This window comes from Mesoplodon densirostris, chromosome 13 (genome assembly GCF_025265405.1).
Source record: "Mesoplodon densirostris isolate mMesDen1 chromosome 13, mMesDen1 primary haplotype, whole genome shotgun sequence".
NCBI lineage: Eukaryota > Metazoa > Chordata > Mammalia > Artiodactyla > Ziphiidae > Mesoplodon > Mesoplodon densirostris.
This window is the reverse complement of record NC_082673.1, coordinates 25,374,852-25,446,940: the sequence shown is the minus strand read 5'-3', so window position 1 is coordinate 25,446,940 and position 72,089 is coordinate 25,374,852.

The window sequence follows — 72,089 nt, the reverse complement described above, 5'->3', positions numbered from 1 at the left end:
AGAAGACTATTTAAATTTTCAATATATATTTCATATATTTAATGACATTTATTTTACTTGAAAAACGTGTAATTTTAGTTTTCAACATTTAAAATTGAATACATCTAAATCAATTATATCTAACTGTACTATTGCATCTAAACAACTAGAGAATTGGCATGCTAAATGCAACAGAATGAAAGAAAAGTATCAAGAGAAAAACTGAATTTTTTCCCAAACTACCTGCCCACTAAAATTCCATTGGCATCCACCCACATCAGTTCAAAAGAGCCTTAGTTCCTCTAACGGTTTCTAATACTGGGTATGACAGTCCTAAAATCCATACTTTATTCTACCTTATCTTTTTCAGAATTGAATTTAGGGAAAGGATCCAGCAATCTGAGTTAAGTCACAATGTTGTCACTTAGACTTTTTCAGTGTTAACGTTTTCAAATGTTGAAACATCATTGTTTATTTTTACTTTTATTGATTTGTATCAATATTTTTAATGGCTATTGGTATGTTCAGGGTTCTAGTCATATTTGAATAATTTTAAATACTAGTATTCTAAGATATTTCTTTTATTTGTTTTTAAATGTCATATCATTATTCATAATATTTTCTTATGATATTTATAACTATTCATCTACAGATATATCTTTAAAAACATTTCTAATACTTGTTATTTGTATTCATTTTTCTTCTTGATCATTGAGACATAAAGTGGTATATTTATTAGTATTTCCACTGGTATTTTTTAATATAATTTTTACCATTTGTATATGTCTTTTGGCCTGGGTTTTCCATAAAATCCTGTTTTTATTGAAGTTTCAAATTTCTACATAGTTTGAGCATTGTTTCGCTCTTGTTCAAAATTCTTGGGTTAAATGATTTTCTCACTTATTTTAAAATTTTCTTTGTATTCCAATAAAAGTAATTATGACATAAATATTCATCTAATTGCCTGTCTAGCTGCATCTCACACTGTGATATTTTAAAATTTACTTATAAATGTTCATAATTTTATTGCAATTTAAAAACACTATTTATAATTTAAAGTGTGATTTTGTTTGCCAATTTGTGAAATATTTGGGCTATATTTATTCTTTTATTTCTAATTTTTAATATCATATTCAGAAAATAGGGTCTATGCTATTTTTTCCATGGAATAACCAATTTTTGCAATATTTAAATATCCTTGAAAAGTATAGCTCTTTACTATTGATTGGATTCATGTTTGTGCATAATTCTATTAAAACAGTCTTATTAAGTGTGCTGCTCCTAAATTTATCTCTTTAATATTCTTGCCTGTTTGAGCTATTGATTTCAGAAACATTTTTTTCCTAAAATATCCCACTAAATTTCTTCCTGTGACTATTTCATTGTTTTTCCTTTTTATATGTTGATATTATGTATTACATGCTAAGTTTACTTAAACCAATATCTAAGGACACTGGAGTTAGACTGCCTGGGTTCACAGAATGGCTCTACCACTTGCCAATTGTGTGATCTCAGGCAGGTTACTTAAGTTTCCTATCCCTGAGTTTCCTGGGGGATAAAAGGAAAGTAATAAGAGTACCTAGAATAAAGTTTGTTAAGTAGATTACATAAATGCAATGGGGTTATATAGTGCCTGGAATACAATAGGTGCTTCATAAAAGATTAATATTCTTATTGTACATATATAAATATACATACATATAAATATATGTGTATATAATATATAGTTTTTATGCATATGTGAAAGCCAGTCAATGATTATTATATTTTTGATAGATTATTTTTCATTATATAATATCTTTTTTCCATTAACTTTTTTTCAGCTTTATTGAGGTATAATTTATAAATAAAATGGTAATATATTTAATGTGTTCAGCATAATGATTTGACATACATATACATTGTGAGAGGATCCCCACCATTGAGTTAATTGACATATCCATCACCTTGCATATTTACTTTTTTTTTTTTTTTTGGTGATAACACTTAAGTTCTACTCTATTATCAAATTTCAGTTGTACAAATGAGTATTATCAACTATAGTCACCATGTTAAACATTAGATCTTCATACTGTGTTCTTCTTATAACTAAAAGTTTGTACCCTTTTACCAACCTATCCTTATTTATTCCATCCCTCAGTCCTTGGCAACTACCATACTGCTTTCTGTATCTATATGTTAAAACAAAAACAATTTTTAGGTTCTATACATAAGTGATATTATGCAGTATTTGTTTTTCTCTGGCTGGATTGTTTCCTTAACATAATGTCCTCCAGGTTCGTCCATGATGTCACAAATGTCAGAATTTCCTTCTTTCTTAAGGCTGAGTAATATTCCAATGTGTGTGTGTGTGTGTACTACATTTTCTTCATCCATTTTTCCAAGGACAAACACTAAGTTGTTTTCATACAACTATTGGCTATTGTGAATAACAACACAATAAACATAAGAATACACATATCTCTGAGACAGTAATTTCTTTTCCAAAGAGGTATACCCAGAAGTAAGATTGCTGGATCATATGGCAATTCCATTTTTAAAATTTTGAGGAACCTCCATACTGTTTTCTAGTGGGGTGTGGAAGTCCTCTACCTTTATTTTGTTGCTATCTATTCCTCCCTTCTGATTTGTTAATATTTGCTCTATATGGTTAGCTAGTATTCTGATGTTGGGTGCATAGATATTTACAACTGTTAGATCCTCTAAGTGAATTGACCTCTTTATCATTTTAAAATGGCCTTCTTTGTCTCTTATTACAGTTTTTGGCTTAAAGTCTATTTTATCTGATATAAGTATAATTACCCCTGTTTTTATTGGTTTCCATTTGCATGGATTATGTTTTTCCATCCCTTCCCTTTCAGTCTATGTGTGTCCTTGAAGCTAAAATGAGTGTCTTGTAGGCAGCATTATGTTGAATCATTTTATTAATCCATTCAGCCACTCTATGTCTTTTGTAGTCCATTTACATTTAAGGTAATTATTGATAAGTATAGATTTAATATTGCCATTTGGTTAATTGTTTTCTGGATGTTTTATAATTCCTTTGCTCCTTCCTCCTTCTCTTGTTCTCTTCCTTGGTGACTTGATGATTTTCTGTAGTGGAATGCTTTGATTCCTTTCTCTTTACCTTTTTTGTGTCTACTATAGGATTTTGCTTTGTGGTTACCATGAGGCTTACATAAAATGTCTTATAGTTATAACAGTCTATTTTAAGCTGATAAGAACTTACCTTGAACACATACAAAAACTCTACATTTTTATAACCTCCCCCATAGTTTATGTTTTTGATGGCACAATTTACATATTTTTATATTATTTATCTATTAACAAAGACCTGTAGTTATAGTTATTTTTATTACCTTTATCTTTTAACTTTCATACTAGAGTTATAAGTGATTGTCCACCACTATTATAATACTAGAGTATTCTAAATTTAACTATATAAGCTTCTTCAAGAGAGATACTGGCTGCTTTGCTTCATTGTTGGAGTGAGCTGGGGGAAGAAGGTGGTCAAGTACCCAAAGCTCCCTCAGGATCCAGGGAGGATCACAGCTTGCCCCTAGACTAGCTAGAGAGTATTCCTAGCTCCCAAGCTCCAAGGAGAATAAATGCTAAATAAAAAAGGAACCCTCATGCAGCAGCTTGTAAAGTATGCCGTCAAACCTCTGCCTGGGAGACTGAGATGAGTGTTTTTGCCTGTTCCCTCAACACTGAGCCCTAGGGGTATAGTCAAAGTAAGCACTCCTGCACCCCTTAGGAACTGCTTTGTTGTTTGCTATAGTCCTGCAGGACTCGTGGATGCAAGCACCGTTGGCTTTCAGAGCTAGGTGTTTGGGCATCTGCCCCGCAATGAGAGACTTGAAAGTTGAGGCACTATATATGAAATCCATGTTCTTCATGGAGAAGCTGGCAGTTGAGAATTTCCTCCTGAGTGTGCAGAGAGTTCCTCAGAGTTATATGAGATACTGTCTCCTGGGCTGTAGCCCTCAGCAAGGTCTCCGAATAAAACATAACTTGTAACTTTTAGGTTGTGCGCTCTTCTTCAGTTAACAGTGTATGATGCTGTAAGAGGAAGGAGGTTTACAGTAAGAGTATAACTTAGCCTTTCCTACATGTTTGATGTGGGTATTTTCTCATTTGCTTTATACATAGTAGTCACTTAGCTAGTTTCTGGATTTATCTCAGAGAGAATTACTCTGTGTGTAGTTGTATATTTGTTGTGTCTGTGGGAAGAGGGAAGTTCAGGAGCCTCCTATGTCACCATTTTGGTCCTTCAAACATTTCTATTAATTTTAATTGATATTAATATATATGCACTTGGTTCAATTTTAGTTATTATTTGCTTGATATTTTATTTTCCATTCTTTGATTCAAGATGTCTCATTTTGGTTTAAGCATATTATTTGTAAAGACAGTAAAAGTGAATTTTCTTAATTAAAACAAATTCTAATATAGATATCTCTGTATTTAAACAAATAAGTTTAGTTTTATTGATATTTAGTAAAATTACTAGTATATTTGGATTTTTAATACCATTTATTTTCTCTGCTCTATTCTTTTGATCCCCTGTGTTGTAGTTAGATTTACAGCACTTGGTTACTCTCATATTGGAAGGAAAATAACAGCTTTCTGAATTTTTTTCCAGCACTGGATGTTTGCCACACAGGTGCAACACACTGAGGTGGTATTGATATAGGGTACTGATAATATTTTATTAGAATCATAAATATTTTATTAGAATCATAGAATCATAAACATCTAAGCAAGGAAACGAAAGGATGATTGGAAACAAGGTAGTTAGTGGGTAGCATTTATGATTTACTTTGGAAAAACACACATATCATGAAAGGGCATTTTGCCAAAAGTCAGATCTTTGAATTAATCATTCTGGAGGAACATAATGTAATGCTCTCATTGGTAACAATGTGAATGAATAATTAAAAACACAGAAGTTGATTGCTAACAAGGAGACTGATGAACTGAGAATCCAGTTTTGGACATGTCAGCCTTGCAGATTATTTTAGTTTGTTAGGGACGTCATAACAAAGTACCATAGACCAGGTAGTTTAAACAACAGAAATTTATTTTTTCAGAGTTCTGGAGGATAGAAGCCCGAGACAGAGTGTTGGCTGTATTGGTTCCTTCCGAGGCTGTGAGGAAGATTCTGTTCAAAGTCTATCACCCAGCTCCTAGTGGTTTACTAGCATTTTTTGGAAGTGCTTGGATTGTAGATGCATCAGCTTGATCTCTGCCCTGATGTTCACATGAGTTCACTTATGCGACTGTCTACTTCAGTAGGACTTCATCTTAAACAATTAGATTTGCAATGACACTATTTCCAAATAAGGTCACATTCTGAGGTAATGGGGGGTTGAACTTCAACATATGAATTTGGGGGAGAAACAGCTCAAACTCTAACATAGATGACTTTCTATAATGATCATGGCAGAGACTGAAGTAAAGGGCAAATTCATAAATAAGAATGAAAGAGATTTAATAAATAAACAACTATGGGTAACTCTCAACAGTGGAAGGAGCAATATAAGGAAGATGATGTATAAACATATGTCATTATACTCAATGCATCAAGTTATCTATGTTTCTTTGTGTTTAGAAATTTCAGAAAGGGGCAAGGGAGAGCAAGGAGAATGTTACCCCACAACACAAGGTAGTGAGGTTTTAAGAATCAAGAAACAATCTAAATAAAATAAGAATAAAATTGAAATACATAAACAATTGTGCACCAAGACTTACTAAGATACAAGTAATTAAAACAGTGTTGCAATAAAGCAAGGGTTGCTGAATTGTTAAATGAATAAGAATAGAATTCAGAAATAGATATACATATATGGATACCTGACTGACGGCAATAGTGACCTTGCAGATCAATGGGAAAATGTATAGTGCTAAAAATTTTATGTAGATTATAGATCCAGATGCAAAAGATAAAACAAAATGTCTGGTTGATATAGCTAAATGTAATCTGAATTTGGACGAGGCAAATATTTCTTAAACAGAGCACATAAAGCGTTAAAGATGAAGACAAATATTGCTAAATTGGACTACATTAAATTAGATCATGAATGGGAACTCTTTGTGCTTTCTACTCACCTTTTCTATAAACCTTAAAATGTTCTTTAAAAAATCTATTGATTTAGCAAAAAGTTTAATTTAAAATAGTAGACATTGTGTTTATTGAAAGGCAACATTTAAATAGTGAAAGACAAGCCAAAAAATATTTTTATTGCATATACTTGACATACATAAACCTATAGAAGAGTGAATCCACTTTTGAATATATATCCAAGAGAAATGCATGAATGTACCCTTTGAAAGTCATATACAATATTATTCCAAGGTACATTGTTCATAATAAGCCCAAACTGGATAATTCAAATATCATATAACAGTAGAATGAATAAATAAATTGGGATATATTAATAAATTATTCTACAGCAATGGATCTGAACAATTTACTGCTAAACACAATAATGATAAAGCTCTGAAACATGACATTGAACAAAAGCAGTTGGTGTTAGAATATTGTTACCCCAAGAAGATGGGTGGGAGTAGTGACCCAGAAAGAGCACGGTAGAGGCTTTTGACTTGATAATATTCCATATATTGGCCAGGGAAATGGTTAAATGGTGCTCACTTTAAAATGATGCATTGGCCTAAATAAAAACTTATGATCTGTGCCCTCTTCTGTAAGTATGTTATACTTCAAATTAAGTTTGTTTTTAAAAATGTAAACACTTATGAACTGCACCATCTGAGTTTATCCTATGCATGGAAACTCAGCCCAGAGCAGCAAAGCTATTTCATGTATCATGTAAATTTCAATGAACTGGTTTTGACTTCTACACTGTTAGGCTCACAAAAATTATAAGGGTGAAATCTAACCTTAAAAAACAGTGGTTTGTAGTGGTAAAGGAGGTTGAGATTCAGTGTGCATATGGTGAAAAATATCTCACGTTTTAACTTTTTTTTTTTTTTTGCTTAATTCCATACGTGGAAATTGCTTTTGATGAACAAATCACTAGACAATGCATACACTGTCAAAAACTAATCTTCCAGGATGTTAGAAGGGTCTGTATTATCATTTGTAATTCCTTGTCTGTCCTCTCTACTTGAGGGGGAGGAAAGGAATATGTCTTACTCATTGTTGTGTTGCCAAGTTTTGGCAAATTTCCAAATACAGAATACAGACTTAATATACGTTCTTGAATAAAATTTTAATATCATGACATTCACATTGGCAACTTCTTTACCAAATTCTAAGGTTTTTGAAATCATATGCTGATAATTCAAAAAAAAAACTCATTAACTAAGCCAGGTTAAACATGGTTGACATAATTCTAGTCTCAGTACAAAAATAGTCTTCCTAACTAGTACTGTTTTCTATCATGATTTTGAATATATTAACTTTAATGGGAACTAATATAAACATTACTAATGATAATCACATTTTCTTTACATCCTGCATGTGCCACTCTTGACAGGTAAAGACAAACAAACAAGAATCTGAGAAAATTCACTAAAGTCTTCTAAGGGTCCTTTAGATAAGCCATTAAAGAATTCTTGGATAAACATCTCATTAATAATCTTATCAGTTTGTTTGTTGGTTAGTTCATTAAGCTTGTGCATGAGCAATCCTGCTGTTCTTGCAAATGATTTACAAAAGTTCTTCTAATGAAGCACTTCAAATTAGTAAGGCATTCATCAATTAAATAAAGCTCCACCACTTTCCATAGATTAGGATGCACTCCAAACACTTCATCAAGCCACAAAATTGTGTAAACACAAATCCAAGTAAATGAAATAAACTTTTTCTTCTCTCTAATATTAACTATTACCATTGTCCTAAAAAAGTTGAGAAGATGTATGCCTCTCTGTGATATCTAAAAACATTCATTCAACTTCAATTAATTAATATATATACTCATATTAATCAATTATTGTGATCACATAAAATAATGTCATTAATAAGAATTAAATATTAGTGTGTGTTTCAGATGCCTAAGGCATTGTGCTTTGTTTTGCATTTACATTTTACACCTTGATTTCGTAGATAAGGCAACTGAAGCTCACCGATGTAGTGACTTTCTCAAGATTATGCAACTAGACAGTGGCAGACCTGGGATTTGATTGCAGATCCATTTATTCCTTATATTCATTCTTACCCAAACACTATCCAGTGGCAATACCACCACTATTAGTATTATTATTTCCTATCAAATTAACTGAACAATAAAATTCAATTATAATATACATATGTACAACTTTATCACTGTCTTGATATTTTTCCTGATCGTGATCCCTTCTGGAATGGTTAACTGAAGAAATATAAGATATTTTCACATTAAGCACATAAGAAGAGACTCCCTGATAAAATTAGGTAGTCGTTCTGCAGAGAGCCTGAATCCCCAATCTCTCCTAAGTACACGAGCAAGATGAAAACTTTTGTTTGAAAATAACTCCTACTCCCTTTTTATTTCTTTTTACCTTTCCACTTTAAATGACCATAAAATTTGATATAAAATATTTTGGCCATTCAATATATATATGCCCTCTACACACTTAGCAGTCCATATATCTTGAGAAAAGTCTGAAAGAGAGTGTTTTTTTTTTTCACGAATGTGCATCTTTGAATAAAAACATTACTGAAAGTAATGAAAAGAAACTCCTTACATCACTGTAATTTTTAGTAACCCTGAGAATGATGCATGGAATTGTCTTGACCTATTTATCTATCAGCTTTGGAAATGTGTTTTATTGTTTACTTACCAATTTCCTAAAAAGTAATTTTTTTACTGGATTCAGAAGCTCTATAGACATGCAAATTTTATGAGGAAATATTATTTTTCCCTGAGGAAAGAACGGGGGAGATTGTAAATTGTAATAAAACCTAATAGGAAAAGAGTCTTATTCTGTTCTTCTATTAAATGGCTTTATGCAAGCTTACTTAGGCTTTAAAAACGCTCATGAGTCTTCAGACATACCAAGTATATCTTTGATTCCAACTATTTGATTGTACTTACTAAACTTTATTTATGAATTCTGAATTCCTAGCTCTTCAGGTTGATGAAAGGAATGATGTTGAATGTTTGAAAAATACAGATTAGATATGTAAGTGATATAGTCTCACTCCACTCTTAGCCAAAATTAACATTGTATTCCAGCAGAATTAAAATCCATAAATATTCCACCACCACACAGTAAAACTGTTTGATTTTTCTCATCCGATGGAGCAAAGCTGAACTTGATCAGACAACTACCCAACAGGCTCTCCTTCCTCCCTCCCCTGACCAATCCTCTGAGTTTTCTAGATCCATTTCTACAGGCTGGCCACAAATTGGAAGTTGGATTGATTCATTTCACCCTGGGATTGTTAAGATAGGTCACACAGTTGGCTTCACTTTTATTCTTCCTTTTATTTTTGGCACTGGGATTAGTTCTTTTCTGTTCCTATCACCACTGGTTATCTCTCCCACTGAGTTTCTCTTTCTTCTGAAGCTCAGATACTTAAAACAAGATAAGACTTTTTTACTTCACTGCTTTTATCATCCCAACAATATATCTATCTGTAATGGGAGCCCACCTGTGATTTACACCACCAGAACTAAAACTTAACTATCCCTGAAATTTACTGTATATTGTTTGATTCATCTACCTCATGCTATGCAGACCCTGAGCTAAATTGTAAATTTACCCTCACTTTGTTTTTGGAGTGAATCATTGGTCATACTTCATATATAAATATGAAGTTAACTGGCTCTTCTCTGAGAATTTGTTATTGTTTCATAAAATTCAGAGTTTGAGATGCTCTAAAACTCCTTTCACCCTCCTGAAGGGTTGGGTTTTATTCTTCCCTTGGGAAATATGCTTAGTTTTTCTAGTCAATTTCTAGTAGGATAATAATGTTCACAATCTCTTTAGTATTTTTTTAATGGAAAAATTTCCTGCCACATAGCGTACTAATTATAGGTGGATCAAGAAATATGAAATTTCCTACGAGACAGAAATTCAGGTATGGCCTATTTCAGAGCTGAATCCTTTTTTACTATTGCTTAGATTTATGCCTGGAGCAACCAGTACTTCACCCTGTGGCTAATTTAAGAACTTGATAATTGGCATATATCTTCCCGGTCTAGCTTCCTTTATATTCCGCTGTTCAATAGCCCATTAGCAACTGTTGTATTCCATTAATATCTACTTTAGTAAAGAACTAGGAGAGGCTGTGTTGCAGATAGGTTGTAAGTTTCTGAGAGCACTATTATACTTGCATTGGAAAATGTGTGGCTGACTGTATTTTCAAGTAGTAAATATATAGGTATTTGAATTTGGGGTAAGGTTACTTTAAAATGCTTTTGCACCTGTATTTTCCTTTACTTATAATTGTCATCACAGGAAAAGCACATTCTTGCAAATCTACTTGTTAAACACAACTCAATTCAAATTAAACAGTATGTGTTTAGGTTCCCTTAGACACCTGGTACTGCGATAGATAGGTTCTAAAAGTTGAGTATTTCAATATGTTAAACTTAAATAAAGCCTATGACAAAGTCCAGGCATACACTTATTAGCTAAAAATAAAGCCCTGTCAGAGAACACAAAAGTACATGTTATATATTTTAATATTGGAATAGAAAGTGAAGTACTCATTCTATAAATATATCTGTAGACTGAATTGCATATAACATTTGTTTTTGTTAGCCACACCATATCTACATTATTTACCTTAACAAAAACGTCATACTATATCATTAAATTCATTAGGGACTCATGTTTCCCTAGTTTAAAGTATGTTCTCCCTTAGCATGATTCCTTCTTGTCCATTAACATTGCTCCATCTGAATTTTATTTGAATAATTGTATCATGTCAAATATTTGAGTTCAAGAGTTTGAAGATGGGTGACTGTATGTTGTAAATGTTGAATACACAAAAACTCATCTCATTATTAGCATTGCCTACATTTCTGTCCACATTTTCAGCCTTAATTCTCAGCACTTCTAAACAACTCTTGAGGATTACAGAGGTTCAGAAAAGTGCACAATGATCACGATCATGCTGGGGTTTTTTTTAAATTTAATTTAATTTTTATTTTATATTGGAGCATAGTTGATTTACAATGTTGTATTAGCTTCAGGTTACAGAAAAGTGATTCAGTTATACATATACGTATATCCATTCTTTCTCAGATTTTTTTCTCATATCGGTTATTACAGAATATTGAGTAGAGTTCCCTGTGCTATTCAGTAGGTTCTTGTTGATCATCTATTTTATGTATAGTAGTGTGTATATGTTAACCACACACAGTTAACTTATCCCTTCCCCTCACCATGTTGGTTTTAATGCATATTCTATTATGTCTTTAACAGAGGCTCTATGCTATGTTTCAGGGATAAAATCATTACCAGAATCTTCTACTTTTGTTCATTCTCATATTTTTAGGACCAAGGCTGTTTCTTTAAATATAGATAATGAAGACTTTAGCTCCCAACTGTTTGACACTCTTTTGTATCATACCTAATATGTCATAGGTTTTTAGTGCTGGTCACTGACATGAAAATATTTAATATAACAAATGTGTAAAGTTGTTTTTAAAAAATCTTCACAGTTGGATACATTTTTCAACAGACATTTTAGAATATGGTGGTGTGTTTTAAGATCTCCAAGTTAGTGCCTAACACCAGGAACTCCTGTGAAAAGATACTGATTTTAAAGGGAAAAAAAAAAGTTATTTTCTTGTCAATAATAAGTGGTATATATTGACTTAATTTTATTTAGGAATTATTAATGTTACTTCAAAATTAGTAAAGTAAAAACACATTAGGTTTGTGGGGAGTTAGAATGGAGGGAGGTAAGAGTTAAGTGTATGGTGAACCTTACAAAACAAAATGAAGTTGTCTAGTTTACAAGCCATAGATTTTACAAATAATGAAAGGATATCAATCCATTTAAACCATTTCCTTCTGATGAAAACAAAGAGAATTTTAACTCACTTAACTTCTACAACTCAGAATGAACCCAAAAATAAACATAGAATTGAGAATCACATTTCTGGATTAAGTCAGTCCTTGAAATAACACATCAGTCCTCAAAGGTGGAATTTGCCAACTGAGATGTAGTGATTTGTTCTTCTTTAAACACAATATGCCAAAATTTTAAATTCTATAAAGTTGTTTTTTATAGCAATAACAGAATTAATTTCCATCTAAATTGTTAATATTGAGCAATAAGTAAATTAATAATAGTAAGAATAGTTAATATCTACAATTAATAAGTGCCAGTCACAGTTCAGCATACTTACTACCTATAATTTATGAAATCATCACTGATGCCCTGTGAGGTAAGTTTACAGATGTGGAAACTGAGACACAGAGACATAAAGTAGCTTGACTAAACCTGATGTCTCTCTGTCTCTCTATATGTTACTGACAATATATATTAGAAATATAGAAAGGCATGAAACATTAAGATTTATCTACATCAGCATTAAACAATACAAAAATATAATAGATAATGTTAAAATAACAAAAAGATACAATTGTCATAGCCACAAAATCTATTTTAAAACCTCAGAGTTAGTTTAACCAAGAATATACAACTCCTCTATGGATAATAGTTTTTCATTTTAATAAAGGACATAGAAAACATGTGAACAAATGGATAGTTATATCATGATTTGGAATGGAATACTATTGCCAGCATCTCTGTATTAGTAGAAAAAGTTTTCATTTTATAATTAAAAGAAAGTAATACAAAGAGAGAAGGATATACTGTTTTTAATGCTTATAATCTATGTTTTAGATTTTCTATAATTGACCCTTTTAGGAATTATTGAAATCAATACTATGTGTAAGTAATAGAAATAGAATAGGACTATTACATGCATCAGCTGTTCTAAAAGTCTATTAAAGACTATTAGAATAAAATAAAAATACCTAATCTCAGACATCCTTAATTACCTGTACTACATTATACCATATCTCCATTTCTATTATTCACCAGTCACTAAACAGTATGGTCAAAACGTCATTCTAAATCTCCATATCAAGACTAAAATTCAACACTCTCCTCTTTTTTTTTTTTGGACGTGCAGGCTCAGCAGCCATGGCTCACGGGCCCAGCTGCTCCACGGCATGTGTGATCTTCACAGACCAGGGCATGAACCCGTGTCCCCTGCATCAGCAGGCAGACTCTCAACCACTGCGCCACCAGGGAAGCCCCAACATTCTCCTCTTTGACTACCCTTCTGTCTTCCCTTTTTTGGTTCAAAGTCTGTAAAATCTATCTTCACAGTTCACATGACTTCCTGTCTTGTTATTCTTTCCTATTTGTACATTCATTACTCTCCTTGTTACACTCAAAGTTCTTTTAACCAGATTGGATACTCATCTGGCATTTCAGCAAACATACTTTTACTTTTTAGAGTGTTTGACCACTTATCTTTCTATTATTTTTATACTATCCATTTTGCCACATTCTCTCCTTTCCTATTCTAGAGTAAAGAACAATGTTATAAAGAAGTGTATGAGACCATGATGATTAGTTTTCTTGAGGAACAATAATGATGATAGGGAGAATCAGTCTCATGGGAAGAGACAAATCTCAAGGTTAACTAGTAAAAGTTAAGAGTTGAGTTAATAAACTCAGGAATAACAGAATAGATAATCCAGAATATGGAAATATATAGAAGAAACAGAGAGAGAAAGAGAAGAAAATAAACTAGCAAAGGAAACAAAAAAAGAGAGAGAAAGAGAGAGAAACAGACAAAATTGAAGAAAACTTTACTTCACAACCACAAGAATAAGAAAAGCTAAGATCAAAGATACTAGATAAAATATTTGGGCCTGTATCCAAGGTGTTTTTCTTATATTTCACTCCTTGCTATCTCATCCATATAATCCATGCCTAATCCTTTAATATAATGTAAGTTCAATAAAAATATATTAGGTGTAATTAGGCTCAGAACTGCATGTGATCTAAATACTTCTACCTTGGGAGAAAGTTTAGGAAGTAGTTTGTGATGAATTTATGCTACAGAAAAGAAATGAGGTCATGAAGGGTGAAAATATGATTTATGTATAAATAAGCTAACTTCAACCTGTTTTCTAGAAAGAAAATATCCTGCTGCAGCTATTTGATTGCTTATTGGATTGTCTTGTTAAAGACAAAGTTATTAAAGTTTGCATTATGGAATGATACACCCAATTTATTTAACTTGTTTCTACCAACACTGATACCCAGGAGGAAATTATAAATTGAGAAAAGGCAAATACGTGCTTACTCTTTTACTTACTCCAAGCAGGCATTCAGGGTATGGGCATCCTGCTAATTGGATTAATCTCACTGCCTCTGTCATCTCCACTTAAGATTGGCCTTGCCCAGAAGAAGGCTCAACACATTTTTGCTACCACTTGGCACTCCTTTCTAACTATTGACAACTCCTTATTAAGTAATAGTTTTGTTCTATTCATTTATTCAAAAAATTTTATAAAGCATCTATTATGTTTTAAGTACTGTGCCAGATGCTGAAGAAGAAGACAATAAGGGCAGAGTCCCTGCCAGAAAAAATCTTATATTTCAAAGGGCAGACAGATAAATAAATAAGACACAATCTCCTTTCCATACAGTAACAAGAATAATTTGTTTAAAAAATATAAATCAGGTAATGTTACTATCTTGCCAAAACTTGTTGATTGCATTCTACTTTGATGAAAACTCAAAACAATCACTGTACCCTGGATACAGAGCCCTATGGTACCTGACCCCTGTCTACCTCTTCATCATAATATCCTTCACTCTTGCCCTAACTTAACAAGCTCCAGACCTATTGATCTTCTTAATGCTTCACAAAGGTATTATATTTGCTCCTACTTTGGGAAGAGGGGAGCTTTGCATTTCTCTCTCTGCAGACTTTAGTAAGACTTGCTTCTTAATACCAATGGGGTACCTGCTAATGGGGCTTTTCTTAAGAGATTTCTTCTTGGCCAACAAATCTAGACTAGTCATCTCTCCCAATAACATTTTATCATATGTTACTTTTATATTTTCTTCGAACATATAAAAATATTTAAAGTTATTCATTTGTTTATGCATTTATTTTTTTTATCTTGCCCACTAGACAGAGAAAACTTCAAAGTTTGGAACTATTTCTCCCATTTTCATCTACACATTCATACCTTTGCTAATGAGGGCTCAATCTGAACCTTAGGGGATAACCTTTACCAATTTTGTTCCTTCCTTGAGTACTCTGCCTTAGTCATAGATGTAGCAGCTGCTCCCTATATATGCTATTCTTTGATTCTCTAGAGATCTTGTAGTAAGCAGAAAAATACCTCCTCAAAGATGTCCATCTCTAATCCCTGGAGCCAGTAAATATGTTGACTTACATGAAAAAAGGAAATTTACAGATGTGATTAAGGTCATCAGTCTTGGGATGGGGAGACTCATCAGTGTGTGTCTAATATAACTACGTGAGTCCTTAAAAATGGAGAAGATTTCCCAGCTGTAGTCAGAGACAGATGCAACATGAGAAGTATTAAACCACAGCTAGCTCTGAAGGTGAAGGAAAGAGGTCATGAAGCAGAGTGTGAGTGGTCTCTAGAAACTGGAGTAGGCAAGGAAATGGATTCTCCACGAGGGAACACAGCTCTCTCAACATCTTGACTTTAGCTCAGTAAACCACATGTCAGACTTCTGACAAACAGAACTATAACAGTAAATTTTTGTTGCTTTAAGACACTAGTGTGTGGTAATTTGTTATGGAAACAATAAAAAAGTAATACAGTGTTCTCTACTGTTCAGTTTTAATTCCTTTTTTTTTGAATTAATAAGCTTTTGTATTAAGTTAATTTTTTATATCCTTTATATTAAATTAAATTCCTATTCGAATTAGTAGTTTGATTTCTGTCTCCTGACTGGACAGAATTGACAATGGGGGTGGTTCGTGGAGATAGACCCTCAAAGATGGGATTTTAGTATTGCCTTGTTTGTGGTCTTGGTTTTGAGCTCAAGTCCCAGATGCTTTCCAATGGAGAATGGAATTCTTGTAATCCATGGCATGCAGTGGAATTATAAACAATGAAACTGCTTTCTGTCACTGATTGTGATAATGTGCCAACTGAAACAAGTGTCTTGGGACTCAAGTGGATGTTATACTTCATTGTTATGGCAGTGGTACTGACTAAAAGAACTATAATATCTTCAGTGGAACAATTACAGAAAGTTACAAAAGAAAATGCCAATCTCATGTCCTTTAATTCTCAGCTAAAGTCACAATTTGGAAACTGGAGAGCTGGGTTTTCTATTCTCTGATTCTCAGATATCTCACTGATTTATCTGATACATATCATGTTAATAGCTCAGTGATACTTGTTCACTTACTAGAGATTCCAGATTAAAGGTATAACTTCATGGAGCTGGAGGTGGCACTACTGGTTTTTGTAGTTGGCCGACTGAAACTTTAATTCACTTGTGGCCTATAATAAGTGGGGTTAATAATACCAAATTCTCAGGCATGGTGTGGTGAGAGAATTAAAAAGTCTTAAAGGTATAGGAATTAAATTTTATAGGAATGTTGGCATTGATTTATCATATGTGATCTGTGCATTCATCCCAAATATGTCCTCGAAAGAAGCACAAGAGATACTCCTTTCACTAATGCTTGGAGAACTACATTAGCAAATCAAGCATTTTTATTCTTGATAAGTTATCCTCTTTTGTAACTCAGTTATGGTTATTGAAATACCATCATTGAGATAATATCTTTGAATTCAATGGAAATTATGTGTTCTGGGTAGCATAGGTTAAGTGACAACATTTAACCATCAAAGACAAGGTGGGCACATCACACTCATTAAGGGCAGCAGTGATGTACCAGTGATCAGAATAAAATAGATGAGCAGCCAGTAAAGTAAAGGTTTACAGACTATGGTTCTGGGCTAAATCACATTCTCCTCTAACTAAATTGTTTGGCTTTCTGAGAAAAAAAAAGATGCATCTTGGAGAATGTCTGTAGAGTATAATAAACTTAATCAGACAGTGACTCTAATCAAAGCTGCTCTTCCAAATGTTTTACCTTTACTGGAACAGATCAACATAGATCCTGGCAGTTACTATGCAACTACTGACTTGGCTAAGGTATTTTCTCTATACTCATCTACAAGTGTTTCCAGAAATGTCTTGCTTTTACCTGGTAGGGCCAATGGAATACCTTCACAGTGTAAGCTCTGAGTCACACAAATTCTCCTGGTCTTTACCATTAATATCATCCACAGAGATCTTCATCACCTCGACATTCTGTGAATGTCATACTGGTTCACTACATTGATAACATCATGCTGACTGGAACTGATAGACAGAAAATTAGAAAATAGTTTATATACCTTAGTAATACTAGAAAGTATGAGAAACCTCACAAGTTTAGAGCCTACCACTTCTGTAATATTTCTAGAGTTCAGTGATCTAGAGCAAGTCAATATATCCCCTACAAGATTAAATACAAATCTCTGCACTCTGCACTATTTACCATTGGGGGGGTAGGGGAGGCAGGGGAAGAGGCACTATGCTTGGCATTGTTTTGAATTTTAAGTGAAACTTATACATACTGAGTGTGCTACTTAGACATACCTGCAAAACCATCGATAAGGTTGCCAGTTTTGAGTGGGGTCAGAGCAAAATAAGGTTCTGCAGGAAGTCCAGATTACAGAGTAAATGGCTCAGCCACTCAAGCATTATAATGCAGCACATTCAATGATACTTGATGTGTCTGTGGCAAAAACCATGCTGCATGGAGTTTCTGGAAAGCACCAATAGGAGATCTCAGTGCAGAAATCAAGAATTTTAGAATAAATCTGTCTTCTCCTGCAGATAATTATTCTTTTTTTTTTTTTTTTTTTTTGAGAAACAGCTTCTGGGGCTCTTTGCTTGCTGCTGGACCCTGGTAGAGACTGAAAATCTAACCATGGGACATGAGTTGACCATTCAGGCTGAGCTTACCACTATATACTGGGGGTTATATGACCTATCTAGACATAAGATTTGTCACTTAAAAAAGCAAAGTACCATCAATGTTGTATGAGACCTACTGAAATGTCTAAAAGGAATGAATAATTTGCATGGTGACACAGATTGATTTGAAATCAACTTCTATTATGTTGTATCTTCTACCTCAATCCACATCTATGATCTTCACAAGAATTCTTAACTGTGAAAGAAAACAATTGAGTCTGGTTTACAAAGGACTATGAACGATACGCTGTTGCCATCAGAGTAAACAGCTCAAGTTCTACTACTCCACTCAGGGGTAACCCTGGAAAAGAGTAGTGAAAGAAATCACTCCTGGTGGACTGAACTTTGGGCAATGTATTTGATTGTCCATTTTGACCTGAGAGAGATGAGCCGAAATATAAATACACAGTAATTCTTTAGCAACTGCTAACCATTTGGCTGGATGCATATGGAATTGGAAGGAACAGGACCACAACACTATAGACACGAAAGTCTGTGAAAGAAGGATGTATATGGATTTGTCATCATGCAGGTAGTCATGTGAAGACAGTCATGTTCCATGTGCACACCACTCAAAGGGCAGCCACTGTTGAAGAGTCTCATAACAATCAGGTAGTCAAATGATGTGGTCTGTGGATATTGGCCATTTTTTTCCCCCACAAAATCCAATATTTTCTAAGTGGGTCCTAAAACAAAATGACCATGAAGGCATGGATGGAGGTGGTGGATGGGCTCAATGTCATGGACATATACACTCTAAACAACTCTGACCAGGCAAATGCTCCTTCTGAGTGCCTACTCTCCCAAGTTCAGAGATGAACTCTAAACTCCTGATATTTCATCATTCCCCAGGGCATTAGCCAACCGCCTGGTGATAGATTGATTACACTGAATCTAATTCATAATAAAAGGGGCAAAAACCCATCCGGCCTGGAAGGAACACATACTCTGCATATAGAATTACTTGCCATGACAGTAATACTTCTGCCAGTACAACTATCCACAAACTCAGAGATTAATTCCTTATCCATCATCATGGCACTCTGAACAACATTTCTTTCTGATAAAGGAAATGATTTCATAGAAAATATCATGCAGAAAAGGCTCGAGCCCATGGAAAAAAATTAATTTTACTATATACTCCAGCATCCACATGCTGGTCATTTAATTGGAAGGTGTAAGGGTTTACTAAAAACTCAGACAAAGTGCTACTTGGATGGCTAATAAAGTTGTCTTAGAGGATTCTGTATACCTCTTGAATTAGAAATTATATTATTGTGTTGTCTCCACTAGATCCAGAAAACCTTGGTCCTGCAATCAAGGATTGACCATTGAAATGGCTCCTCCCACTGTGTTACTGAATAAGTTACTCTCATAGCTTCTGCTTTCTTTCCTAAAAACTCTGATGGTTTGGCGGACTTCATCCCCAAGGGAGGGATCCTTCTACCATGTAGCACAACAATGATTAATTAAATTGTAAGATTAATCTGCCACTTGACCATTCGAGGATTTTGATGCCACTGAAACAGCAGGCAGCAAAAGGAATTATCCTACAAGCTGGGATGAGTGATCCCAATTACTAAGGAGAAATTGGGTAAATGCTACACAATAGTGGGACAAGAGAACTATGTTTAGAAACCAGGGAATTCTCTGAGATTTCTTTTATTACTTAAAAGAAAGCTAAGAAGACTACAGCCATCCAAAAAATCAAGACTACTGAACAAAAACTGTAAAAAACAAACACATGGAGGTAAACAATATGCAACTAAATAACCAAGAGAACACTGAAGATATCAAAGAGGAAATCAAAAAATACCTAGAAACAAATGACTATGAAAACACAATGACCTAAAACCTATAGGATGAAGCAAAAGCAGTTATAAGAGGGAAGTTAATAGCAGTACAATCCTACCTTAATAAATGAGAAAAATCTCAAATAAACAAACTAACCTTACACCTAAGGCAACTAGAGAAAGAAGAACAAACAAAACCCAAAGTTAGTAGAAGGAAAGAAATCATAAAGATCAGAGGATAAATGAATGAAATAAAACAAAGAAAATAATAGCAAAGATCAATAAAACTAACAGCTGGTTCTTTGAGAAGTTAAACAAAATTGATAAATCTTTAGCCAGACTCACCAAGAAAAAAGGGGAGACAACTCAAATCAATGAAATTAAAAATGAAAAAGGAAAAGTTACAGTGGTCACCACAGAAAACCAAAGGATAATAGGAGAAAACTACAAGAAATTACATGCCAATAACATGGACAACATGGAAGAAATGGACAAATCCTTAGAAAAGTACAACCCTCCAAAAACTGACCCAGGAAGAAGTAGAAAATACAAACAGACAAATCACAAGTAATGAAATTGAGACTGTGATTAAAAGTCTTCCAACAAACAAAAGGCCAGGGCCAGATGGCTTCACAGGTGAATTCTATCAAACATTTAGAGAAGAGCTAACACCTATCCTCAAACTCTTCCATAAAATTTCAGAGGGAAGAACACTGCCAAGCTCATTCTACTAGGCCACCATCACACTCATACAAAAACCAGACAAAGATATCACAAAAAAAGAAAATAACAGGCCAATAACACTGATGAACATACACGGAAAAATCCTCAACCAAATAATTGCAAACTGAATCCAGAAACATATTAAAAGCATCATACATCATGATCAGGTGGGATTTAACCCAGGGATGCAAGGATTCTTCAATATACACAAATCAATCAACGTGATACACCATATTAACAAATTGAAGGTTAAAAAACATATGATAATATCAATAGATGCAGTAAAAGCTTTTGACAAAATTCAACACATTTATGATAAAAACTCTCCAGAAATGGGGCAGAGAGGGAAGCTTCCTCAACACAATAAAGGCCATATATGATAAACCAACAGCAAATATTATTCTCAATGGTGAAAAATTGGAAGCTTTTCTTCTAAGATCAGGAACAAGACAAGGGTGACCACCCTTGTCATTATTATTCAACATAACTTTGGAAGTTCTAACCATGACAATCAGAGAATTAAAGGAAATAAAAGGACTCCAATTTGGAAAAGAAGAAGTAAAACTGTCACTGTTTGCAGATGACATGATACTATACATAGAAAATCCTAAACATGCTACCAGAAAACTTCAAGATCTAATCAATGATTTTTGTAGAGTAGCAGGATACAACATTAATATACAGAAAACACTTTCATTCCTATACACTAACAATGAAAGATCAGAAAGAGAAATTAAGGAAATACTGCCATTTACCATTGCATTTAAAAGAATAAAATATCTAGGAATAAATCTACTTAAGGAGGCAATAACTTCTATGCAGAAAACTATAAGATGCTGATGAAAGAAATCAAAGAAGATACAAACAGATGGAGAGATATAACATGTTCTTGGATTAGAAGAATCAATATTATGAAAATGACTATACTCCCCAAAGCAGTCTACAGATTCACTGCAATCCCTACCAAATTACCAATGGCATTTTTTCACAGAATTAGAAAAAGAGTTGACAGTTTATATGGAAACACAAGAGACTCTGAATAGCAAAAACAATTTTCAGAAAGAAACTCAAAGCTAGAATCAGTCTCCCTGACTTCAGAATATACCACAAAGCTAAAGTAATCTAGACAGTATAGTACTGGCACAAAAGCCAAAATATAGAACAATGGAACAGGATAGGAAAACCAGAAATAAATCCATGCACCTATGGTCACCTAATCTATGACAAATGAGGCAAGAATTAACAATGGAGCAAAGACAGCCTCTTCATTAAGTGGTGCTGGAAAAAACAGACTGCCACATGTAAAAGAATGGAATTAGAACACTCCGTAACACCATACACAAAAATCAACTCAAAATGGGTTAAAGACACAAAAGTAAGGCCAGACGCTATAAAACTCTTAGAAGAAAACATAGGCAGAACACTCTTTGATATAAATCACAGCAAGATATTTTTAGACCCACCTCCTAGAGTAATGAGAATAAAATGAAAAATATACAATTAGGACCTCATTAAACTTAAAAGCTTTTGCACAGCAAAGGAAACCACAAACAAGAAGAAAAGACAACCCTCTAAATGAAAGAAAATATTTGCAAACAAGCAACTGACAAAGGATTAATCTCCAAATTATACAAACAGCTCAAGAAGCTTAATATCAAAAAAACAAATAACCCAATCAAAAAATGGACAGAAGAGCTAAGTAGACATTTCTCTAAAGACATGCAGATAGCCAAGCAGCATATGAAAAGATGCTCACTATCACTTATTATTAGAGAAATGCAAATCAAGACTATAATGAAGCATCACACCGGTCAGTATGGCCATGATCATAAAGTCTACAAACAATAAATGTTGTAGAGGGTGTGGATAAAAGTGAACCCTCTTCCCCCTGTTGGTGGGAATGTAAACTGATACAGCCACTATGAAGAACTGTATGGAGATTCCTTAAAAAACTAAAAATAGAATTACCATAGACCCAGCTATCTCACTCATTCCTCATAAATATCCAGAGGAAATCATTATTCAAAAAGACACATGCACCCCAATGTTCATTGCAGCACTATTTACAATAGCCAGGACATGGAAGCAACCTGAATGTCCTTCAATGGAGGAATGTATAAAGAAGATGTGGCACATATATACAATGGAATATTACTCAGCCATAAAAGGGAGCTGGGGGGCACCTTTATGATGGTGGAGAAGTAAGATGTGGAGATCACCTTTCTCCCCACAAATACATCAAAACTACATCTACATGTGGAACAACTCCTACAGAACACCTACTGAATGCTGGCAGAACACCTCAGACCTCCCAAAAGACAAGAAATTCCCCACGTACCTGGGTAGGGCCAAAGAAAAAGGAAAAACAGAGACAAAAGAATAAAGATGAGACCTTCACCTCGGGGAGGGAGCTGTGAAGGAGGCAAGGTTTCCACACACTAGTAAGCCCCTTCACTGGTGGAGATGGGGGATGGCAGTGTGGAAGCTTCAGAGCCACAGAGGAGAACACACAGCAACTGGGGTGCAGAGGGCAAAGTGGAGAGATTCCTGCATGGAGGGTCAGTGCCGACCAGCACTCACCAGCCTGAGAGGCTTGTCTGCTCACCCACCAGGGCAGGTGGGGGATGGGAGCTAAGGCTCCAGCTTCAGAGGTCAGATCCCAGGTAGAGGACTGGGGTTGGCTGCATGAACATGGCCTGAAATGGGCTAGTGCACCACAGCTAGCCAAGAGAGAATCCAGGAAAAAGTCTGGACCTGCCTAAGAGCCAAGAGACTTTTGTTTTGGGGGGCTCAAGGAGAGGAGATTCAGAGCACCACCTAAACGAGCTTCAGAGACGGGAGTGAGCTGCGACTATCAGTGCAGACCACAGAAACGGGCATGAAATACTAAGGCTGATTTTACAGCCAACAAGAAGCCTGTGTGAAAGCACAGGTCACTATCCACACCTCCCCTCCTGGGAAACAGTGCAGCCCACCACTGCCAGGGTCCCGTAATCCAGGGACAACTTCACTGGGAGAACACACGGTGCACCTCAGGCTGTTGCAACATCACATTGGCCTTTGCCACTGCAGACTGGCCCTGCATTCCATACCCCTTCCTCACCCCAGCCTGAGTGAGCCAGAGCCCTCTAATCAGCTGCTCCTTAAACCCCACCTTCTCTGGGTGGGGAACAGATGTCCTCAGGTGACCTACACACAGAGGTGGGGCCAAATCCAAAGCTGAAGCCCCAGAGCTCTGCAAACAAAGAAGAGAAAGGGAAATCTCTCCCAGCAGCCACAGGAGCAGCAGATTAAATCTCCACAATCAAATTGATGTACCCTGTATCTGGGGAATACCTGAATAGAAAACAAATCATCCCAGAATTGAAGTGGTGGACTTTGGGAGCAATGTAGAGTTGGGGGTTGCTTTCTGCATCTAATGTGTTTCTGGTTCTAAGTTTATCTTAGTTTAGAATTTAGAGCTTATTATCATTGGTAGGTTTGTTTATTGATTTAGTTGCTCTCTGCATTTTTTAAATTATATATATTTTTTTCTTTTTTTTTCCATTTTTGTGAGTGTGTATGTATATTCTTCTTTCTGTGATTCTGCCTGTATAGCTTTGCTTTTGCCATTTGTCCTAGGGTTCTGACTGCCCATTATTTTTGTTTTTATTTTTTACTATAATTTTTAGTGCTTTTATCATTGATGGATTTGTTTTTTTGTTTTGTTTTGTTTTTGGTTTCATTGCTCTCCTCTTTCTCATTTTTTACTACTTTTTAATTGTTAATATTTTTTTCTATTTTAATAACTTTTATTTTCTTTCTTTCCTCTTTCTTTCTTCTTTCTTCCTTCCTTCCTTTCTTTCTTTCTTTCTTTCTTTCTTTCTTTCTTTCTTTTTTCTCCCTTTTCTTCTTAGCCGTGTGGCTGACAGGGTCTAGTTGCTCTGGCTGGGGGTCATGCCTGAGCCTCTGAAGTGGGACAACCGAGTTCAGGATATTGGTCTACCAGACACCTCCCAGTCCCGCATAATATCAAATGGTGAAAGCTCTCCCAGAGATCTCCATCTCAATGCTAATGCCCATCTCCACTCAATGACCAGCAAGCCACAGTGCTGGACACCCTAAGCAAAACAACTAGCAAGACAGGAACACAACCCCACCCATTAGCAGAGAGGCTGTCTAAAATCATAATAAGTTCACAGGCACCCAAAAACACACCACCAGACTTGGTCCTGCCCACCAGAAAGACAAGATCCAGACTCATCCACCAGAACACAGGCACCAGTCCCCTCCACCTGGAAGCCTACACAACCCACTGAACAAACCTTAGCCTAAGTGTCCATCATCGGATGAATGGATAAAGAAGATGTGGCACATATATACAATGGAATATTACTCAGCCATAAAAAGAAACGAAACTGAGCTATTTGTAATGAGGTGGATAGACCTAGAGTCTGTCATACAGAGTGAAGTAAGTCAGAAAGAGAAAGACAAATACTGTATGCTAACACATATATAAGGAATTAAAAAAAAATGTCATGAAGAACCTAGGGGTAAAACGGGAATAAAGACACAGACCTACTTGAGAATGGACTTGAGGATATGGTGAGGGGGAAGGGTAAGCTGTGACAAAGCGAAAGAGAGGCATGGACATATATACACTACCAAACGTAAGGTAGATAGATAGTGGGAAGCAGCCGCAGAGCACAGGGAGATCAGCTCGGTGCTTTGTGACCACCTGGAGGGGTGGGATGGGGAGGTGGGAGGGAGGGAGATGCATGAGGGAAGGGATGTGGGAACAGATGTATATGTATGACTGATTCACTTTGTTATAAAGCAGAAACTAATAAAAAAATTAAAAAAATTAAAAAAAATTAAAAAATTAAAAAAAAACCTTAGCCACTGGGGGCAGACATCAAAAACAAGGGAACTACGAACCTGCAGACTGTGAAAAGGAGACCCAAAACACAGTAAGTTAAACAAAATGAGAACAGAGAAATACACAGCAGATGAAGGAGCAAAATAAAAACCCACCAGAACAAACAAATGAAGAGGGAATAGGCAGTCTACGTGAAAAAGAATTCAGAGTATTAATAGTACAGATGATCAAAAATCTTGGAAAAAGAATGGAGAAAATACAACATGATTAACAAGGACCTAGAAGAACTACAGAGCAAACAATCAATGATGAACAACACAATAAATGAAATTAAAAATCTCTACAAGGAATGAATAACAAAATAACTGAGGCAGAAGAATGGATAAGTGAGCTGGAAGATAAAGTAGTGGAAATAACTATCACAGAGCAGAACAAAGAAAACAGAATGAAAATAATTGAGGACAATCTCAGAGACTTCTTGGACAACATAAAATGCACCAATATTCGAATTATAGGGGTCCAGGAAAAAGATGAAAAAATAAAAAGGAATTGAGAAAATATTTGAAGAGATTATAGCTGAAAATCTCCCTAATATGGGAAAAGAAATAGTCAGTCAAGTCCAGGAAGTGCAGAGAGTCCCATACAGGATAAATCCAAGGAGAAACATGCCAAAAAAATATTAATCAAACTACCAAAAGTTAAATACAAAGAAAAAATATTAAAAGAATCAAGGAAAAAGCAACAATTAACCTAAAAAGGAATCACCATAAGGTAAACAGCTGATTTTAAGCAGAAACTCTGCAATCCAGAAGGGAGTGGCAGGATATATTTAAAGTGATTAAAGGGAAAAACCTACAACCAAGATTACTCTACACAGCAATGATCTCATTCAGATTCGACAGAGAAATTAAAGTATTTACAGATAAGCAAAACCTAAGAAAATTCAGCACCACCAAACCAGCTTTACAACAAATGTGAAAGGAACTTCTCTAGGCAGGAAACATAAGAGAAGAAAAATACTAACAATAACAAAACCAAAACAATTAAGAAAATGGTAAGCTCAGGACCAGAAGGCTTCACAGGAGAATTATTTCAAACATTTACAGAAGAGCTATCACCTATCCTTCGCAAACTCTTCCAAAATATAGCAGAGAGGGGAACACACCCAAACTCATCTGACGAGGCCACCATCACTCTGATATCAAAAACAGACAAAGAAGCCACAAAAAAGGAAACCACAGGCCAATATCACTGATGAACAGAGATGCAAAAATCCTCAACAAACTACTAGCAAACAGAATCCAGCAGCACATTAAATGGATCATACTCCCAGATCAAGTGGGATTTATCCCACTTGAATGCAAGGATTCTTCAATATACACAAATTAACCAATGTGATACACCATATTAACAAAATGAAGGAGGAAAACCATATAGTCAACTCAATAGGTGCAGAAAATGTTTTCAGCAAAATTCAACACCAATTTATGACAAAAACCCTACAGGAAGTAGGCATAGAGGGAAATTACCTCAACATAATAAAGGCCATATATGACAAAACCCACAGCCGACATCATTCTCAATGGTGAAAAACTGAAAATATTTCCAGTAAGATCAAGAACAAGGCAAGGTTGCCCACTCTCACTGCTATTATTCAACATAGATTTGAAAGTTTTAGCCACAGCAATCAGAGAAGAAAAAAATAAATAAAAGGAATCCAAATCGGAAAAGAAGTAAAACTGTCACTGTTTGTAGATGACATGGCACTATACATTGAGAATCCTAAAGATGCTCCCACAAAACTGCTAGAGCTAATCAATGAATTTGGTAAAGTAGCAGGATACAAAATGAATGCACAAAAAACTATTGAATTCCTATACACTAATGATGAAAAATCTGAAAGAGAAATTAAGGAAACACTCCCATTTATCACAGCAACAAAAAGAACAAAATACCTAGGAATGAACCTACCTAAGGAGACAAAAGACCTGTATGCACAAAACTATAAGAAACTGATGAAAGAAATTAAAGATGATACAAACAGGTGGAGAGATATACCATGGCCTTGGATTGGAAGAATCAACATTGTGAAATTGATGATTCTACCGAAAGCAATCTACAGATTCAATGCAATCCCTATCGAACTACCACTGGCATTTTTTCACAGAACTAGAAGAAAAAAATCACAATTCGTCGTATGGAGACACGAAAGATCCCAAATAGCCAAAGTAATCTTGAGAGAATAAAACGGAGCTGGAGAAATCAGGCTCCTGGACTTCAGACTATCCTACAAAGTTACAGTAATGAAGACAGCAAGGTAGTGGCACAAAAATAGAAATATAGATCAATGGAACAGGATAGAAAGTCCAGAGATAAACCCACGCACATATGGTCACCTTATCTTTGATATAGGAAGGAAGAATACACAATGGAGAAAAGACAGCCTCTTCAATAAGCGATGCTGGGAAAACTGGACAGCTGCATGTAAAGAATGAAATTAGAACACTCTCTAACACCATACACAAAAACAAACTCAAAATGGATTAAAGACCTAAATGTAAGGCCGGATACTATAAAACTCTTAGAGGAAAACATAGGCAGAACATTCTATGACATAAATCACAGAAAGATCCTTTTTGACCCACCTCCTAGAGAAATAAAAATAAAAACAAAAATAAACAAGTGGGTCCTAATGAAACTTAAATGCTGTTGCCCAGCAAAGGAAACCATAAACAAGATGAAAAAACAACCTTCAGAATGGGAGAAAATATTTGCAAATGAAGCAAGTGACAAAGGATCAATCTCTAAAATATACAAGCAGCTCGTGCACCTCAATATCAAAAAAACAAAGAACCCAATCCAAAAATGGGCAGAAGACCTAAATAGACATTTCTCCACAGAAGATATACAGATTGCTAACAAACACATGAAAGGATGCTCAACATCATTAATCATTAGAGAATTGCAAATCCAAAGTACAACAAGGTATCACCTCATACCAGTCAGAATGGCCATCATCAAAAAATCTAGAAACAATAAATGCTGGTGAGGGTGTGGAGAAAAGGGAACCCTCCTGCACTGTTGGTGGGAATGTAAATTGATACAACCCCTCTGGAGAACAGTATGGAGGTTCATTAAAAAAACTAAAAATAGAACTACCATACGACCCAGCAATCCTAATACTGGGCATATCGCTTGAGAAAAACATAATTCAAAAAGAGTCATGTACCACAATGTTCATTGCAGATCTATTTACAATAGCCAGAACATGGAAGCAACCTAGGTGTCCATTGATGGATGAATGGATAAGGAAGATGTGGCACATATATGCAATGGAATATTACTCAGCCATAAAAAGAAACAAAATTGAGTTTTTTGTAGTGAGGTGTATTAACCTAAAGTGTGTCACACAGAGTGAAGTAAGTCAAAAAGAGAAAAGCAAATACCATATGCTAACACATATATACGGAATCTAAAAAAAAGAAAAAAAATAGATTATGAAGAACCCAGGGGCAGGACAGGAATAAATAAGGATACAGACATAGAGAATGTAGTTGAGGATACAGGGAGGTGGAAATGTAAGCTGGGACAAAGTAAGAGAGTGGCATGCACATATATACACTTCCAACTGTAAAATAGATAGCTAGTGGGAAGCAGCCACATAGCACAGGTAGATCAGCTCAGTGTTTTGTCTCCACCTGGAGGGGCGTGATAGGGAGGTTGGGAGGGAGATGCAAGAGGGAGGTGATATGGGGATGTATGTATATGTATTGCTGATTCACTTTGTTATACAGCAAAAACTAACACACCATTGTAAAGCAATTTTACTCCAATAAAGATGTTAAAAAAAAAAAAAAGGAACTGGGTCATTTGTAGAGATGTAGATTGACCTAGAGACTATCATACAGAGCGCAGTAAGTCAGAATATCGTATATTAATGCATATATGGAATTTAGAAAAATGGTATAGGTGATCTTATTTGCAAAGCAGAAATAGGGATACAGATGTAGAGAACAAACATATGGATACCAAGTGGGAAATGTTAGTAGTGTGATGAATTGGAAGATTCAGATTGACATCTATATACTATTGAAACTATCTATAAAAATGATAACTAAAGAGAACCTGCTGTATAGCACAGGGAACTCTACTCATTTCTCTGTGGTGACCTAATGGTGAAGTAAATACAAAAATGAGTGGATATATGTACACGTATAGCTGATTCAATTTTCTGTACAGTAGAAATGAACAACATTGTAAAGCAACTATAGTCCAATAAAAATTAATTTAAAAATTAAAAAATAAAATAATATCAGAGGAGTGGACTGTTCCACTTAACAACATTTTGCCTCCCATTGTTTGTTATACTGAATCTGAATTCTGGAAACATTTCTATTTTGCTTGCTGGCAGTGTTAATCTTTGTAAATAAAGAGCACAGAAGACTACAAGGGGAATGGTTCTAACTCTGGTGCACTTTTGTTCCTGCTTCCACAGTGCACAGTGCATTGGTACGTAGAACACAGACCTACAGTGGTACTCACCATCCTGTGAGTTTTACTGGTAGTCTGATCAGGGTGGGTGACTCCAACAGCACTCCAGCAGGTTGTTTGCCAAAAAGATTTACCAGATGCCCAGTGAAAATCTTCTCAACAAGTCTTGGTGGCAATCCAGTAAGAAGCATCCCAGGATGATTTGCAGGTGACTCAATGGTTGGTTTCTAAACACTTCTTCCCCAGTAAGCAATTTCCTGCTTGCCAGTAGCACCTCAACCAAATTCTCTACCATCCAATGGGACTATATGCACATCCATTCCATTAAAGTCTGAATCTTAAGCTTTTGGGGAGGGTAGTCTTTTCTAACTTTCTTTCTTCCTTTAGTTTCTTCCTTCTCAGCCCCAGATGTAGTAGCTGCTCTCCATATCTGCTATTTTTGTATCTTTTAGAGTTCCCTTTACCTCTTAATAGTTAGTTGCCTGTAATTAGTTAATAATTCTTTGAAATAAATTCCCTATGTTCATTTCTGTGTTTTGACTGGACCTTAATATACCCATTAATTTAAGCTCTGCAAAACAAAGACTCAGTTTTTGTTTCCTGTTGTATCTCAAGAGCCTAGAACATTGTCTGACATAGTACAGCATATCAATAAATATTTGTTGAAGTAATCAAAGTATTGGCTCCTTAAGTGTTGTATATTTAAGAACATAAATATGTCAAAGATGGCATCCATGCTGTTGATATAAGTGGATGGTAAGGTTATTCTTTGAGAGATATCAGAAGAGGCAAATTAGGTTATTGGGCTCAAATGAACATAAGAAGTTACAGATTTGGCATATTCATCAGCAAGTGGACTCAGGACATTGAGTAACTAACTACAGTGTGTAAAATGAGGAACTTGCCCTGAGAAATATCACCACTTTAGAGTTTAGTAGAGAATATAAAAATTTTGTGAAAAGCAGTAGCTGTAAGAAAAAGCATAAGGAAATAGTGATATGGAAACCAAGTTTCTCCTGCTTTTTATGCTCATCCACCCTCAATAACACACTCATCACAGATAAATGTGTTTCTCAGGTCACTGAAATAAATATCATTCATAACAATGCCTTGGTTCTGCATATAATTTTATTACAATAAAAAAATAGAGAGCTCCCCTGGTGGCACAGGGGTTGAGAGTCTGCCTGCCGATGCAGGGGACGCTGGTTTGTGCCCCGGTCTGGGTAGATCCCACATGCTGCAGAGCGGCTGGGCCCGTGAGCCATGGCTGCTGAGCCTGCACGTCTGGAGCCTGTGCTCCGCAATGGGAGAGACCACAACAGTGAGAGGCCCGTGTACCATAAAAAGAAAAAAAAAATGTATAAATTGGGTTAATAGTTATCAATACTAATCAAAAGTATTTAGATATGTGCATTACTTCTCTTTAGAAATATTTCTAGGAATTTTTCCTATGAAAATCAATCAATATTGAGATATAAATATATTTAGGTAACTGAAATATCCAATAATAAAAGAATAAGAATAAATTATGATATACAAAAGATATGATGCCATGATGAAAATGTCATTATGGGAACACATTTTTTAGTGTAAATATTAGTTTGCTCTGGTTGCCATAATAAAACACCACAGACTGAGTGGCTTGAAAACAGAAATTTATTTTTCCATATTTCTGGAGGCTGGAAGTGCAAGATCAAGGCACCAGCAGGGTTGGTTTCTGGTGAGAACTCTTTCTGAGGCTCTTAGAAAGCACCTTCTGGCTGGGTCTCGCAAGAGCTTTCCTCTGAGCACAGAAAGAGAGAGAGTCCTTTGGTGTCTCTTCCTCTTCTTAAAAGGACACTATTAGATTAGAGTCCCACCCTTGCAACCTCTTTTAACCTTCACTGTCTCCTTTAAAGGCCTTATTTCCAAATATAGAAACACTGAGTGTTGGCACTTCAATATATGAATTGCAGGATAAGGAGGCCAATTTCAGTCCATAACAGAGTTCAAAGATGATCAATGATATATCAGTAAATATACAGGGAGGTTACAAATTATGTAACAAGCATACTTTTTTAACAGTAAAATAAAAACAAAAGAGCATAAACCTAAGTGTTAATAATTGAGTCCCAAGGGTGTTAAATTATGAATTACCTAAATATTTTTTGTTTAAATTATTTTCTATTTTTTAATATAAGGAACTTATGCTTTTTGTACAGTAAGGAAAATTGAATAAATTTAATCATACAGCTTAAATAAGTACTCATTGTATGCCATATCACAGTATTTCAGTATTTCAATAATTCTCCTTGCTTAGGTTAGTGCCCCGGTCCGGGAAGATCCCACATGCCACGGAGCAGCTGGGCCCGTGAGCCATGGCCACTGAGCCTGCACGGCCAATATGCAGATGGGTGAAGGAGCATAGTATTATATGTGTAAAATCAAGCTGTATGAAAGAAATCTCTGTGGAAAGTTGCTCCGGAAAATGGCAGATTAAAGAGGCGGTGTCAAGGCAAAATATTATTTATTAAGAATTTTGAATAGATATGAAAGTCAGTGGAAGACACCTGATATTTGTTCTAGCTTAGTGTGAACTGGCCATACACAGCAGTGATAAGTTAGAAGAAAGATGCTGGGTTCTTTATTTTACATTCTGAGGCTGGTCATTACATAGCTTGCTTTTATGAGAGAGGTCACCATAACTGTTCCACTAGTTGCTATCTCCCCCCAAAAGACAAAACTTTAGGAAAATCCCTTTTTCTACATTTGTATTAAGGGAAAAAATAGGTATATCTATATTCCCAGGAGAAAATTCTAGAGAGAAATCTGATAGTATGATAGAAGAGTGCTCAACTATTTTCTCATATAGCTCAAATTATTTTCAGCATAGAGAACAAATTCCACTCCCTCCTTGGTAAATTTATTTGGGCAGAAGTTTGCAAAGAAGTACTTAGAGTTCCAGGTAAACCTAGAAATCCTAATATGCAAATAAATAGACAGATTAAAAAAATTTTTTTTCAGAGTATATGGCTGTAGAGACATTATTTTCTCCTAGCAGCTTCCAGTAATGACTTGTTGCCATAAACTTGCAGTACATTTTTCTGTACACAGTGGTTGTTCAGCAAATGTTGCTAACTAAATTGCATTAAGGTTTGAAGTGAAGTGTTGTGATTATTTTCACTGGGTTGCCATAGAAACAGCAGGAAAACCTATTGTTTAAGTCAACCTCTTTGATTGTCTCCCCTAGGTAGATGAGAAAACCTGAAGTGTAGGAAGGAGAAGCTGGCTGAACCCACACTGAGAAGTCCTTCACTCACCCCGGACCACACTGCATTATAATTAACTATTTTATGTGGCTATGCTTTGGTTTCCTAACTAGATTACATATTTCTGTAAAAGAAATGACATTTTTTATTGTTACAGTGAGCCAATGATTTGTACACATACTCCCCCCCAAATTCTGCAAATAGGTAATATTATTTCCATTTTTATGAAAGGGGAGTTTTTAAAATTTAGTAGAAAATGTCATGCCAGGAAGTGGGCTCTCTTCTGTTGATTCCACCAATCTAGTAAGAACTTGAAGTTCCCATTTTGTACATTTGTTAGGCTTCCTCTTTATTGTTCAGTACACTCAGCCCTCTGACATCAACACTCAAATAAAACACTCAGTTCTTGAACTGGTAGGTTGATGGAAATAATCAATACACCAATCTGTAATAGGAATAGAAATGAGTTCAATTTGAGTTCAACTAAAGACTATAGTCTAGGAGATATAAATCCAAAAAACACTTGAACTGTGTTCTGGACTAGAAAATGAAGGAGGCTTAGCTAGCAAGAAGTAAGGATGCTTGCTAAACAAGGATTGGTTGGGGTACAAAATTGTTGCATAGTTATAAGTGGAGACCTTGAGACTATAAGGTTTCAGATGCCAAGTGCTAGCAGATATTGTTTTCAGAACAGTTGTTGGGTGTCCTGAGTCTGATACATTTCAGAAATTTCAAGTTCTCAGTAATACAGGAACATGTCTGAAATCACATCCACAATGGCTGTCAAACTCCATTTTGTATGCCTGAACCACAGTTACTCCATTTTGATTTTTAAATGCATTATTTTCTTTAATGTACAGTGCATGCTTAATAAGCCAAAAACTGGTGTTTTGGTTGGCCTAAAATTTCAGTCAAATCATGGATAAGCCAGAATGACTTCCCCATACCTCAATATGAAAAAAAAAATTCTTACATCAGTTATAATGTTAAATTTGCAAGTAATCTTTGGCCAGAATGACTTCCCCATACCTCAATATGAAAAAAATTCTTACATCAGTTATAATGTTAAGTTTGCAAGCAATCTTTGGAGTGTCTCATTTAAAAAATTCATTTTATATTTACATATCTACATTTTAAACTTAAGCCAATGGAAGAAATTTTGGAACCGTCTCAATATCTCAATATTATTTTCACTGATTAGGTAACTGAGATTTCTAGAGATTCCTGAGACTGCTAGGTCAGATCTTAGACCAATTTAAGTAAATGGGCTTTTAAAGACTAGTCACAGAACAGTGATTTCCAAATCAGGATGGACATGTATACTAAAGGACTTTTTGAAAATTACAGAAATTAAGTCCCATCTTAGATCTAGTTAATCCAAACTTTTGACAATGAAATCACAAGTAAAAACAGATAAACACAACTTGATTCATCTGTTTCTCATAGGTGTATGTAAATTTTTCCTTGTAATTCTCTTAATTTTTGCTTTATATATTGTTATGGATTTGTCCTTTTCTGTTTATAATTCAGCAAGTTTTATTTTATACACTTCAAAGCTATAAAGTTAAATATAGCTAAGTAAGTGAATTGTTAGGTATTCTTGGTGTATCATTCAACTTATTATTTCATAGTATATTTTTCCCTTAATTAATATACTTAAAAATAAAACTCAGTTAAGAATTAAAAATAGGAATTCAAAAGCACCACAAACAAAAAACAAATTTTCCCCCAGTTGAATGTAATATACAGTCAGAAATAAGAACTACCTTTCTAGGATTCTGATTCAAAATGAGTAAATATAAGAGATTTTTATGTATCTGGTAAAAACATTCCTTGAATTATTTTGACCTAATATAAACATTTTAAATAAAAACCTAACTTACTGTCAAAGAAATAAGAGAAAAATAGCCTGTTATATGTAGGCATCATAAGCTAAAAGAAGAAAAAATTAAGATAAGTAGAAAAATAAGGACAAAACAAGACAAACCGAGATAAATAGTGAGTTTTGGTATTTTTTGGCAGTGGCTTTGAGTATTATACCAGTAATCTGAATAGTACAAAAAATACTTTTTATATAAAAGGAATATTTTGTTTTAGAAAAATGTCATATTTTGTTTTTTGTAATAGAAAATTTACTAAAGAACACTGAGGAGAAAAATAATTCTGATCAATTTTGTTACTTAGAAATGTAGTTAATGACTGGAAAGATTAGAAACTGGAATTTGGCAGCAAAGAATCAAGGAATTAATTCTAAATCCAATGACTTACAGTGTCTCTGCCTTACAAAGTGCCCCAGCCCTGCTTCAGTCTATATCAGACTAAAAATTCAGATGTGTTTTATTGTGTATCTTTTGACCCAGTCATTGGGAGAGTTAGACCTAGGGCCATTGGTATTAAAAGCTCATCTTTGTGAGAGTTAGAAAAAGATAACTCCATGAGTAGACCTATAAGAAAAAGGCATATCTTTCTCTGGGCTGATGAGACCTGTGCTTCTGTGTGCAGACTGATAAACAGTGCATAGACAGATTTTCACTCCCACCTTCACCTCTTTCAGCTGTGTGCAGAGTACAATTCATGTAACTGTGTTGCTGCCCATGTTGACCATTCTACTTGGCCAGCACTACCACAGCAACAGGTCTCCTAGCCCTTGCTGGTGTGCACTTCTGCCCCCTTCCAGTATACCTCCTGGCCAAAACTTTTCAATTTTGATGAGTAAAGATTCAAAATGAATTTACTGTAAGAATCCTTCAAGTACTTCATGTCTGTGTTTTCTCCTAACTACACCAAGATCATGAGATATTAAATTTTCCTTCTGCAATTGGTGTGTGGCTTTAGGGGTCAATTTGATATGATTAATTTCCAAGGTAAAACCATGAAACAGTGACAGAGAAAAGATATGAGCTTCTTTCATTTAGTGTATGAATAAAGGTGACCCTTTCAGTCATAAGTGCAAATAGTCTGAATAAGCCATCCCAAAATTGAAAGGTTATCTCAGTTTAATTGTAACTATGTTCATTTGTAGTAATAAAAAATAGTCACCTAATGAATATCTTATATAAAGACACAGTCAGTTAAAATATTTGATGGTACACGAAAACTTTCTCTTTCTATTTAGTATTTTGATCTTTATCAATTTCTAAATGGACTTTTAATATCATATTTTAAGGAAACTATTGAACTTTGTAAGTTTCTAAACTTTAAAAATTATATGCAACATTTAGCTATAAAAATTTTATTGACTGTAGATTTTTGTTTTTGATGGAAAATGAAGACTTTTAATCATTTTCTCTCCCTACTTAAATTTTAGTGTCTTCTACCATGGGTTCCTAATGATGAATCATTAATTTCATTAATTAGGAATTAGATTAGGATAAAATATAACAGTAGTTCTTTATGTCTTATCCTTCATTTTCTTAAAGTATTCAAATTGAGACAGACGTTTAGAAAGTCTTATGTGGTCTGTACTGAAAGACAAGCAGTTGGACAAAACAAATTCCATTATGAATTATAATTATTCTATAATTAAAAGTAATATGTCATTTGGAAGAAACAAAATATTATAGCATAGAGACAGCGTTCTTTAACCAGTCAGTTCCAATTGATATGATTAATACATATAGCAATAAGATTTTTTTATTGTTTATGTTGAGATCTTTTCCTAATTTCACTTTTGATTAATTTATTTATTTTTGCTGTATTGGGTCTTCGCCTCTGTGCAAGGGCTTTCTCCAGTTGTGGCAAGCAGGAGCCACTCTTCATCGTGGTACGCGATCTCTCACTATCGCAGCCTCTTGTTGTGGAGCACAGGCTCCAGACGTGCAGGCTCAGTAGTTGTGACTCACGGGCCCAGTTGCTCCACGGCATGTGGGATCTTCCCAGACCAGGGCTCAAACCCGTGTCCCCTGCATTAGCAGCCAGATTCTCAACCACTGCACCACTAGGGAAGCCCCCTAATTTCACTTTTGAATGTTTCTCCTGTTCCAAATTTTCCCAGACTTTAAACATAGTCTCTAGTCGTAGCATTTTCACATATATTCTTTCCAATAAAGACAATTAATTTACCTTAAAAGAATCCAAAACAAATTCTAGATGAGCATTTCTAGCTATCTATTGCTGTGTAACAAACTGCTCTGAATTTTAGTGACTGAAAACAACAATTTTAATACCTCACAATGTTTTGGGCCAGGAATTTAAGCAGGTGAGACCTATGAGTGATTCTCCTGTTCCATGTGATATTGACTCTGTCCAGTAAGTGATATTCAACTTCAAGATCCACTTGTCTTGATTTTCTGAGGTAGCTTCATTCATATATGCATCCCTCATTCATATGCCTTGTCAGGGATATTAAAAGTCTGGACTTGGCTGGAGCCCTCTTCTTCCCCATCAAATCACAAGGCTCCTCCATTTGTTCTTGCCAGAAAGTTTAACATAGCCTATGGTAGCCCAGGACTCTAAAAGACCAAGGGAACTTCCATTCTTCTTACACACTAGGCCTGGACCTGGCATTGCTACATTTCCAACATACTCTATTGGTCAAAGCAGTCATCTGGAAGCCCACATTCAAGGAAAGGAAAAAGAGAATCCACTCCTTGATAGGAGAAATGTCAAACAGCTTATGGCCATCTTTAATCTGACAGAGCACTTCAATATTTTGATGGCATTTGCATATTTTGCATTGTAGACTGACACTTTCTCCAAGTTTCCATTTCCTTTGGGCTGCACATCAAAACATATGAGTCACAGAAATGACTCCTGATAGATTCCATGGTTGTGGAGTCACTTTTCAGGAGACACATAATATGATTAACTTTTACCTTAACCTCTAGAAAATTATTTGCCTAGAAGCAAGTTAAATCAACTCTGTTCTGTTCTATGATTGCTGAGAGCTATTGCTAATGTTTGTAGTGACATGTTGATTCTGTCTTTGAACACAGCAGGAAAATGATCACAATATCTACCACCTGGTCAATGGAATCAGTCAGTCTCCTTGCATAGATAAACCGGAGCCCCACTGCTACCCTACCTGTTACTTGTATTTATAAATGCCCCTACTTTGCTCACAAACCAAGAGTTTAAAGATTGATTTGATCTGCAGGCCTTTGTCAAGCTAGGAAAGCTACTGACATTTTTAGTTCAGAGTTATTGATTGACTTTTATATTTTCTATCTATATTTATATAGCTTTTCATCCAAATGCATGGTGGTGAAAATATTTTCAAAGCTTTTGCCCAGCTGCTGCCTCCTCCCTCACATAAAAACAAGTGCAGGGAATTTAATAAAGAACACACCAACATTTCTGGGAAAATCTCAGCTTTTACTGATTAAAGTCAATTGGCTAAAATCAATTTTTAGTCATGTTGATTAGCTGTGGTAGTTAATGGGGAATAAATGAACTCGGTCAAAGAATAAATGTATAAAAGTAATATTCCTACTGTTAGTAGCTTATTTAATTCCTTGAATCTGGGAACACCTTTTTTTTATTTTTCTTTTCTAGCCTATTTGTCTTCTTCAAAGAACTAAAGGAGATCACATATAAAAAGATATCAAGGTTGAAGGTTGATGTCCTTTGTAAAATTTGGATAATATGTGCTGAAAGAAAATAGGAGGCATCATGCATATAATAAAGTTTCATGTTTCCATGCTAGTATCTTAATGTGAGTAACAATTTCTGAAAATAGTTTCTTCTTCATTTTTACTATGATGCATTTTTAAGCACACTTTCTATTTTCATGACCTCTTACCCTTCATTGAGCAGATGTTTTTTTCGAGAATGAATGTCAGTACTCCCTTGTTCATTGTAATTCAAATAGGTGTCTGATAAATAATGAATCTGAGTGGAAATTATATTAATTAATTGAATGTGGTAATCAAATAAAGCTAAATAGTTGGATGATATTTGCATGGAAAATAAGCAATAAGTTTCTGTGCAGTAAGTTTTAGTCCTTTATTTCTAATACATGTAATATGATATCCACTGTGGAATTGCACAATAAGATAGTCACAGTAACAACTTCATCTAGATATTAGAAATGTTGTTATGTTTCCTAAAAATTTTTCATTGTGGAGCAATGTCATTATTTAAACAATTTTAAAACCAGTATAACCAGTATATTAGCACAGATTTAATTCATTATTTTTTTAAATTGAGTTATATTAGCTTTTTCCAATGTTTGGAATATGTGTGCTATTCACTAAATAGAACATAAAATTTTAGTTGTTTAATTTTCATGTTTTCTTGGAATTTCTGATATTTATGTAAACATATAAATAAAGAAATCATAATTTCAATTTTATATTACATTTTCTATAAATATTAATGGAATATCTGAATAATACCATTTAACAGTCCTTAAAAACTGATTCAATAGAAACAACATTGTTTTCAAAATTAAAAACGCAACTGTACTAAAAGCTATTGAGTCGACTTTACAACATGTGTGTACATGATTTTGATTTTTTTGAACTTTTCATAAGACATAAAAAGGAGTTATTTGTATTAAGAAAGCTGCTAAGAGAGATATAAAATATATACCATATTAATAAAAGATGAACGTGAAAGAGAAATATAAAGCTTTATCTTGGCTTTGCCACTACCTTTCTGGATGGTTTGGGATAAAATTCAGTTATCTGATGATTAAGATTTAGGGCAAAATATCTGTGTCCTCCAGTGCCAGTTTTCTGACTCTAGAAGTTTGTTCTGATTTCATTAATTTAATTTTAATCTCTGGCTTGGTGATTACAATGAAAGTGCACAAGAACAAATTGTGAAGTAAGAAAAGTGTTTCTTTAGTATTTTCACATTGGTCTTCCTTTAACATTTTGGGATGCATGGTAAGAGATAAAAAGCAGCCCATGCATCATATATCTAAATATTGAAGTTATAAATCAAACTATTGAACTGTTAAATTGAATATGTTCTTTATTCCTATGTTGTTTAAGTAACTTCAAAATTACCTCAAGGGTCAAATTCCATGCCTATGGTGGAGGTACTACCTTCCATTCTCTTTTCACTCCAGATCTCTTCCATCCCATGATAGACTATGTGGGCATGTGTGTCAAGACTCTTTTATGTACTTCCAAGCTCTGTTTATACCTTCCACAAAGGACAACTCCTGGGCACCTTTCAAAAGGACAAACATAGAGAAGAAAACTACACAGAATTAGAGAGCAGTGCTGGTGCCATTAGGCAGGTATCTAAGGTCTCAGGTACTTGAAACACGACCTAGAAAGGGAAACGTAAGCCCTGAGTAAAAGCAGTCTCTTGGGACTTCCCTGGTGGCACAGTGGTTAAGAATGCATCTGCCAGTGCAGGGGACAAGGGTTCGAGCCCTGGTCCAGGGAGATCCCACATGCCACGGAGCAACTAAGCCAGTGCATCACAACTACTGAGCCTGTGCTCTATAGCCCATGAACCACAACTACTAAGCCTGTGTGCCACAACTACTGAAGCCCACGTGCTTAGAGCCTGTGCTCTACAACAAGAGAAGCCACCGCAATGAGCAGTCTGCTCACCACAAAGAAGAGTAGCCTCCCACTCGCCACAACTAAAGAAAGCCTGCGTGCAGCAATGAAGACCCAACACAGTCATAAATAAATTTATAACAAAAAAACAACAAAAACAATTTATCTTGGCCTTTTGGACATCTTGTCCCACATAACAGTGAATAGCAGGAACAGGACCAGAGCAAGACCTTATAGTGCATGAACCCAGGGCAAGGTCCTTTCTCTTCTAGGTCTAAAAATGATACTTCTTCACAACACTTTCACTTTCTTCTCCTACTCAGGTTTTGTAAGCAACCAGTAGCTCCCTTGATCTCACCTCTAACACATCAACACTTCACCCAAAGCTATCATTTCCAACAATATCCTTTATGGCAGATCTTCCCTTATTCTCATATCCATGATGGATTCCAGACTTTGGGCATTTATAAATAATGTATTTGAAAAATGTTAGATCCAAGGTTGAATTTTTTCATATGTAAATGCATCCTTTTAAGGGCCATTAATTATTGATAAAGGTCTTGGGGACATAATATCTTGACTCAATAAAAGAATCTCTAAAGAGCGTCTATGGAAGAATGTCAGACAGAAAAATAAACTTCCCCAAACATTGATAGATTTAGATAGACCTATGGAAAAGTATCTATTTAACACTGAAATAATACTTTCTTCAGAATGTGGAGGCTTCCTTTCATGGGGAGGGACACTGCCAAAAATTGGTTATATTTAATATTTTTAAGAATGGTAGTGATAATGACAATGATTAAAAGACTCAAAAGTTAAGTCACAATATCTCCACTTGTCTCTTGTTCTAGGTTCTAGAATTTCACTGTGCAAATATTTTCAAAACTTGAGAATTTCAGGCCTTCTCTAAATCACAGAGTCTACTATAAGTTCTGTCTGACACCAATCTCATCACTGTTCAATCCATTTTTCAAAAGCTTTTTATAATGCAAATATGATTATGTATTTCCCTGCTTGAATCCAAATAATCACTCCTAATTGCCTATGAGGTATAGTTAAGTGTCTTAGAGCTGCATAAAATCCTTTAAGATTTCACCTTTGGGACTTCCCTCGTGGTGCAGTGGTTAAGAATCCACCTGCCAATGCAGAGGACATGGGTTCAAGCCCTGGTCTGGGAGGGTCCCACATGCCACGGAGCAACTAAGCTCGTGCACCACAACTACTGAGCCTGCGCTCTACAGCCTGTAAGCCACAACTACTGAAGCCTCTGCACCTAGAGCCCGTGCTCTGCAACAAGAGAAGCCAGAGCAATGAGAAGCCTGTGCACCACAACAAAGAGTAAACATCGCTCGCTGGAACTAGAGGAAGCCTGCACGTAGCAACAGAAACAAAGACCCAACACAGCCAAATAAATAAATAAATAAATAATTGCTTAAAAAAAAAAAAGAATGTGTCCAATAAAAAAAAGAAAAAAGATTTCACTTTTGACTAATATTCCCTTTCATCTCCTAATATCTTTCCCCATTGCTTAGGATATCATGAAGGCATTACATTGTCTTGTTCAAGATTCAGCTAAGACAGCGACATGGGTTGTCTTGCCTTTGAAGTTGCAGTTACGGACTTCCTTCTCTGTATTCTCATAGCACTTTATAAATATTTTTTAAAAAAATTCCCTACTTACTGCTCTAAATATTAATTTACTTTCAATAAAAGATTCACTATCCCTTTCTCCTTTGCATCTGCAGGGCTTAGAATTAGGACTAAAATAAGTTTTCAATACATTTTTGTTGAAGAAAGTTGTTATAATGTTTGAATCCTAAAAGTATCAATAGAAATGAGAAATGAGAAGGAACAAAGCAATCAAATATTTCCTAGTTGAGAATTTCTCAAAATCATGTTAGGTCATCATATTTGCTGAAGCAAATATGGGTATGGACATATAAAATGAGCACAAGATGAAATATTTGAAATCAGGAAGATTTCTAAAATGTCAGGTATGTGGTCATGATATGCTAAATATTAAACCTCTGGAGATGTGAGTTCTATTTTCTGTTTATAGTTTAATTATAGGCAGATCTATCATGTTGTCAAATTCTTGTTGAAAGAATAAATGAATGGATTGTTACATTCCAATCAAAGCGGCATGGCAAAGCAGATATGATACTCATCCTCAGTAACAACTAAGAATGCTATAGAAAATTCAACCAGAAAGAGAATCTTTAAATACAGAACTGAGACTTCATAAAGTAAAGGAAATTCCTAGGGGGCAAAAATCAGAGTGGTAAAGGGAAAGCGAAGCTAGACTTGTACTTAAGGTACTGGGTGGCAAGCCTGGGTAGTTAGGTGTTTCCATGGAGACCGTCCTATGAAACTGGTGTTCTTGAGGGGCTACAAATTCAATGAATTCCCTTTCAACCATACAAAGGAAAAAATATTTCCCCAAGTCATTTGAATTTGTATTAAACTTAACCTGCATAATCTTGAAAACCCAGAACAGAGATATTAAATTATAAGAGGAATACTGCATGGTTGGTGCTAGGAAACATGTTGAAGAGGAAAAAGCAAAGACCCTCTGGAAGAATGCTTCCTTAATAGAAGCTTCAGAAGATTTCTACATATAGAGTCTTGACACACAGGAGGTACAATTCAACACAACAAAGAGTACAAAGAAATAGCTAAATGACCATACAAAGAAACACAGTGAAAAGAAAACTTTCCCAAATAGGAACTTACCTCTCTTAACCCTCGTAAATGATCTTCTAAGGAAGATGCATTAAGAAACAGGAAATTACCCCCAAGTAAAGTCAGAGCTAACAGAAAGTGTAGTGTTAAAAGAACCTGTAAACATTTGCACAAATCTATAGTAACATTAACCATAGAAAAAGGTAGTGAGGTATCTAGTTTGGAAAGATAAAACATAAGGTACCGTTAAAATGGGGTATTCCAATATCCTGAAGAGAGCAGAGAATGATCAAAGTTAAAGTGTTATGAGAAACTGATGTAAGCAGATATTGACATAGGTGTATATAATGTATGTTGTCTTGCTCTGGAGGAAGAAGAATATAGAAAATATATACCACATTTTTTTTTTTTTTTTTTTTTTTTGCGGTATGCGGGCCTCTCACTGTTGTGGCCTCCCCCGTTGCGGAGCACAGGCTCCGGACGCGCAGGCTCAGCGGCCATGGCTCACAGGCCCAGCCGCTCCGCCGCATATGGGATCCTCCCAGACCGGGGCACGAACCCGTATCCCCTGCATCGGCAGGCGGACTCTCAACCACTTGCGCCACCAGGGAGGCCCTATACCACATTTTAAGGTTAACCATTTAAGGGGGAAAGAATACAAATAATTAAAAATTCAGTAAAAGAAATAAATAGAATTTTAAAAATTCCCAATAGGCCCCTAAGATTTCCATAACATAACAACATGAAGTGAAAAATGTAATTTTAAAAAAATAAAGAAGGTTAATACATAATAATTAAAGATATATTTCACCAGGAAAGACTTAAACTTTTATGTACCTAATAGCAAAGCATATCAAGAAAAAAATTGGCAAATACAAAGGGAAATCCAGAAATCTGAAAACTTAGCAAGAGACTTTGGCACACCTTTATAGTACTTGATCACTCAAAAATAAAATATGCAAGATAAAGACTAAGCAAAATATATAGCTTTTTCCAACTGATCCATATAAAATTTTGAATTAAATTATATAATATACAGTGATACAATAAAAATCTTTTTTTTTTTTTTTTTTTTTTTTTTTTTTTGCGGTATGCGGGCCTCTCACTGTTGTGGCCTCCCCCGTTGCGGAGCACAGGCTCCGGACGCGCAGGCTCCGGACGCGCAGGCTCAGCGGCCATGGCTCACGGGCCCAGCCGCTCCGCGGCATATGGGATCCTCCCAGACCGGGGCACGAACCCGTATCCCCTGCATCGGCAGGCGGACTCTCAACCACTTGCGCCACCAGGGAGGCCCTACAATAAATATCTTAATAGCATACAAAATATTTCTAAAAATTGAGTACATAGCTGACCACAAACTATGTCTCAACAAATATCACATAATCAATATCATACAGACCTGAGTATTCTAATCCTAAATTAAAGTAATATACTGTTTCAAGAACATAATTTTTTAAATCCTCACATTTAAAAATGTTAAAAATGCATGTGTCAAATTCTACCTCACACACTTCTTAGCTGTTTGACCTTAAGTAAAGTTATTTAACAATTGGTGCTTCAGAATTTACATCTATAAAATATAATATTATCTGTTTTATCAACTTCTTAAAAGGATGAGATGATTACATAAAAGTGCTTAGAGTCCAGCACATGGTAAACACTTTCTCAACAATGTTTTTATTATTATATTTCTTACTTTGTTCTACTTTTCATAGAACTATAGTAAAATCAGTGTTATTACCCAATTCCTATAAGAAAAGATTTATATACCTTTGCTGCCTTCTCCATCAAGTTAAAATTTTAGTTTCATATACTTACATCCTGAAATTTCATAGATAGTTAACCCTTTGAAATCTGATAAACTTGAAAGTAAAATATGACTTTAATAAAATTAAATCTGAATTCAGGATTTTATTTTCCCTAGGAATGACATGTGTTTTCACATGTGAGTGCATTTTGTATTTGAGTGTGTATGTGTGTTTTCTCTAGAAAATATATTTTCAACTGAAAAAAGAAAAACAAACTCATATTTCAATAATGGTTGTCCTCTGAGGACCTAAAACCCCTTCAGGAGTTTTACATGATATTTATATTTTTAAATCTGTTGACACCTAATTTGTGGTCAAATACATGGTCTATCCTGGGAAATGTCGAATGTGCACTTGAGAAGAATGCACAGTTTTTTGGTTGGGTCGAGTGTTCTGTATATGTCTGTTAGATCTAGTTGTTCTGGTCACTAGAGGCAGGTGCTCCAGCTGTATTCCCTGTGTGGACTGAATGTGCCTTGCTGTTGAAGTTGAAGCATAATTGCTGCAGATATGCTGGTGGAAATGGTTGTCCCCCCAATCCAGCTGGCTAAATCTGGCCACAACAGCTTGGAGTGCCCTTATAAACAGAGCTACCTGGGAGCCAACTTGGAAGTGTAATGGTGCCTGCTGCAGTGGCCGACCTGGTGAGTCATGATGGGAGCCCTTTGATGGGAGCCACTTTGCTGGTCAGGGTGGTTCGTTTGGTGGGGTGAGGAAGGAGCTGTTTTGAGGAACTGGTTAGGGTAAGCAGGTTGGGCAGGATTGGTCCTCAGGAGAATGCTGGGGAGGGTGCATGGTTTTATTTAGGTTGATGGAGAGTGACAGAAATGGTGCCCACCACTACTGTGTCAGCTAAGGAGAGCAAAAAGAAGTAAAAGGTGCTCGCCAATGACTCCATCCCTAGAGAAAGTTTTACCAGCTCGCTCCCCCCCCCGGAACATACCCCCAAATTAGTTACTGAATCTTCTTGCATGACCCAGGCACTTTTTTAAGCTGCTGCCTCTGCACTGAGATTCAAGTTAGTTTGTGCACAAGCCCCTACCCATTAAAATGTGGACTTTTCTTCAAATTCTTAGTTGCAGAAAATCTAGTCTTCAGGTCATTCTCAGATATAGTTTTCTATATGTATTTGTAATTTTGGTGTGTCCACAGGAGGAGGTGAGATAAGGACCTTCCTACTCCACCATCTTAATCTAAATTGTATTAGACTCAATCTTCTTTAATCCCATTTCTATCCATTAGAAATGAGTGGTTTCCCATTGACCTATTTCTTCTTCAGATAAAGTTAAAAACTTGGGGGTCTATTACTATTATTTCAAATTCTTTGATTTTTGGAAACACATTTAATAATAGCTAAACTTTTATGAAGTATTTCTACATGCCATATATTCTTCAATGTATGTAAGTAATATTTCATAGGTAGAATTATCTTTATAATATAGATGAGGAAATGAAGGCCCTGAGAATTTACTTAACTTGCCTCAACACAGAACCAGAAAATGGTGTAGCTGGGATTTGAAACCCAGGCACTCTGTTTCTAGAGTTTTTGTTTGTTTGTTTTGTTTAGCTTGTCAAGTCCTTTTAATAATTTCCAAATAATTTGTTAATTTAAACATTTTATGGATTGATTTAAAAATATTTTATGGAAGTGTGATACATATATAGAAAATTATGCAGGTCCTAAGAGATTTGAGTAATCACAAAATGAAAACACTCACCTATCTCTTAAATGCTAAATTTTACCAAACCTTTTATCTGGCCAAACTGTGCAGGTCAACATAAAATATATCTGATCCATGAAACATTTTAAACCAAAAGAAGTTGTTCCAGCTGTAAAAATTAATATAGAGTGTGCTACTATTTTTTTTAAGTGGAGCTACAAAATAAACATTCTTTAGTAGAAAATTCACAATATACATGCTGACTTTTTGTTTTAGATTTTCACACCAATCAAAATAAGTTAATTAGGAAAAACAAAAACTATAAGAACCTAGCTAAGAAGACAAAGCACATCTAAAATCAGTGGTAGAAAGCCACTTATCATCACATTTTCAAATATAGCAGTACTATGATCATCTTTATTGTAGCTTTGGATCCCATAACTTTTCATTTCCCCATGTAATTTCAGTACAAACATTTGAGTTGGCATTAGATAGAATAAAATATATGATCCATTTCTACTCACTTCCCACACAATTTCAAGTTTGGCCAAAGCATCTATATATAATTATCCAATATTTTATCATAAATCATTTCCTCTGGTCGTTTTCCTTTTTTCCACCTCTCTACATTTATTGGGCCTCAGAGAATAATGCAACTCTGGCAGTCAGAGGTTTCCACTTATACTTGCATAATAAAATGTTCTATCTTTGTGTTCATACTTTATTCATTCATGCATTTCTGACTTAACAACAAATCAGTCTTTAGCTGACACAGTGTGTTATAATCTAGGAGAGAAGAAGCCCAGTGTTAGTCAATGATTTCATGCTAGAATTTGAAAAATATTTCCATACTTTTATCTTTCTGCAGTATTTTTATATGTCCTGGTTTTCCACCACTTATATTTGAGAGGAGGGAGCCCTTCCTCACAAAGAATGAGTATCAATTGGAAATTTATTATAAGAGAGGAAAAAAGGCTATATTTCCACCAAAATAATGAAAAAAGGAGGAAAGTCTTATACCATACATAGAACATGGCAACTCTGAAGACTCATTTACCATGGAGGGACAACACTTAATCCAAATAAATAATGAATCTCAATAATGAGTATCCAGAAATAGAATTGCATCATTATAAAGTAGTTATATTTTTAATTGTTTGAGGAGACTCCATACTGTTTTCCATAATTAATGTACCAGTTTACATTCGCAATTTATGTTAGAAATATGTTATCATTTTCTAAGATTATGAGGAATGGCCATTTGTGCTTCTAGGAATTTGTCAATTTTATATAGGTTGTCCAATTTGTCAGTGTAGAATTGTTCATAGCGCTCTCTTATATCCTTTTTTTATTTCTGTAGAATTGCTAATAAAGTTATACTTTCATTTCTGATTTGGCAATTTAAGTCTTTTTTTTTTCTAAAACAATTTTGCTAAAGGTTTCTCAATTTTGTTGATCTTTGTAAGGAACCAACTTTTGGTTTCATTGATTTTCTCTATTGTTTTTCGATTTTCTATATAATTTCTTTCTACTTTAATCTTTACCATTTTCTTCCTTCTGCCAGCTTGGGTTTACTTTGTTCTTTTTCTAGTTCCTCAAATTGTAAAATTATGTTGTTGATTTGAGATCTTACCTTTTTATAATGTAAACAATTATAGCTATAAATTTCCACTTAGCACTGCTTTCTTTGCACCCAGTAAATTTTCATGTTATGCTTTCATTTTCACTCATCTCTAAGTATTTTCTAATTTCCATTGTGATTTCTTCTTCAATTCGTTGGCTCCTTAAGAGTGTGTCTTTTAATTTCCACAAAGTTGTTAATTTTCCAGTTTCCTTCTGTTATTGATTTCTAACTTTATCCCTTTGTGGTCAGAGGAGATACCTTGTATGACATCTGTCTTTTTACATTTACTGAGACTTAAATTGCAGGCTAACATATGCTTTATCTTGGAGAATGTTCCATGTGCACTTGAGAAGGATGTTTATACTACTATTGTTGGGTAAAGTGCTCTGTGTATCTCTGTTAGATCTAGTTGGTTTATTGCCTTGTTTGAATTCTCTATTTCCTTATTTATCTTATGTCTGGTGGTTTTATTCATTATTGATAGTAGGATATTGAATTCCCTATTATTGTAGAAATATCTATCTCTCCCTTCTATTCTTCATTTTTTGCTTCAAATATTTTGATGGTATGGTATTAGTTATATAAATGTCTATAATAATTATATCATCTTACTGTATTGAATCTTTTATTAACATATATCCTTCTTTATCTCATATGAAGCTTTCTTATTTAAGGTATATTTTTTCTGATATTAGTAAACCACCCCTTCACATTTTCGGATACTGTTTTCATGGAATATCTTTTTTCATTGTTTTACTTTCAGTGTATTTGTGTCTTTGTTTCTAAAATGAATCTTTTGCAGGTAACATATAGATCAATCATTTTTCTTACCCTTTCTGCTAGTCTCTGTCTTTTGATTAAAGAGTTTAATCCATTTACATTTAAGGTAATTACTGATATGGAGGAACTTAACTTCTGTCACTTGCTCTTTGTTTTCTATATACCTTATAGTTTTTGTCCCTCATTTCCTGCATTAGTGTCTCTTTTATGTTTTGTTAATGTTTTATTGTGAAACATTTTAATTTCCTTCTTGTTTCCTTTTGTGTATTTCTATAACTATTCTCTTTGTTGTTACCATGGGGACTATAGTTAGTATTGAAGTTATAAGATCTAAATTTCATTTTAACAGCTTAAATTTAATACATAACTTTGCTCATTTAAAGCTTGGTTCCAGGGCTTCCCTGGTGGCACAGTGGTTGAAAGTCCACCTGCCAATGCAGGGGACAAAGGTTCATGCCCTGGTCTGGGAAGATCTTGCATACCACGGAGCAGCTGGGCCCGTGAGCCATGGCTGCTGAGCCTGTGCATCCAGAGCCTGTGCTCTGCAACAGGAGAGGCAACAACAGTGAGAGGTCCACGTATCAAAAAAAAAAAAAAAAAAAAGCTTGGTTCCAACTCCTTTTAGTTATTGAATTCACAAGATTACACCTTTGTATATTGTGTCCAAAATTAATTGTTTTATAGTGCTTGTAATTTCTGAAACACTGTCAACAAGTGATTATACCTTGCTTCCTCAGCTGATGTTAAACTACTGATGGTACTTGTTAGTCAAGGGTAAATGTATGGTTGAACGTGTAAGAGCAGTCCATTACAAGCCTTTACCAATCCACTAGTCTTTGATTGATTAGGTCTTCATTTTATATTTGATATTTGCTAATCATAGTATAATTTTCAACTTGGGTTCTACATGTATTTGCACAAAGTTGAGAATCAGTGGCTTCCAAACTATCATGTTTTTGAGTGATGAGAAGACAGGATTTTTTTAAAACAACTCTCCTTTTCCATCTCCACAACTTTTCTTCAGTATGCCTGGTTATGCCTTCCTCCTTTTCTCATTTCAATTCTTCTCACATTAAAATATCTTGTGCCTGAAGGAATTCTGTGATAGTAAAGTTACTGTTTGTTTTTAATTTCAAAAATGGTGATTAATATGTGAGCTGTAGTGAGTAACAAATGAAACAATGTGTGTGAAAGTGCAATGTAAACTCTAAAATAACATATTCTGGTTATGAAGGACCACTATGTACTATATATCAGTCACAGTATTAAGATAAGAATATAAATAAACACTTAGATTAATTCTCTCCATTCATAATAACAAAAGCTAATTACTTTTGAGCCCTTGTTTTTATGCCAAGTAATACAGGTCTTCACCAGTAATATTAAAACAATTTAGAAAGAGGAAATACCTAAATGAGTAAATAAACTGCAAATGTAGAAAGGGGATCAAAGCAATGGCTACTTTAGGGATGGCTTGATGCAAATGTGTTATAGAATTAATATGTTGAAATTATTCAGGTTTTCAGTGCTCTGAAAGAAGCTGCTTCTGGATATTAGCAGGCTGATTTCAGCTCTTTAGGACAGATTAATTCAGAACATTTTGAAAGAAAATAAAATTTCCAGATTAATCATTTTATTTTTCTTTCTTATTGTAGAAACCTTGATGTGAAAAGTGGTTGCTATGTGATGAAGATGCCCCACAATATTAGCTTATTCATTTTTTCATAAACAATTGAATGTCTATAGTCCCTGAACACTGTTTCAAGTGCTGGAGGCCTTAGACCTATGATATATAAAATTTCTGCTCTTGAGAGTATGTGTTTTAGACCAAAAGACATAAAATAAGCAAGTCTAAACAAATAAGATAAGCACAAAGAATTTGCAGTGAACACTCCAAACATAATCCATTTATAGAGCTAAAAGCTTGTTATAGGAAATAAAAAAGATGGAAATTTATTGAAATTGTGATATATTCAGAAATGTTTGGGAGTTTGACAAGGCTTATTTCTTGCCTTATTTTATCAGTTCATATTATGGCAGGTTGATGTAAAAGGCATAATATGCTTTGTAAAAGTTTGTTTCTTAAGTCTCAATCAGTTTCTCTCCCTCTGCTCCATGTATGCCCTAAGAAGATGGCATGTTAAATGCCACTTTATGAAGAAGTATGGAAAAACAGACAAGAAGAAGTGGAGAAAACTATCCAAAAAACTTGGTAGATTAAGAGTGAGAAGAAGTTGAAAAGGGAAGTGTGACTTGACCTCCCTGGCTAGACCAAGGTTCCCACTGGAAGAAATTTGTTGGATAGCTTAAAAGAAGCTCATGAGCTTAGACTCATCCATGCAGGGTATAGCTCACATGCAGCCAACTGTGCCAAAACGTTAAGTGAAAGAAGCTCATTTGCTTGTATTAAAGCATGGCATGCGGGACTTGCATATAACACACTTCTACGAGACTGCTGGATCCCTCTCTAAGGATGGAGACTGCAGGTGCCATCTTAATGTTCTCTTTCTCCCTTGTTGTAGCCAGTGGGAACCATTTTTTTTCCCTGCAGGCTCAATTTTTATGCTCCTTCGCTGCCTTATTCTAGTCGCCAGGCACCATCTTTGTGCTCTTCTTCTGCCTTGATCTAGCTAGTAATTGCTGTTTCTCTTTATTTTTTTCTATTTTTTGGTTCTTTTTGCAGCATACACCATATTTATGCTTCCCCTCTGCTTTGTTACAGCCATTGGGTGCCATCTTAATGTTCTGTCTCTGCTGTGCTGCAGAGAACAAGTGTCTCCTTGAAAGGAGCTTTGACAAGCACCTTTTTCCCTGATTTTGGTGGCTGCCACCCAGGGGACATCCCTTAGTCACCTGGCTCTGGATGCCAGGGGAGCTTGCATTCCTGGGTCCCATGGAACTGTGACAATCAGAGAGTTTGGGGCAGGCTTTCATGCCCATGGCACTGCACAAATAGAAGATTAAAATACACCCCCAGTTTTTCTGTGAAAGAGGCCTAACAGACCTTTGGCTTTAGGGGCAGGACTCAGGTTCACACATATCTAGGGAGCTACAGAGCTACTCTTAAGGAACATAGGCTGATGGACACCATTTTTGCCTCACTCTAGCTCACTACTATCTCCTAATATGGAATTTATATAGCCCAATTTTTATGACTGTTGCCGGAGGATACCTATACATAGCTTGGCTCTGTGGCCAGCAGGGCTTACAGTGGTGGGACCCACAACACTATAACCAACATATAATACAAAGAGTTCTTAAACAGCTACCTCAAGAGGCAATAGACTCAGGAGCTCAGTCTTTCTGTGACAGAGGCCTGTTGGCTAATTATCATAGATTCAGCCTGAGGGGCAGTCTTGTAATTAAACAAACATCTATGGCTGAATGTAATTCTTTCCAGAGCTCTCAGAGGGTAGGTGCTACCTTCACACTCTCCCTCTTCTGCATTCCATAACACCTGTATATCCTCGAGGGGAGGTCTTTCATGTTTCTGGTGCCCTTAGTTTTATATCTTGTGTCCTGCTTTTTACAGGTGTCACCCAGGGGAGGCCCCTTGATTGCCTGGCTCTGGTGGCCTAGGAGGGCTTGTGTTCCTGTGCTTAACAATCAGAGAGACAGTTCTTGGCAAGCTCTCACTCACAGCTAGCATACTAAAATTCATCCCCAGTCTTTCTGTGAAAGAGGTCTATTTGCTTGTCCAGGTTCTTTGGTCTGAGGGGCAAGCTTTAGGTCTAGCACACAAATAGGAGCTTATGGAGATGCTCGCAGGGAACGTAGGCTGGTGGATGTCATCCTCATGCTCTCCCTTTGCCTCATTATAGCTTACCAGTATCTCTCAGAAAAGAGCTTTATACACTTGTCTGGAGCCCCAAATTTTGTGACTGCCACCAGGGGATAAATCCAGATCACCTGGCTATGGTGACCAGCAGGGCTTATGTTTGCAGTCCCATAGGACTGTAAATATTTACATATTTTAAAACCTGCTGCATGAATTAGCCTGAATTTAGGTGCTGATTGAGATCCTCCCCTTTGAGACAATGACAAGTTGCAGCACACCCTCAAATACTGGGAGTTTTAAAAATATAATAGCTTTCTTGGACAGTCCCAAAGTTTGAGAGACAACTGAAAGCTGGGTGGGGGGCGGGTTGACTAACAAAATTCATCTCCTCCACAAGGCCACTCCTTCAAGAGTGGGAGAGGTTCAACTAGTGCATAGAAATCAAATACAGAGAGTTAAGCAAAATAAAGAAATGAAGGAATATCTTCCAAAGTGGGGGTGGGGGGAGGGGTGACAGGCAACAAGGTAAAACTTCAGGAAAAAAAAACCTTAATGAAACAGATAAATTCTTTATTTTACAATAATGGTAATAAGGATGCTTACCAACCTTGTGAGAAGAATGAATGATCACAGTGAAAACTTCAACAAAAAGATAGAAAAAAATATTAAAAACACTAACTATAAATCACAGAGCTGAAGAATACAATAACTGAACTGAAAAATACACCAGAGGGAATCAAGAGCAGACTAGGTGAAGTAGAAGAAAGGACAAGTGAAATCAAAGATAAGGCAGTGGAATTCATCCAATCAGAACAGTAAAAAAGAAGAAAAATGATAAAGAGTGAACATAGTTTAAAGGATTTGTGGGACAACCTCAAGTGGACCAGCATTCATATTATAGGTGACCCAGAAGGAGATGAGAGAGAGAAAATAGTAGAAAAATTATTTGAAGAAATAATGGCTGAACATTTCCCTGATCAGGGAAAGGAAGTAGACAACCAGATCTAGGAAGCCCAGAGGTCCCAAACAAGATGAACCCAAAGATACCAATAATAAGACACATTAAAATTAAATGTCAAAAATTAAAAGATAAGGAGAGAATCCTAAAATCAGCACTAGAAAAACAATTTGTTATATACAAGGGAACCCCCATAAGACCATCAGCAGATTTTTCAGCAGAAACTTTTCAGGCCAAAAGGGAGTGGCATGATGTATTCAAAGTGCTGGGAAAAAAATCCTCCAACCAAGAATATTCTACCCAACAGCATTATCATTCAGAACTGAAAGAAAAACAAGGAATTTTCCAGAGAAGCAAAGCTAAAGGAGTCTATCATTTCTAAATTGCCCTTACAAGAAATGTTAAAGAGACTCTTTAAGCTGAAAAGATGCTATTAGCAACATGAAAACATATGAAAGAATAAATCTTACTGGAAAGGCAAATATATAGTAAAGTTAGTGGGTTAATCACTTATAAAGCTAGTACGAATGTTAAAATATAAAAATAGTAAAAGTTATAAATGCAATAATTAATTGAGGTATGCAAAAGATAAAGAAGATGTAAAATGTAACATCAAAAATATAATATGTGTAAAAGGAGAATAAAAGTGTATGCCTTTAGAATGAGATCAAACTTAAGTTGTTATCAACTTAAAATAGACTATTATAGATATAAATTGATTTTTTGAATATGACATCAAAAGCACAAGCAACAAAAGTAAAAACCAGCAAGCAGAACTAGATGACATTTAAAAGCTTCTGTGCAGCAAAAGAGACAACAAAATAAAAAGGCAAACTACAGAGAGGGAGAAAAAATTGCAAACCATGTATCTGATAAGGGTTTAAGACCCAAAATATACAAGGAACTTTGAAAACTCAATAGTAAAAATTCAAAGAATTTGATTTAAAAGTGAACAGAGGACCTAAATAGAATATATTTTTTTTCCAAAGAAGACATACAAATGGTAAATAGGTACATGAAAAGATGCTCAACTTCAGGGAAATGCAAATCAAAGCCACATGAGATATCACCTCACACCTATTAGAATGGCTATTCTTAAAAAGACAAGAATAATTGAGATGTTGGTGAGGATGTGGAAAAGAATTTACCCTTGTGCACCACTGGTGGAAATATAAATTGGTACAGCTACTATGGAAACAGTATGGAAGTTTCTCAAAATAACTAAAAGTAGAACTACCTTATGATCCAGCAATTCCATGTTGGGGTATATATTCAAAGGAAATGAAATCAGGATCTCAGAGAGACATCTCTCCTCCCATGTTTATTGCAGCATTATTTACAATAACAAAGGTTTAGAAACAAATTTTTCTGTCTATGGTTAAATGGTTAAAGATGTGAGGGCATTATGCTAAGTGAAATAAGTCAGACAGAGAAGGACAAATAATGTGTGATAACACTTATATGTGAGATCTCTGCTTCATCTTTATACCATAGATGTTATCTCCTGATAGATAACATCTTATAGATATTATCTTATAGATGTTATCTCCTTATTCTAACATTTATTGACATTATAATAATTTATACAGAGTCTCTAGTATTTACTTAAATACTTTCATCAGTGTTAGTCCTGTCCACTCATCTAGACATTTACAATTCTTCTGGTTGGCCTTCGAAAAATACATAAACAGTGCTAGGAAATGCTTAGGAACTGATTGCTTTCAGGGTGACTTCGATGTGATTTAGCTTCAGACATATGTTTCTTATAGACACAGAAATGAACTCAAAGGGATGGATCAGAGCCAACCACAAAGAATTCACTAACACAGCAAGTAAAGGTTCTCACCTTAGAGGGGTCAAAACAAATTTTGGTTGACTTTCTGTAGCATATATTGTAGTGTATCTTCAAGTAGAAACAAAGATAGGAATAAATGGTTTAAAGTACTATTTAGCCCTTGAGGTTCTTGGAGAACGGTGAAATCTGACTTATTCTAAAAAGCAACACATTTCATTGGCTGCTAAAATGATTGAAAGAAATGAAATGAAGAACACTCTATGAATGATTCAGCTTATGACAGGCCCCACCATTCACCAGTATTTTAACCCTGTCTTGTTACTTATTTATGTTACCTGCTAAGCCACTCTAATTATTTACATTTCTGTTCCATCTTATACAAGTATTCATAGGCCCATAAACAATTGGCAGGAAAATTGAGGTGAGAATATTTTGCTTGTTTTCTTTACTACTGTATCTCCAGAGTGGTAAAAATGCCTGGAATATAGAAGGTCCTTAAATACTTTTTTGAAAAAAAAATACATATTTTCCACTATAAACCCTTGCAGAAAGGCTATTCCAACTTTTATTTTTACCAGAGTTAATGAGTGTTTTATCACAGAAATGACTCCACTTAGCAATAAGAAAACATTAACAAATAAAAGTTACATCTTATTAAATTTAGTTCAGATATTCTAATAAAACCTCTTACCTGCTCTAAATGGTTTCAGTGATTTGAATTACACAGAAACTTCACTCCAACTCCAACTCTATTAACAGCTGAATACTGAAAGTGAGCTTGAATGAAAAAGTAATTATGTAATCAACTTTAAAAATCATTAGATTTAATTGAGTGACTAAATTTACTGGGCTACCACAACTGTCTGTTAACTAAGCATGTACTCTTACAAAGTTGCTGTGAATAGATAATGTCAGTGTCAACCCCAGTCTGGCATCTTTGTGTATGTTTTCCTGAATATTTCTACATGAACATTTTGCAAAGTCTAATGGTACTACTGGTGGATAATATCTGTAAATATATAAGGGAAAGATTATGTACTTTTATGCTTTGCCAATCTGAGCTCTGGAACAAGATTGCCTGTAGTTAAACATCAGCTTCACTATTTAATTAGATGTGTGACTTTGATAATTATTTAACTAACTTTGTTTCTTTATCAATAAAATCATAATAAAAGGTTAATGATAGACTGTCTCATGGGTCATTTTGAGAAATGAATTAATTCATCAAAAGCTCATAGAGTACTGCCTAATACATAGTAAGTACTCAGTGAATGTTCTCTAGTATTATATAATAGATGTGACAAAGGGAAACATATGGTTTACTGACAACATCAGTTTACAGAAATGTTTTAAACACATTTTAACATGCATCAACAGATGTTGATACCAATAAAAACTATTCCTAAAATATGCTTCTGGGAACCTCAAGTCAGCATGTCAACTTGATGTAGATTCCTATTCATATGGTGGGTACTGATGAAACACAGGAGAAAGAGGCTTAAGACCAACTAAAATTTTCTCTTCCAAATAATTGAAAACTGTTTCATTACCCAAGTCAGGGTATCTATCAGTCACTCAGGTCAAATTGCAAATCATTGTTCAAAAACGGCTATGTACAGATGATTGTACCACTTGATTAGTTTGAAAGAATATAAAACATATTTATATGCATTTTCAAATAATTTATTATCTACTTTTAATCGATTCAAAACTTAGTTAAGAAGTAGTTTCATTACTTTCACAAAAAAATAATACTGGATAATGTAAATAACTAACACCAAGTGAAGTATAACAAAAGGAGAAACAGATTTTAAATAATAAACTGTTTTGAAGTCAGAATATTTGAGGTAGATTTGTTGTCTCTCTTAGTCATTCATCAAGGTAAATACATATTTTTATATGAAACAATTTTAAATAGTAAGTGTCTTTATACTCCAAAATAAACCATAAGGTGTAAGACCAATTGGGCTGTTAAAATGTCTATAGTCTTCTTTTAAATATAATATATATTGCAATGAAATTACCTAAGTTCTTTTTACCTATACATATCTCTAGATCAAAACATTACCCATCCTAGAAAGTTTTATAGTTTTAGAAGCAACAAAATTTGAGGAAGAGTAAAGTCTGCCTAAAAGAGAATAATAACTTTTATTAAAAACTGATTGAGTAGAGTGCGGAGTTTCGAGTTTTCTTAAGATTGATTCAAGATGGCAGAGTAGAAGGACATGCACTCACTCCCTCTTGCAAGAGCACAGGAATCACAACTAAATGCTGAAGAATCATGAAGACACTGGAAATCACCAAAAAAAAAAAAAAAAAAAAAGCCCACATCCAAAGACAAAGGAGAAGCCACAATGGGATGGTAAGAAGGGTACAATCACAATAAAATCAAATCCCATAAACACTGGGTGGGTGACTCACAAACTGGAGAACACTTATACCACAGAAGTCAACTCACTGGGGTGAAGGTTCTGAGCACCATGTCAGGCTTCCCAACCTGGGGGTCCAGCAATAGAAGGAGGAATTACTAGAGAATCAGACTTTGAAGGCTAGTGGGATTTGATTGTAGGACTTTGACAGGACTTGGGGAAAGAGAGTCTCCACTTTTGGGGGGGGTACACACAAAGTAGTGTGCTCATCAGGACCAAGGAGAAAGAGCAGTGATCCCATGGGAAACTGAACCAGACTTACCTGCTAGTGTTGGAGGGTCTCCTGCAGAAGAGGGGGATGGCTGTGGCTCACTGTGGGACAAGGTCATTGGCAGCAGAAGTTCTGGGAAGTAGACTTTTGAGTGAGCCCTCCCAGAGTCTGCCATTAACCCCACCAAAGTGCCCAGGTAGGCTCCAGTGTTGGGTCACCTCAGGCCAAAACACCAACAGGAAGGGAACCTAGTCCCACCCAACAGCAGAAAAATGGATTAAAGTTGTACTGAGCTCTGCCCAACAGAGGAACATCCAGCTCTACCCATCACCAGTCCCTCCCATCAAGAAGTTTGCATAAGCCACTTAGATAGCCTCATCCACCAGAGGGTAGACAGCAGAAGCAAGATGAACTACAATTCTGCAGCTTATGGAATGAAAACCAAATTCACAGAAAGATAGACAAAATGAAAAGGCAGAGGGCTATGTACCAGATGAAGGAACAAGATAAAACCTCAGAAAAACAACTAAATGAATTGGAGATAAGCAACCTTCCAGAAAAAGAATTCAGAATAATGATAGTGAAGATGATCTAGGAACTCAGAAAAAGAATGGAGGCAAAGATCAAGAAGGTGCAAGAAATGTTTAATAAAGACCTAGAAGAATTAAAGAACAAAAATCAGAGATGAACAATACAATATCTGAAATGAAAAATACACTAGATGTAATCAATAGCAGAGAAACTGAGGAAGAAGAACAAGTAAGTGACCTGCAAGACAGCTTGATGGAATTCACTGCCACAGAACAGAATAAAGCAAAAAGAATGAAAAAAAAAAGAAGACAGTATAAAAGACCTCTGGGACAACATTAAATGCAGCAATATTCATATTATAGAAGGAGAAGAGAGAGAGAAAAGACCCCGGAAAATATTTGAAGAGATTTTAGTCAAAAATTCCCCTAACATGGGAAAGGAAATAGCCACCCAAGTTGAGGAAGCAAAGAGAGTCCCAGGCAGGATAAACCCAAGGAGAAACATGCTGAGACACATAGTAATCAAATTCACAAAAATTAAAGACAAAGAAAAATTATTGAAAGCAGCAAGGGAAAAATAACAAATAACATACAAGGGAACTCCCATAAGGCTAACAGATGATTTCTCAGCAGAAACTCTACAAGCCAGAAGGAAGTAGCATGCTATATTTAAAGAGATGAAAGGGAAGAACCTACAACCAAGATTACCAGACAAGGATCTCATTAAGATTTGATGGAGAAATAAAAAGTTTTACAGACAAACAAAAGCTAAGAGAATTCAGCACCACCAAACCATCTCTATAACAAATGCTAAAGGAACTTTTCTAAGTGGGAAACACAAGAGAAGAAAAGGACCTACAAAAACAAACCCAAAACAATTGAGAAAATGGTCATAGGAACATACATATCAATAATTACCTTAAATGTGAAAGCATTAAATGCTCCAACCAAAAGACACATACTTGCTGAATGGATACAAAAATAAGACCCAAATAAATGTTGTCTACAAGAGACCCACTTCAGACTTAGGGACACATACCGACTGAAAATGAGGGGATGGAAAAAGATATTCCATACAAAAGGAAATCAAAAGAAAGCTGGAGTAGCAATACTCATATCAGATAAAATAGAGTATAAAATAAAGAATGTTACAAGAGACAAAGAAGGACACTACATAATGATCAAGGGATCAATCCAAGAAGAAGATATAACAATTATAAATGTATATGGACCCAACATAGGAGAATCTGAATACATAAGGCAAATGCTAATTGTTATAAAAGAGGAAATTGACAGTAGCAAAATAATAGTGGGGGACTTTAACACCTCAAACCACAGGACAGATCACCCAGACAGAAACTTAATAAGGAAACACAAACTTTAAATGACACAATAGACCAGGTAGGTTTAACTGATATTTATAAGACATTCCATGGAAAACAGCAGATTACACTTTCTTCTCAACTGCACACGGAACATTCTCCAGGATAGATCACATCTTCAATAACAAATCAAACCTGGGTAAATTTAAGAATTGAAATCATATCAAGCATCTTTTCCGACCACAATGCTATGAGATTAGAAATCAATTACAGGGAAAAAAACCGTAAAAATACAAACGCATGGAAGCTAAACAATACATCACTAAATAACCAAGAGATCACTGAAGAACTCAAAGAGGAAATCAAAAAATACCTAGAGACAAATGACAACGAAAATACAATGATCCAAAATCTATGGGATACAGCAAAAGCAGTTGTAAGAAGGAAGTTTATAGCAATACAAACCTACCTTAAGAAACAAGAAAGGTCTCAATAAACAATCTAACCCTACACTTAAAACAGCTAGAGAAAGAAGAACAAACAAAACCCGAAGTTAGTAGAAGAGAAGAAATCATAAAGATCACAGTAGAAATAAATGAAATAGAAACAAGGAAAACAATAACAAAGATCAACAAAACTAAAAGCTGGTTCTTTGAGAAGATAAACAAAATTGATAAACCATTAGCCAGACTCAAAAAGAAACAGAGAGAAAGGACTCAAATCAATGAATTTAAAAATGAAAATGGAGAAGTTACAATAGACACCACTGAATACAAAGCATCTTGAGAGACTACTACAAGCAACTCTATCCCAATAAAACAGACAACCTGGAAGAAATGGACAAATTCTTAGAAAGGTGTAACCTTCCAATACTGAACCAAAGAAAAATAGAAAATATGAACAGACCAATCAAAAATAATGAAATTGAAACTGTGATTAAATATCCAACAAACAAAAGTCCAGGACCAGATAACTTCACAGGCGAATTCTATCAAACATTTAGAGAAGAGCTAACACCCATCCCTTTCAAAGTCATCCAAAAATTTGCAGAGGAAGGAATACTCCCAAACTCATTCTATGAGGCCACCATCACCCTGATACCAAAACCAGACTACAAAAAAAGAAGAAAATTACAGACCAATATCACTGATGAATATAGATGCAAAAATCCTCAACAAAATACTAGCAAACAGAATCCAACAACACATTAAAAGGATCATACACCATGATCAAGTGGAATCTATCCCAGGGATGTGAGGATTCTTCAATATATACAAATCAGTCAATGTGATACACCATGTTAACAAACCGAAGAATAAAAACCATATGTTCATCTCAATAGATGCAGAAAAAGCTTTTGACAAAATTCAACACCTGTTTATGATAAAAACTGTCCAGAAAGTGGGCATAATGGGAACCTACCTCAACATAATAAAGGCTATATGCAACAAACTCACAGCAAACATCATTCTCAATGGTGAAAAACTGAAAGCATTTCCTCTAAGATCAGGAACAAGACAAGGATGTCCACTCTCACCACTATTATTCAGCATAGTTTTGGAAGTCCTAGCCATAGCAATCAGAGAGAAAAAAGAAACATAAGGAAAACAAATTGGAAAACAAGAAGTAAAACTGTCACTGTTTGCAGATGACATGATAGTATACATAGAGAATCCTAAATATGCCACCAGAAAACTACTAGAGCTACTAAATGAATTTGGTAAAGTAGCAGGATACAAAATTAATGCACACAAATCTCTTGCATTCCTATACACTAACAATGAAAGATCAGAAAGAGAAATTAAGGAAACAATCCCATTTATCATTGCAACAAAAATAATAAAATACCTAGGAATAAACCTACCTAAGGAGGTAAAAGACTTGTGCTCAGAAAACTATAAGACACTGATGAAAGAAATCAAAGATGATACAAGCAGATGGAGAGATATGCCATGTTCTTGGATTGGAAGAATGAATATTGTGAAAAAGACTATACTACCCAAAACAATCTACACAGATTCAGTGCAATCCCTATCAAATTACCAATTGCACTTTTTACAGAACTAGAACAAAAAATATTAAAATTTGTTTGGAAACACAAAAGACTTCGAATAGTGAAAACAATCTTGAGAAGAAAAAAAAAACGGAGCTGGAGGAATCAGGATCGCTGACTTCAGACTATACTACAAAACTACAGTAATCCAGACAATATAGTGCTGGCACAAAAACAGAAATATAGATCAATGGAACAGGAAAGAAAACCCAGAGATAAACCCATACACCTATAGTCAACTAATCTGTGACAAAGGAGGCAAGGATATACAATGGATCAAAGATAAGCTCTTCAATAAGAAGTGCTGGGGAAACTGGACAGCTACATGTAAAGAAATGTCACTGTTTTTAATTGTGCTTTCTTGAGCAAGAGGTACTACTTTACATTATATTAAAGTAATTTATGTCAAATATTTTAAAAGAATTACCTGTGCAGACCTCTCTTAGGTTAAACCCATCAGTTCCATCAACTGATTTTATATTACATAGTTTGTTCATTTAAATTAACCCAGGTTTTCTTCATTAGACACAACACATTTTTTTCAATGCTCTCTTAAATTTGGGGACCAAGAACTGATTTAACCTGTTGTACAGTAGAAAGTATCACCTCCTTGTTCTAGGCACAACATTTTTACTAACATATCATAACATATACCTCTCTTCTATTTTGACAACCATATCAAACTATTGATACATATTGGGATTAAATGAATTCCTATTTCTCAAATATTCTGTAATACTGTTGGTATTTTATATTTAGTACTGGGTTAACCTTTGACATTATTAAATTACATCTTTTTAGATTTAAATTTATAGTCCAAAGTAATTTTAAAAACCCATATAGATAATACATGGAGTCTTCATGCTTTTATATTTTATCCTCATGTTACCAAAGTCTCAATAATTTTTAATTGTTTTAGTGAGATATACCTTACATTCACCCATTTGAAGTGTACAGTTCAGTTCCTTCTTCTATGTTCACAAACTTGTGTAACCATCTCCACAATCTAATTTCAGAACATTTTCATAAACCCAGAAGAAGCTCTTATCCTTTAGAAGTCACTCCTCATTCCTATCCAGACTCTACCCCCAGCCCTAGAAATCCACTAATCTACTTTATGTCTCTAAGGATTTGTCTTTTCATTATGTTTCATATAAATGTAATTCATACAGTATGTCATCTTTGGTGTCTGGATTCTTTCACTCAGCATAATATTTTTAAGGTTCACCCATGTTGTAGAGTGTGTCAGTATTTTGTTCCTTTCTTTATATAGCTGAATGATATACAATTGTATGAATATACCAATTTTATTTATCCCATGATGATCTGATGGATATTTTGGTATTTTCCTTTTTTGCTATATGAATAACATTGCTATAAAATTTATTTATAAAATTTTTATTGATGTATATTTTGATTTCACTTAGGTATTTCTGCAGAAAGGAGTGCTACAACATTTGGTGACTCTGTGTTTCATATTTTAAGGAAATATCAAATTATTCTCCAAAATGCCTGCACCATTTCACATTCCTGCCAATAATATATGAGTGTTCCAATTTCTCTACAACCTCGTCAGACTTGTTCTTGTCTTTTTGTTACAGCCATTCTACTGGATGTAAAATGGTATCTCTCTCTCTCTCTGTCTTTTTTTTTTTTTTTTTGTATTTTCCTAATGACTGGGTGAAGTAGACCATCTTTTCATGTACTTACTGGCTATTTGGATATCATCTTTGGAAACTTTGACCATCTTCAATTAGATCATTTGTCTTTTTGTTATTAAATTGTAAGAATTCTTTATGTTTTCTGTATATTAGTGCCTTTTCAAATATACAATTTGAAAATATAGTTCTTCCCATTCAATGGGTTGTCTTTTTACTTCTTGATAGTAACATTTGCAGCATAAATGTTTTTAGTTTGATGAGTTGGATTTTTTTTAAGTTGTTTTCATATCTAATAATCTATTGTCTAATTTAAGATAACAAAAGTGACTATTTATGCCTATGTTTTCTTCAGTGAGTTTCATAGTTTTAGCTCTTACATTTAGGTTAAGGATCCATTTTGAGTTAATTCTGTGTATGGTGTGAGGATGAGGTTAAATTTCATTCTTTCATCTGTGGATATGCAGTTTTTCCAGAGCCATTTGTTAAATTATTTATTAACCATTGAATTGCCTTGATATCCTTGTTGAAAATCAGCTAACTGTAAATATACGTGTATGTTTCTCGACTCTCAATTCTATTTCATTGACCTATACATCTTTCCTTACACCAGTACTATATTGTATGATTACTGGAGCTTGGTAGTAAGTTTTGAAATCAGGAATTGTAACTCCTCATTGAACACTGAACAAAAAACACTGAACAAATTTGACAAAAACCTATAATACCGTTTTGGCTCTTCTGGAGCTCTTGAATTTCAAGATGAATTCTGGGGTCAGTTTGTTAATCTCTGCCAATGGGTAGCTGGAATTTTGATAGGAATGACATTGCAGTTGTAGATTAATTTGGGTGTCTTACCATCTTAACAACTTTAAGTCTTCCAACTCATAAATATGGGATTTTTTTCCTTTACTCAGGTCTCCTTTAATTTTTTTCAATGACAAATTATATTTTTCAGTAAGTACAGAAGATTTGCCCATCTTTTGTTAAATTTATTTCTAAGCATTTTATTCTTTGTGAGGCTATTGTAAATGGATTTTTTTTTCATATTTCATTTTCAGATTGTTCATTGTTAGTGTATACAAATAAATTGATTTTTGAGTATTAAACTTATATGTTTCAACCTTACTAAACTTACAGATAAAACAGTCTTTGTGTACGTGTGGTTTCCTTGGGATTTTCAGCATATAAGATTATATCATCTGAGAATAGATAATTTTACTTCTTCCTTTCCAGTCTGAATTACTTTATTTTTCTTGTCTAATTGATATGAGTAGGTTCTCCATATAATATTGAGCAGAAGTGATGAGAGTTGACATCCTTTTCTTATTCCTGATCTTATTAGGTAATCTTTCCATCTTTCACCATTAATATCATGTTAGCTCTGAGGTTTGTTTTTGTTTTTTAGATACACTTTATCAGAACAGGACATCTATTTCAAGTTTACTGAGTGTGTTTGTGTGTGTATGTGTGTGTGTCCATCTGTCTGTGTGTATTTATCATAAAAAATGTTGTATTTTCTCAAATGTTTTTTCTGCATCTGTTGAAAAGATCCTGCAAACATTGTCCTTTATTCAAATATACATTGTGATGGTCAGTTCTATGTGCCAACAACTTGGCTAGGCTATAGTCTTCAGTTATTCAATCAAACACTAATCTAGATGTGTTGTAAAGATTATTTTGTAGATGTGATTAAAATCTATAATCAATTGACTTTAAGTAAAGGAGATTATCCTGAATAATTTAGGTGGGTCTGATCCAATCAGTTAAGGACTTTAAAAGCAGAACTGAAGTTTCCTTGAAGAATAAATTTCACCTGCAAGCTGCAGACAGCCTACCCTACAGAATTCAGACTTGCCTGGTTAGCTCCCCAAATCGAATAAGCCAATCTCTTGCAATAAATATTAATAAACAAGTTCTGGCATAAAAGGCTTTGTGTTGGCCTCTTGCATCTAGTTTAGTCAAAAGATCTTTCCATGTAATCTGGGCTATCTCACTGAAGGTGAGGGGATTCTACATTTTTATATCTGACATGAATCTCCGTGTATTTATTTAGCTTAGTACCTTATTAGAAGAATGGCAAATGTATTTGGTGTAGGGAGATCTGATAATTCTCCATATCTATTTATTGGCATTCTGTCCTGCCACAAATTATAAATATTTTTATTTTGTTAGAAAAATGAACACAACTTAGAGGTGGGTGGTTTTTCTTTTCCTCCATCTCAGCTCATAAAAAATGAATTCAGCTAATCATTTAAAAACATGCAAAACAATTATTCTCCCACAAAACTTTATTGACTGTGGTCTAAATCATTTTAATGCCTTTGTCTAATTTCCTCTTTCTTTGATATCCATTTATGTCACATTTGAAAAAAATCAAAATAAGATTATTGAGTTCCTGTTTGGTACAGAGCTTCTGTAAATGAAGAACAATCTATTGACATCTATTATGCAAGCTGTGAGAAATAAAAGGGGGCTAGGATTGCAGCCACACCTCTGGTCTTCTTCAGCCTGTACCTCTGAAGTCCAAAGCAACTTGAACGTCTACATTCACAGTAAAATTCCTTGTGATTTTTATAATAATCCTTACCCTAATTCTACTACTTACTTGCTTTATGCTTTGGGGTAAATAGCTTCTGAAATCTAGGAATTGTTTTGAAGGTGAATTGAGAAGCTTTTAGGTACTTTTTCAAATTTTACTTTATCTTTATATTTATTGACTTCAGGCTTACACCTTTTAAATCTAAAATCAATTTAAATAATTTTACTTTCAAGATAATAAATTCCAAATCCCTCTTTCATAGGTAGTATATCCATCCCTTACCACTCCGCCACAGCTAGACACAGCAGCATTATCTGCCAAGTACTTTAGAACCTGAACTTATACATAACATGAATTAAGTCTCTAAGGGACTGGACAGTTTAACAACACTCAGCTTTATTGAACACACACCACCTAAATATGCTCTTTTATTTCTTTTTTATTTTTTTTATTTTTTTATTTTTTAATTTTTTTATTTTATTTTATTTTATTTTTTTGCGGTATGCGGGCCTCTCACTGTTGTGGCCTCTCCCGTTGCGGAGCACAGGCTCCGGACGCGCAGGCTCAGCGGCCATGGCTCACGGGCCCAGCCGCTCCGCGGCATATGGGATCCTCCCGGACCGGGGCACGAACCCACATCCCCTGCATCGGCAGGCGGACTCTCAACCACTGCGCCACCAGGGAGGCCCCCCTTTTTTCTTTTTTTTAAACATAATAGTCTAGAACCACCTTTGGGCTTGCAGAATGCTAGTTTGTTATAGCAAAGACCTATTTTGCTGTCTCCTGGATCACCTAATTGCATCTAGATTAGAAACTACAGCACTCACTTATTCTTAAGCTTCCAAAGAGAAGTTTGATCTGCTATATCAATGACTTTGTCCAATTAGGGTCACAGGATATATCACAAACTGATTAATCATTTTCTGTTCTTATGACATTGACAAATTCAAATCATACTTAAAATTTTAATTATTTGATTTGCTCTTTATAGTCATTAATACTGGCTACCCTTATGTAGTCAGTATTAATGGGTGATAGATCAGAGAGATGACCTTAAGAGTAGGGCTCCTTCTGTATGCTCTATGTCTTGGCAAGGCTCAGTTCCTCAGAGCCCACAGAAGGACATCCTCCATTTAATAGGAACATTGATTCAGGAAGGTGAGGGTGAATGGCTGCACAGTAGTTAGACTGAGAGCTAATGAACAGATGTGTTATAGTCTTGGCTTCCCAGGCTTTCTAAAAGTCTCTTCAAATTACCTCCCACATAAATTGGTGTTAATGACTGTGCAAGATTCTCTTTAAAAACCACTATCTTAGACTAAGAGGGGTTTTCAATGCTTTGGGGGAAATGTTTTCCATCTATATTAAGAATAATCCTCTTCATACCTACGCACTAGCTCTGCCTCTCAGCAAAAGAAAATGAGCTGCTTTGCATTTGTTTCTCAGTGCAAAGAAAGACATTTAATTTCCTAGGCAATGCATAGTAACTTAGAGCAATGTGTAGAATCTAAAACAGAAAATGCATACAACTACAAGATGAGTGGACTGTCTCCTCCACAGACAATAACCCATCCCTAATGACTCATTTTCCTCTATATAAATTGAGAAATGTGACAAGGGTATGGAATGTTTTTGCCTCTCAAGGAAAAAAAAGAACCCTGCAAACTATGCTAATCATATTAGGCCGATGCATTCATTCATAGCACATCATTCTTTTTGCTCTATATTTGGAATCTGCCTTCTTATTGATACTGTGCAACTAAGAGAAAAAAATCATGAAGAATTTTTTAATAAAAATATTTTATCTTTACTTCGCTGGAAGGAGGCCAAGTGAGAGCTCTGTAACTACAAATACAAAACTAAATGACAAAAATGTAAATAAGAATTAAGAAATTGCTGTGTATATTAACTTTCAATTATTAATGCTTTTATTCAGCTGTTAGAAGATTATAGCTAGCTGGAAATTACATGAAGAATGAAGATGTTTGTTTTTTTTCAGTCCATAAATGTATGGAATTCTCTTATTTTGTATGTGAGTCAGGCTTCAATCTTTCATCTGTTTTCTTAAAACACTTGCCCTGAGAATCAAGGATTAAATACAAGATATTTTTCTGTTTCTCTTTATTCTCATCTGCACAAAGAGTATTCTTTGATGTGTACTCTAAAGCTGATTCCTTTGATTATTTTTTAAATTCCCAGTCTACACTCTAAACAGGTTTTAAAACTGTACTCCTGCATTAACATTATGTATGCATGCACCAGTGCTGAGCTAATGTGCTAGGATGAGTCAGATCTCCATATATTTTTATGTTTTTTTCTCCCTTAGTTTGTCTTCATTTCAGATTGAAAACTCCTTTTACTTAGCCAATTTTTTAAATGAACTTCATAAATCTCCTCACGTAAAGCACAAACAGCAGAATTTATTTAAAGTGGAAAACTTTCTCCCAATACACTTTTGTAGATTTTGCTGTAAAGGGAAATTAGTTTTAAACAGGCAGGACTGCTTTGCACTGAAAGAAAATTAAATTCTTGCATCCCTGTGCATACTGCACGCATGATATGCTTTCCATATGATTTCTACTTACGTGATCATCACTAAGCACTGAAAAAGCTCAGGGGCAAAGGAAGGTCAGGAAGGTATGAGGAGAGAAAGAAAAATCAAGATGAACTGCAAATGACTTAATTTCCATACAAATTTCATCCGAAGTGTAGGCTCCAAAGAGAAAAGTTCTCACTCATCTCCCTCTTCACCAAAACCTTCCCTGAAAACACACTTTAGGTAAGGGAGGGTTAAACAGGCTTTTGCATTGAGTTCATTTAACTTTCTCAGATCTGTTATCACAAAGAATTAGACTTGCCAGTGGCTTATTAATTGGACATACCAAACAATAATAGGAATAGATAAGTGAAGAGCATTTTACAGGTATCAGAGCACATTACCAATTTGTGTCTTTTTATCCTCGAAAAAAAAAAAAACACCACCAAAAAAGATTATTTTCATAATAATTGAAAAACAAAGTGATTCAGGTTAACTAATTTGAACAAGATCTAGTAAAGGTCAATAAGTAGTAGATAACATTGGTTTTCAGACTCCAAATCCATGTTATTCCCAGTGTTCCAAACTGATTTGAAAGATGCCCTTGCATACCTTTGTATGCATAAATACTCATCTATGAACTGAAAGATGTGTCTTTCCTGAAGCCCTACACATTACAGGGATTATCTGTTAATGAGACAACTCCTTGGGGCTCTAATCTACGTGTGTACTTCTGGCAGGAATATTGTGTACCTATGGTTGAACCAGGTCTTTTTTTTAACTTCTTTATTTAAATAAAAAAGTAATATATACATACATAATAGGCTGGTAGGATAACAAACTTTAAAAATTACATATGAATGAATCATCTCCATTGATATTAAGAAAGAATATAGGAAAATAAAAAGAATAAGAATAAAATTCAACAGGGAAAGAGACACTTTTTAAAGACCTTTCACTCTGAGAATATGAAGTAGTTATGAGATGATGATTAATAAAAACTGATACCATAAATACCACATAAAAATATTTATGGCAATTTGATGCTGGCAAAAATACTATATATGGTAATTTTTGTTTGATAGTGGCTTTAAGAAAGTCTAATCTGAAATGTTCCATTAAATTTTTGGATCCAATAGTTGATTAAAGTTTTGGTATTTCTTTTTAATTAATATCTTTCTCCCTCAATCTTATTCTTTCTCTCTTTCTTTTTATTAAGCCATTTTTCTTGTCAACAGATTCCACAAAATGTGTTTGAGAGAAGTCATCCATAAATACATTTGCTTTGTTTGGTCTCCCAAACATATTTTTAGGAATTTAAATGAGGAAAAAATCATTATCTTAATGAAAAATGTAGAACTGGACAATACTTTATCACTGTCAGTATTGTTTTCAGGTGATTATTGGATATGTTTTACTCCCAAAACAGTCATCTCATTTCAATAGTCTGTTCCAAAAGCAAAGCATCAATAACTAATGTTTAATCTGCTATTTTGTTTGGCTCAGAAACAAGTACTGTTGTCTCTCGGTACCCAAGGGGAATTGGTTTGGGGACCACACCTGCCCCCAACACCAGATACCAAAGTCTACAGATGCTCAAGTCCCTTATATATCTGGTGGGTGCCCTCCCTGAACAAGTTCTCAACAGATGCTGAAAGACAACTGTACATGAAATTCCCAGAACGTATTCATCCTATAACTAAAAAGTTTTTACTCCTTGATCAACATCTTGCCTTTTCCCCCACCTTCTCAGCTCCTGGTAACCACCATCCTAGTCACTGTTTCTGTGAGTTTGGCTTTTTTAGATTCCACATATAAGTGATATCATACAGTATTTGTTCTTCTCTGTCTGACTTATTTCTCTTAGCATAATGTCCTCAAAGTCCATCCATGTTGGTGCAAATTGCAGGATGTCCTTTTTTTCTCATGGCTGAATAATATTTCATTGTATATAATGTACCATATCTTTTTAATCCATTCATCCATAGATGGGCACTTACATTCTTTCCGTATCTTGGCTAATGCTGCAATGAGGATGGGGGTGCAGATATCTCTTTGAGATTCTGTTTTCATTTCCTTTGGAAATACTCAGAAGCGAGGTTGTTGGATCATATGATAGTTCTATTTTTAATTTTTTTGGCTTCAGCTGTTGTGGCTCACGTGCTCTGGAGCACAGGCTCATTAGTTGTGGTACATGGGCTTAGTTGCTCTGCGGTATATGGGATCTTCCTGGACCAGGGATTGAACCTGTGTCCCTTGCATTGACAGGTAGATTCTTAACCACTGCGCCACCAGGGAAGTCTATTTTTAATCTTTTTCCATAGTGGTTGAACCAATTTATATTTCCAACACAGTGCAAGAGGGCTCCCTTTTCTCCAAGTCCTTGCCAACACTTGTTATTATTTGTCTTTTGATGATAGCCATTTTAACAGGTGTGAGGTGTTATGTCACTGTGGTTTTGATTTGCATTTCCTTGATGATTACTGATATTAATCACCTTTCATGAATCTGTTGCCCTTTTGTATGTTTTCTTTAGAAAAATGCCTACTCAGGTCCGCTGCCATTTTAAAATGTTTTTTGCTATTGAGTTATTAAATTCTCCATACTACACAAAGCAATCAATACACTTAACATAATCCATATCAAAATTTCAATGACATTTTTCACAGAAGTCAAACAGTCCCAAATTTGTGTGGAACCACAAACACCCTCAATAGCAAGAGAAATCTTAGGAAAAAAGAACAAAGCTGGAATCATTACACTTCCTGCTTTCAAACAATGTTACATAGTTATAGTAATCAAAACAGTATGATATTGTTTGCTAAAAACAACTAGATCAAAGAAACAGAATAGAGACCCCAGAAATAAATTGTGCATATATGGTCAGTTAATTTACAACAAAGAAGCCAAGAATATAAAAAGGGAAATAATAGTTTTTTTCAATAAGTACACCTGAAACTAATATGTAAATTATACCTCAAAAAAAAAAATCAACAGCAAAAGCAATTTGAGTCTCATATTCTGAAACATTCTAAATTTACCATGGACTTGAAATTTAACCTCTCTCCAAGCATCTATGGGCTTTCAACGTGGAAGTTTTGAGAATCACTTCACCCCCAAAACCCACCTTCAAGTTTAAAAATCCTAA